The sequence below is a fragment of the Marmota monax genome, unplaced genomic scaffold (genome assembly GCF_021218885.2).
Source record: "Marmota monax isolate L192 unplaced genomic scaffold, Marmota_monax_Labrador192_F-V1.1 WCK01_AAM20220418_F8-fsc00039, whole genome shotgun sequence".
Classification (NCBI taxonomy): domain Eukaryota; kingdom Metazoa; phylum Chordata; class Mammalia; order Rodentia; family Sciuridae; genus Marmota; species Marmota monax.
The window spans coordinates 10,961,545-11,033,633 of NW_026693602.1; positions in this window are offsets into that span (position 1 = coordinate 10,961,545).

The following is a 72,089-nucleotide window of genomic DNA, read 5'->3' on the forward strand; positions in this document are numbered from 1 at the left end:
TCACATCTCTAGTTTTTTTTTTTTTTTTAATTTATTTTTTAATTTTGAGACAGGATCTTGCCAAGTTATTTAGGGCCTCTCTAAATTGCTGAGGCTGTTTTTGAATTTGCAATCCTCCCGCTTTAACCTCCAGAGCCACTGGAATTAAAGGTGTGTGCCATCAAATCTGGTGTGCAATAAAATAGCTTTCTATCATTGGGGAAAAAAAGGAATGTAAATGTATTTCTCGGAACAAATAAGATTCAATTCTGGAAATGTAAATTATATAAAATTTAAACTTTGTAAGATAAATGTCATAAAATATTAAGTGCTACATATTTTAGCATTTTTCTCTGTTAATATTGTTTTATTGAAAAAAATAGACCCTTAGGAAGCAAGTTATTTTAAATCATTGTTTGTTAAGTAATTATTGGGCAATCACTGTGGGCTAGACCCTGTGCAATGCTCACAATCCCTCCCATTATTTAACACACTATTTAAATACTATTAGAGTAGTGCTGGGCAGATTATAATCCCTTGAACTACATTTAACCTGAAACCATTTTTATATTTCATGTAAGCTAAGAATTATTTAAATAGTTGCAAGTGAATAAGGAGAAGGATTATAATGATGTGGCAAAGTTGTGTGAAATTCATAAAATTTTACTTTACTGCAGCCACACCTATTTAATCATACAATGTTCAGTGGTTGTTTTTACACCATAGGGACAGAGTTGCATAATTGTGACAGAAATCGTACAATCCAGAAGCCTAAAATATTTACTGTCTGGCTCCTTATAGAAGATATATTCTGACCCTTAACTAGATTATTGATTTTGGTTTTCTGCCCAAACCAACATTTACTATATTTTGAAACTTCATTTTCTTTTTTAGCATATAAAAATGAAAGCTCATGTATGCAAACCTTGTTGAAGACTTTTTTTTTTTTTTAATTTTGACTTTTCCCTGCCTGCAAAATACATGGATGAAGCTGGATAATGTCATGTTAAGCGACATAAGCCAATCTGCAAAAACCAAAAGCCTTGTTTTCTCTGATATGAGGATGCTAATTCACAATGGGGGCGGGGAGTCTAGGGAAGAATAGAGTTACTTTAAATTAGGTGGAGGGGAGTGAAGGGAGGGGAGGGAGTTTAAGGGTAGGAAGGAGAGTAGAATGAATCAAACATCATTACCATATGTGCATATATAAGTGCATGATCAGTGTGATTCTACATCAAGTACAACCAGAATGATGAGAAATTATACTCCATTACATGTGATGCATCAAAGTGCATTCTACTGTCATGTATAACTGATTAAAACAAATTTAAAAAGAATGAATTTCTTGTTTTGTTTTGTTTGGTACCAGGGATTGAACTCAGAGGCACTCAACCACTGAGCCACATCCCCAGCCTGTTTTGTATTCTATTTACAGACAGGGTCTCACTGAGTTGCTTAGCACCTCGCCACCACTGAGGGTGACTTTGAACTCACAATCCTCCAATCTCAGCCTCCTGAGCAGCTGGGATTACAGGTGTATGCTACTGTGCCTGTAAATTTCTTATTATTTCATTACCAAAAAAAAAAAAAACCTCAGAAACCATATTCACATTTAGATTTTCTTTGGCTATATATTGGTAATGGGGCTTTCTATATCTCCATTGAGCAAAGAATATTATTAAAATTGACAATTTAAACACCCAGAGTTTCTAATTTGTGGGAAAAACTATTTCAACATAGTCAACCCTAACTCATTCATTCTCACAGTTTCTGGCATTTATCTCATTCAACAAGATTTTATAACAAATTATTCTAAATACTTTTATTTTACATGTCACATTTCAATATGAAAAGTCACACCACATATGTACTTGCCTTTAAGATAGTTAGGCATGATTTTTTAAAAATTTTTCTGTAAAATAATGCACATACAGAAAAATGCTTTGATACAACTTTCAGAAATAGTTACAGGTCCAAAGCTTAAGCTGGTTTGACTCATGGGTAATCAGATAGGAGGAACCGCATTTTTATTTCTTGTAGCTTACCTAGTGTTCTGTCTACAGTAAAGTTTTTAAAAATTTATATTTTTATAGTGTGCTATTAACTTTCAAAAGATACATTTACTGGGCGACTTAGATACTTTCAAGCAAATGATTTGTGAATCAGGTCCAAATGTTAATCCAAGCTTTAATATTTCTAATTAATTAACCTTGGCTATAGCAGCTATAAGCTGCAAAGCAAGGGATTACTGGTGACTTATCTGAGAATAAAACAAATCCATTATTTGAACAAAGTATCTTTAAAATGGTTGCCTGAAACCTACAAAAGCTTTGAAGCATGTTGATATAAAAATCACTTTCAAAAGCCATTCAATTCCCTTAAGATACTAAAACCCACTCAGTTAAAAAAAAAAACAAAAAAACTCTTAAACTTTAAATACTCAGAGATTAATTCTGTTGTCTTAAACACAAATCCGTCATTCTAGTGTTTGAACAGCAATTGAAGTAGAATACTTATGCAAACTACAGGAGAAATTACTTTCTAGAGGAAAATATGTTGATTGGTTTGGGACATTTTTTTCTTTAGTTAGTTTTCTAGAAAATCTTGAATTAGTGAAATAACTTTGCATTTAATTTCAAACAAACTAATGGAAAATTCAGAATATTTTTTCTTAATGAAACTATAAGTAAACTCATAATAATTCTACAGTTTTCTATTGAGTCAAAATAAAATGTGGTATATTGACTGACTTTACATAGAGCAATGCAAAATTTAAAATTAATGTGTATAAAATCAAATAAATTCTCATGATATATACATATACTTTTAATGATTGATCACATTCTTTAAGCCTCAAGGAATACAAATTTAGTGAAAATGAGTCTTAATATTCATTCTACCACTTAGTTATCACTTTGATATAACTATAATTAATTTCAATTTAGCAGTGGCATTATATTCTTCTTATAATCATTAGCTGAAAAAAATAGAGTATTGTAAAGGACCTCATTAACCTTTTAAATTAATCACCACTAATAACCAACTCTATAACAAACACATTCCAAACAATTCTAAAATGTTTTCTGATTGGAAAACATCAAGAATCAATGGGGAGATATGGTAAAAATGAAATATTGGACTATTTACCTTTGTTTCTTTTGGAAACACCTACTAAAGAACATCAGTTTTCAAAATGCAAACCTACAAAGATGAGCAAAATAAATTAGAAAAAAAAGTCACTAAATTTTAAAAGAAATAGAATAGCTGGATGACTTGTAATTTATTGGAGCACTGGAGAATGATGACATACAAGCAGACAGTAAAGATAGATAAGAGCCCATATGTTTTATTCCATAGAACCCTACGAATCTCATGAATTTGGATTCAATTTCATCTGTAAAGTGAGAGCTGAATAGTGTCCCTAAATAAGAAAAGCACTGTTTTTTTGTTTGTTTGTTTGTTTGTTTTGTTTGTTTGTTTGTTTTTGTATTCCCTAGGTTCTCTTTCTAATATTATGCAGCCAAAAAAAAAAAAAAAAACAAACAAAAAAACCTCCCTCTCCCATTGTAGCACAAAATTACAAAAGTAGAGCTTCTTTTCTGAATCTTGAAACAGAGAGTGAATATCCTGGAAAATGTTAGGAACTGTTCCTGGTGGAAATGAGACCCTGAGCCGCAGGACCAAGTAAACTTGTGCCCACTGAATGCTGAGCGCCACCCCTCTCCTGCTATTGGGTACCAGGGGCCTAGCTAACAGGCTGTGGGCATCGAGTCAGGACCAGAGAAGTACTACTTCGAAAAATCCAAGTGTCTTTTTAAAATTGAAACCATGTCCCTTCCCCAGAGAAATAACCCATCTATAAACCCTAGAATATATAATTGTTTGTAAGCTAAATCTCCTAATGGAGCTGAAGCTTCCAATCAGCTTTTTAATGTTACTCTTAGGTAAAAGAAGGCAACAAAAGATTATCTTTGGATATTCTCCATAGTAAAGGATAGAAGCAAAAAGTAGAAAAAAAAATTATAATAAAAAGAGTCATTTTCGATTAATAAAGCTTTAATATGCAATTATTTATTAGCGCTTTTAAAGTTTTCCAGTGTTAAAGCTCATAAACAAGACATTCACATTTTTTTTTCTGTGTGAAATATGTGGGCTAGACAGATCAAATTCCTTCTCATTTCAAGTTGATGCTGATGTTACCCATCTATCTTGCTAAGAAAACATGATGTGTTCTGAAGAACTCTCTTGTTCGGATAAAATAAACCTAATGAAGAGGAAATTCAAGAATTATTGATACACACACATATACTAGTAATTAATTCCACATAAAAGGCTAGTAATATCATACCTAATTTTAAAGATAATTTAATAAAATATATTTTATGAGAGATTTTTTTTTATAACTCACCTGTCATTTTGAAGAATTCTAACAAATTCAGTACAGAAGCAAGAGCAAGTTACCAGGTATCACAACACATATACCTTTATAATTTCACATTTTTCTATCTTATTTTGTTGATTTTTAATTTCTTCAGCATAGATTGGGTTGAGTTGGTTTGTTTAACATTATCATTACAGATATAAATTAAAGGTTAGAGTGATAATAAATTGAGTTTCCTTAATTGCAAAGATGTGTTTAAAATGCAATATAAGTTTTTCACAGCATGGTAAAATCCAGACTAAAAATATTAGAGACATATACTAGTTTTACATTTATTTATTTTTTGATAGAATTTAGTTCATTATAGGTAATTTAGTCTTCATATTACTTCTTTTCACACAGAACCAAAAATGGTATTACATATTTGTCAGAACATGGTTACTGCTAGTTAAATCCCTATGTATGTGTCATGCTGTCTTTCTGTGCCTTGAGAGCCTGTCAGGAAGAATCATTTCATGGATTCACAATCACAAAGGTGAAAACCCCCGATATGCTTGCCTCTTGTATGTCAAGAATTGTGAAGACAAGAATGTTAAATAAAACTGCTGTGGACATGCAGGGAAGCCCCCACCCCCATTCTTTGCCATGTTTTGTTCTGTTTTGTTTTATTCAGAAGTAGATCCTGCAATTTAGACAATCTGCAGGTTTAAAAAAAATGGAGCCACGATATTTTATTAGATGACTAAAATATATTTATAACATATGAATCCTAATGAGAAATTCTGTGAAGACAATGAGCATTTTATAATGTAGTATCCTTAATGTAAATTATTAAAATGTTTAGTTACACAAACCAACACCCTTAAACTCCCTGTTTAAAAATAACCAGTATTATCTTAGATTTATTAACTTCACATATGACATAAAAAAAGGAAAAGACGGCAATGCTCTGATGGTTCAGGAAGAAAACATTAAAATATGCACATATAGAGGAAGTGAGACTGCGGCTGTAGCTCAGAGGTAAAGTGTGCCTAACATGCATGAGGTCCTGAGTTCAATGCTTAGCAATGTGATGCAAATATATATTACATATATGTATGTATGCATTATATTTTATATGCTTTTGTTTATATATATGTATATAACATTTATAAGAAAGTTTATAGTATGTCTAAGAGTATCTATCTATCTGTATCTGCAAGGAAAGATAACTATACTATATACATTTTTCTTTCTTATGATATGTATTTTATCAGGATTTACTAGACCGGACTCTCAGGGCCAAATGTTATATTTCTAAATGTTAGAACAAAAAGGAAAGAAGTAGATAATGGAATACAAGAGGAAATACTTTGTATCTACTCAACAATTCAGATCATGATCATTTCAATATTGGTAATACATTAACAGAGCAAAATTAAAACCAACATGGAAATTTCACCATTTGATTTCACTGAGAAGAAATTCATTGTGCTAAATTCGTAAGATCACACAACAAATGTTCTTTTAGGACATAATAAATGTGTTTTTAATGAAAATTACAAAGAAATATGCCTTTAGATTTTTATCTCTAATACAGGCTCTTAAAGTGTTTGTTAAAAGTATGGATTCCTTATCCTGAGTGGGCTGGGTTTTAATTTAGGATCCTAACAGTAGGGTGAGAACTTCTTTTTTTTTCTTATTTGTTTCTTCTTTGTAACAAGTTTCTGAATTCTTGATAATTTTGATGACCACTTAAATTGCAGAAACTTGGTGAAAATCAAAATGAAATTTCCTGTTTGTGCCTAGAATATAAGATATTTTTCACCGCCAGTACATTTCCTTTCCCTATTTTAACACATTAGGATAGGAAAATGACCAGATAGATGGTCATTTGAAGGTAAAGGTCAACAGGTTTAATATTTAGAACTTAGAAGTAGTTACCTTACGGGTCAAGAAATGTATTCTATAATGATAGTACTTGAGTTCCAAATCAAAGTAAGTCTATTAGTTTAAACAGGCTACTCAATTTCACTAAATCTCATTTCCTTCATCATTAAGAAAAGAATTATAATGATTCTATCAGCTGGGAAGAGAATTAACAGATCAACACCTATTACAATATTTGGATAATAAATGGATATTTAACCATTACTACACAATTAGTATTCTAAATTTGTCTTTAAAGAGCATAATCAATTACCCAAAAAGTTTCCATAGAAAAATAATAATTCCATGACAAATTTATAACCCTAAAATATAAAAATAGTGTCAAAATATCATCATATAATGAAACAAGAGTAACTTATCCTGTTAGAGTAAGTCATAAAAGGCTAAGTATTTCATGAATAAAGCAAAAGCAAGTAAACAAAACAAAATGAGCACAAAAGAACTTTTTTCTCCATATACATATTTATTTCCCAGAGAGACATATGAATGAATTTAAAAAATCTTTTTTTTAAATTTTCTTATTCTGTTACTATATAAAAAATTTCCTTGCCAAAAGTAAGCATTAATTTGGTACATAACTTGGTTGAAATTGTTATGCTTCAGGCAAGAAATATTGATAGTTTTTTAGAGTAAATGGTGAATAATGTGCCTTCTGTATATGAAACAAAATGATCTATTGAAGACCTTATGTCAGATCAAGATGGTATTTGAATAAAGTCTCCAAAATCCCAATCCAAAACTCTACACTGAAAAAAAAAGCAAACTGAAAAACAACAATAAAATCTTTAATATGTTATGGCTCTAAATAAATGTTCTTCTCCCCTCTTTTCTGTTATTTAAGCCAATCAAATTTTAATGTTGGCTTCTTTGTTTTCACTATTTACATGCTTTTCTCAATGTCGGTCTATACACAGATTTTAATATTCCGTTCTCCCAATTACTAACTGCCAATATTCCATTTTTCATGTATATATATATATATATATATATATATAATATTTTTCTTTAAAACTCATCTTCTAAATATGCTTTTATATTACTTGGGAAAACACATTAAAATTATGTCTTATTGTTTTCTATATTAATTTACAAAAAATAAAATAATCTAATAGATAGGAGTGATATTACATACTCATGAAAAGTTTACTTTAAAACCTTAATGAATAAAGTATGGAAATCTAAGGAACCTTTTTTTTTAAATGTGCTTCTGAATGTGTTCTTAAAATATTAAATAGAAATAAGATAAAGTATAGTAACTTAAAAATGATCATGATAATAGAAGGCAAAGGGAATGATCATGATTCTCATAATTGTGTTATTTATTGTTAATTGTAATACCACCGACTTAAAGACATAATACAACACAAATTTACTTTATTTCTGTAGGTCATTACTTTGTTGTTCTCACCTGATATTTTTTTCTTCAGTTTTTACAAATTCCAAATAAAGGTATCAACAAAATTGGTTCTGGAGACAAACCCACTTCTAGATTCATTCCCATTAATTGCTCAATTCATTTGGTGAGACTTGAGCCCTCTTTTACTTGTTGCCTTTTGACAAAGGTCATTCTCAGCTTCTAGAGGCCACATTCCCTCTTTCCTGGCCATCTTCTTTTTCAAGTCAAGTTACCCTGGATCAAGGAGTTTGAGTTTCTCCTGCTTTTCTTCCTCTTCATCTCTCTGAGTAAAATTATCACCACCTTCTTCTATTTTTAAGGGCCCATGTAAATATATTAAAACCAGATATAGTCTCAGGATAATTCACCTATATTAAGAATTGCAATCTTAAATGTATTTTTAAATGCCCTCTTGCAATGTAATATAACATTTTGCCTGAAATTAGAAATTACAATGTGAATATCTTCATGTGTTATGCAGAGGGAAGTTATTCTTCCTACTTAATATAGTTAAAAGGAGGAAATAGGATGGTAAACCTCAGTGGCTCTATTCTTTGTTAAGTAAAAAGTGTTTTCACTTCCCTTCGTGTTTGATGAAGGAATATAAAACACAATTTTGAGTTCACTGTACTGTGGAATTCTAAATTTGTATGAGTTCATTCAATAAATATTTTTGGAGAGCATATTTTGTGATAGACTCTGTTATATCACTAAGAATAGAGAGGAAAATGTAGTCCAATGTAGCTGCACGCAAGGGCTTTACAATTTGTGTTTCCATCAGGATCTCAGATTCCGTCAATTACAATGAATAAATTTAAAGAGTGAGTAAGAAGATCTATCATCAAGGTGACAAAAAGGGTATCCTTTAGGACATTAACCAGTTAATTCTGGAAAAAGAACTCCTAGGAGAAGGAACAGAATTAAGAATGGAAATAGTTATAGAGAAACAGCAGCACACCAGTGTCAAAGAATTGGGGCAACAGGAAAGGATGAAGTTAGGGAGGAGAGCTTGGGGAAGGGTGGATGGGAATCTGATGTGAGGAGGAACAGAGCTCTGTGTTGATGTCAAGGAAATGTATGTTTTACTCCTTCATTTTAACCTTGGGAATTCCTTCAGAATCTTTTTTTTTTCTGTATCTGGTTTAAAGTATTTAATTGATTATAAATTTCACAGTTTATATTTTTAGCTCAAAAAAATAAGTGTCTTTTGTATAAAACAACAATAAAAACATTTAATGCTTTGAATTTCTAAAATTTAAAGTGATTATAATTTATAATAAAAGTGAAATTTGATTTATTTGTGTATAATCCTAATACAGAGAGGAACAACATAAAAAAAAGAAAATGACTGTAGTGTATGTGTTCTTTAGTTCCTGTGTACTTTAATTTACATTTGATCTCTTTATTAATAAATTTCTTCAGATATTTCATAAATGGCATACAGAATAATTTTAATATTCAGGTCCTGGGCTGATTATTCAAAATAAATACACATTTCCAAAATTTTCTTTCTCCATAGAGAGGGAAATAATCTACAGTTTATACTTTTTAAGCAACATATAAAGTGTGATGTGTATTTTTCTTGTAGCATATATAAATAATCAAATTTTTATATCTAACTCAACATTGTAATATGCCATTATTTAATTGGAATTAAATTTGTTCAATGGAATTGGGCACTGTCAAAGAAGAGGAAGTCACCATTAAAAAAATTAAAAAGAAATTACAGAAAATTGAGTATTCTTTTTCCTTTTGCACCCCAAAATACCTCAAGATAGTCCCAATGCTAGCATCATTGCTGTTTTAGTCAGCTTTTTTGCTGCAATGACCAAAAAAACTAACGAGAACAACACAGGGGAGGAAGGGTTTATTTTAAGGCTCATGGTTTCAGAGGTCCCAGTCCAGAGAGAGCCTACACCATTCTTTGAGTCTTGAGGTGAAGTATAAAGAGTGAAAGAGTGTGCTAGAGGGAAGCAGCTTGGGACAAGAACACGAAGGAGTGAGACAGAAAGAGGAGGGGGGGAGAGAGAGAGAGAGAGAGAGAGAGAGAGCAAGCTGGAGAGCAAGAGAGCAAAGTATATGCCCTCGGTGATCTACCTCCCAAAGCCACTTTCTACCTACTTACAGTTACAAGTTAATCCCATCAGGGGATAATGCACTGATAAAGTTAAGGCTATTATCCATTTTTTTTTCCACCTCTAAACCTTCTTGCCAATGCATATAAGCTTTTGGGGGACAGCTCATATCTAACCTATAGCAGTTGCTAAACTCCCATGTGGAGAGATGCAGTATCTTCTCAATCCACTCAGAATGTTTTTTCAAAAATTGTAGGTTCTAGATCACTGGGCTAGTTTCTAGGTACCCTGAGCAGCCAGTATGCTTCAGACAACTACTGGAAAAACTAGATGTACTGTCTTTTGAGGATATTAACAGATGACAAAAAGAACGAAGCTTGAGCTGAATTCAGATGAAGTACTGATTTATTTAAAAACTATCAGTTTATTGCCTAATTCACAATAATTATCATGTCTTCAATTCTTCTGTAAAAACTTTGGCTAAACTATTTTAAAAGTATAAGAAAATGCTGCCTAGCTTTAAGGTAATGTATATAAAAATTTGTAAAGAAAAGGTATAAAGATTTAGAAGCATGCAGAAATCAAGTTGGGTTCTAATTTTTTTAAGGAAAAAAAATTATATATATATATATATTGCTGTTTTCATGAGATTATCTTCATTGGTCAGCCTTAACTATTTATAAGATCAATTTAAAACTACATTCACTAATATACCAAATTCATGTTTGGCAAAATTAAAGTTGTTTCAATGTGGTCATGCTAGAGATGGTTTCTATTTGATCTTTCTCGAGGGGGAAAAAATTCATATGAAAGTGGGAGAACAATAATGGATTATGATCAAATGTTAATATAAAATAATTATAGAGCATGTGTTGTAAGGGCATGACAGAGTTTAATTGTCCAAAACATCAGAGAAGGCTACGTCCTAAAATTAACTGAGATTGTGAGACCAATACCTTTCCCAAAGGCTCTTCATTCTTCATCAACTAAATATGTATCCACTTATCACTATAAAATATTTTGCATTATAAAGATTTATTTTCTTATTTTCTTTTTATAGACTTCTAATTTATAGTTATTATTTCAGTAAAATAGAAAAATAATTTAAATATAACATTATAGGAAATATAAAACTAGTAAATCACTAATTAATTTTAGCAATCATTCTACAATTTGCTAAAATTGAAGTCATTAATGATATAAAGATCATTAATATATTGTTAATATAGTTTTAATATGTTAATAATGCATTATATTTATATAGACAATTTTATATCATTAATATATTATATATATATTATTGGATATTCCACATTTCTCCTTAAAAATTAAGAGAAAAGAAAGTATACATAATGCATTATTTTCAGACTACAAAAAGAGCAGTTTCAAGTATAAACTGATATAAAATCCATGTACTCTATGCTTATATAATTGATCTTATAAAAAGATTTGCTTCAATGTACTTTGTCTTTTTCTCAGTATGTTAGAATATTTCTGGCAATATTTGCATTAGGAAATTATGCTACCAAACTCAATATTTGTAAGTGATTGCAGAATTTGCAGATTCAATTTATCATTTAAAAGATGTCTCAAAATGCCAACTCAAATGTTAGCACTTGAAGTTATTATTATGTAGAATGATTGATTCAATTCTGGTGTGATAAGAAACCCATGGCAAGAGAGATATTCCAAATAATGTTATAATTTAGATTTGGATCATCACCCAGAGGCTCCTGTTGAAGGCTTCTCTCTAGCCTGTGGCACTATCGGGAGGTAATACAAGCTTTAAGGGGTGGAGCCCACTGGGAGATCTGTAGAGCATTAAGAGCATGCCTTGAAGGGATCTATGGGATCCCAGGCTCTTCCTCTTATTTGTATCTTGGTTGTGAAGGGAATGATTTTGATCTGCCTTTAAGTGCTGACTCACTACCAGCCCAAGGTTAGTAGCCAACTGATTATGGACTGAAAGCTCTGAAAGTCTAAACCAAAATAAACCTTTGTCTTTGTAAGTTGATTATATGAGGTATTTATTATATAATGGAAAGCTGACTAAAACAGATACTGTCTCTATCATACAGAATTTAACTTAGGGTCCATAACCTTATTCAAGTGAATAAAAGAGGGGAAAAAAATTCTTACTACATTAGTAGCTTTTTTGAAAGAAAAGTTAATTTTTTTTCTGCTTTTCTCCTCTGTGACACATTTAGAATGGCAACATTAAATAACTTGTCATATCTTTATAGAATTAAATTCAAAATAGCAATAGAGTTCTTAAGATAAAAAGAGATTTAAATCATATTTATCAACCTGCAGTTAAAAACTTAAATTTTATATAGTTCATATTGTAATGATATGTCTTTATTCATATTCTTATTAAAATATCAACATTAAAATTTAAAAAATAAACGAATTTTCCATGAGATCACATAAGCATATTTCTTTAAATATTTTAATATCTTAAGTCTGTGATTTTTCAATTATAATTTGAAAAATTATGAGCTCATACAAAAATTCTCTCTTCTTTTGTGTTTAGTATCTTCTTTCACTGATAATGATGTTAGCTGTATCAATTCTTTCCAAGATCATTAGTGCTCCATTTCTATCTCTGTATTTCTGAGTCAATGGCATAAAAACTTTAAAATTTTGGTGTAATGTAAGTTCTTACATTACTTGCAAATGATTTGGTTTTGGACATAACATCCTACATGAACCCATACTTTGCCTTCACAACCTGCAGCAAAACTCTTATAATCCACTCAAACTAAATTGCTTAACTCTAAAATACCTCATACATTGTGTATTTGGGCATTTCCCCCTACTCAGTCAAGAATATTTTAGCTTTTCCATTTTCGCCTATAAGGAATACTAGTAATTTTCATGGAATATGTCAAACTTTTCAATTTATATAGTTGTCCTGATTTATCTATTCTTAGCTTGCATTGTGATTTCTCCTTTTTTATCCCAACATTTCTTGTTTTCAGATGCTTATTAGTCTGCCTATTAAATTACTCATTCTTTCTACATCCTTATCATTACTCACGATAAATTCCATTGTATGTTCATCCTTCTCCTACATACTATGCTTTTGAAGGACAGAAAATACAGATTATTCATATAAGCTAACACAATAAACTCTAACATACCAAAATAAAGAAGAGTGGGATAAACAACTTACTAAAAGGAAGAAATTTAACTGAATTTTTCTTTTGTCCACATGAATAATCATAAATTTGCAGCATGTTCTGAAAATTATCCATTAAAAATGACAAAGTCCCTTATCTCTGAATACCAGGAACATGACCCAACATTTGAGGGTGGGAAGCTGAACATGTGGCTGAAATGAAAGCTGTATATAATCTTGTGCATTGGGTCTACACCCATACTGCACACTACGAATGACACTCACTGGAATTCTGTGGTACAGTTCATATTTCTCTCTTTGACCGAACTATTGATAATCAATGAATTCCATTTAAAGTTCCCCATTTATTAATTTCATTATCACTATCATTCAAAATCCTAATCCTATCAAGTTTTGCTTGAAGTGTATGATTGTTCATCTAATCAAAAGGACTAAAATTAGAAATCTCATGAGTATTACATTTACCAGCTTCAGTTCACAAACCCAGATCCACACATTTGCCTTATTTTCAGGCAGAACTTATACATTCTGCAAGGTCTTAAATCCAGGTCACTTCCATTGCCCCCTTCTAGCTATTGATATGGATCCTTCAAGTTTTACCTATTTCACAGAGACCACCATGTTCGTGCTTTGGCCAGGGCCACAGCACTACCAGACCAGGGAATTGTGATTTCAGAGATTTCTGTGTAAAAATATATAAGGAAGTAAATGTCTACTGAGATGGTGGTTGATGAATTCTTACATAGTACACATTGCCTTTGTGAAATATGTTGAGAGTCCTCTGGCTTTGCTTGCTGAGAGCAATGTTTTATAATTGTTATTGTTCAGAAGTGTTGAAACATGAGAGTAAAAAAAAGCAATATTTCCTTACTGCATGAAATGGGGCAGAGAGTTCTTCCCAACATTGGTAGCCACCCAGATGACACCAGACTCCCATTTGTGCTTGCTGATCTTTGACGAGATGAGCTGCTCCTCATATTTTCCCTCCCTTTTTCCCTTCCACAATCTTCTTTTACCCCTACCTCTCCTGGGATTCTACCCCCTGGTAAGGATTCATACAAATTAATTTGCTTTAGCATCTGTTTTCTGGAAGCTAAGGTTAAACCATCAATAGCATCTTCTATCCAACCTCACATATCTTTTTGGCTCCACCAGCTATCATCCTCCCATATGCAGAGTTCCCAGTAACACTAACAACTGCTTTTCTGGAATGCATCATTCTTATTTAATATCCTGTTACCTCTAACTGGACTGTTCTGCTCTGCTTTGTTCAAGCAAGAGATATATACTCTGAGCAAATAAATTGACTGACTTGTTCTTATCTATTGTGGTCACAAAACAGAAGTAAAACTGACTATAAACCAATTATCGTATAATAAAAAAATAAGATTTTGATTTGTTCTGATCCTTTATAAAAATTTAGATAAAAATATGATTACAGAAACTGTGAGAATCTTCATATTTTATTGTAATATACTTAACTCATGTGTTTTTTTTTTTGATGCACTGCATTTAAATGATAAACTAGCCTTTTTTCAAACTGAAGAGGCAGTTGCCCAAGCAGAATAGCTTACAGAGTAGAAATGTGTCAAAATATCAAAGCTGTGTTCTTTGAAGGTGAAGATAATAGGTTAGAATGGTGTCATATCCTAGATTGCTCTATCAAACTAAGGGAGATTCTGGATATGATTTTCAGTATGAGTTTTGAGTAAACATATTAAGATTTTTTTATGCCCAAGACATTCATAGCAGGGACTTTCTAGATTTTAATAATAACTTTCCTTTTTGGACCTTACCTCTCCAAATGTGCAGTAGCAATCAAATTCACAGAACATTATGGTGCATGATTTTTGATAATCACATAAACAATCATTTGTATCCTCTCCATTTGAGCTGAAAAAGTTGAAACAAATTTTACAGTCACACAAGTGCTGAATTTATAACTCAAATCCAGGCAGCCAAACACAAAAACTGCTATACAGAACCTCTACAGAATAATGGCTCATTAGTTATTGTACCATTCTGACCACAAACAGCCAATAGTATAAGAACAATGTTTTAATACCAGAGAATTTGTTTTAGAAATCAATTATCATATGGAATGTTGAACTTAGAAAAGATTAGTTAGGGCAATTATTACTTAGCATTTTAACCCTTAAGATTTCTAAGTGATTTCCCTGTATTATCTTTATAACATATCAGCCTATCTAAAAATTCCTCTAGTTTGCGGGAGGGATGGAGCTCAAAGATGGCTGACAGTAGAGAAGGTGGAAGAACACTTGCCTAGCCTGCACAAGGCCTTGAGTTGGATTTCCTGCACTATGAAATAAATAAAAAAGAAAACACACACACACACACACACACAATCCAATCCCTGCCCCTCCCCCAAATTACTCTAGTTTAAATGAGAGCACAGTGCTTATCTTTACTTTGAGTTTTTGATGAATCATAAACCCTTCCCTTTTGGTCTCATTCCTTAAACGTGAAGTTTGATTTGTAGTGAAGAAAATGTTCAGGAAAAAATAAATAACTTTTCAAAATCTGCCTCAATTACATTGTCTCTGTGTCTAACAGAGACAAAATCCAATGCATTTAGTGATGGAATGAGAACTGGAGAGGAAAAACAAATGTCCTGAATGATCTACAGTTTTCTGCTTGAATTCTGAATGGAGACACTACACAAAAATATGACTGCAAATTCTATCGAGACTAATTCAAATAAATTGCAAAACTATGACTTCATTCGGTCTATCAGAAAACAACTAAATAACCAGTCTTTCTGAGACCAGAGGAGGGCAAGAATATGACTCATCTGAATTCTAAAGAGGGAAATCTCCATCAAAACAAGGCAGATCATGCCTCCTCTCCCTTTTGTTAAAGAGAATTGGAGAGGAACCAGTCACAGGATGAGTTGGCAATTGTGATCCAAAGCTTAAGACTGAATCTGGGTCATAATTTTGAATTGCTTCAGATACAGAGATCCATATTCTGCTCCCAAGTAAGATTGGGGAAGGGGATGGGACAGGGAGTCCTGCTAATACTGTCAAAATGCAGGAGATGATGAGTGTTATTTGAGGACACCTCCATCTCCTTCTATACTCTCTTACAAATCAAAATCCCAGGCACCTGGGAAAAGAGAGGAAACCAACTGGTAATAACTTATTGTGGAATAAGGGTAGAAGAAAAAATGCTGTATCACAAGGACAGAGCTAGGAAATCTCCTTGGCCCAGAATTGAATATCAATACCAACCCAAGCACAGCTACTGATGAAAGAGGGCAAAAATTGCCACCTAACTACAACTTCACATGTAAAGGAGGGCTTAAGACACAGAAATGCCTCTGCTGAACACCAGGAGCACAGACTGTCTACAATTAGGCTGGAAATGGTGGAGAACTTGCCACTCAATCCTAAAATGAGCCTAGAAAGGAGTAATAATAAAAGGAGAAATTCACAGCAGGAGGGTGGATAAACATCATGGAGAGGGGCTCTGAAGTGCAGGTGTGGGAGGTTGGTTGGGAACTGGGCACAGAGGAAAGCACCTCAGTCAATGGCAGCAGTAACTGAGGCACGCAGATGTATCAACAGCAATGACAAATCAGATGACACTCCTCAGTAAACTAAGTTTCCCACATGAATGGCCAAACCACGAAAGCATTTCAAAAATTAGGTAATTCATATCCAGTTTCCATTGCTCTGCATATGATGTTCATCATTTAATCAAAATGTATTCATATTCCAGAAAATGATGGAAATATTTGTTTCTTTCAAGATATGAAGCAATCAAGAGAATAAGGCATGAAAATAATGCTGATGCGGGAAGTATAAGCCAAAGTGTTTAAATAATGTACTCAAATGTTAAATGATGGAGTGAAGGTGGAGACTGCATACATGAGCAAAGAGATGGAAGATAAGGAGGAATCAAACATCAGGCTTGAGGAAGTGACTCGATATTAGGGCAAGGAATTCCAATTTTTAAAGACTACAAGAAAGAAAGAAAAAATAAAAAAGGAGAACACACCATCTAAGAATCATAAAACATACATTTAATTCAAATCAAAAAGAAGAAAAAATAATAATATGGAGAAAATACCTGAAGATTAAAAATTACAATTTTTTAATAAATCAAAACAGTTTCATAAATCTTACATGACTGCTTATATCCAGTATAATTGCCAAATTTCAAACATGTATGATGTTCATGGACATAGTTAAGTATAGTACAATAAAATATGAAGATTCTCACAGTTTCTATAATCATGTTTTTTATCTCAAATTTTATAAAGGATCAGAACAAATCAAATCTTATTTTTCATTATACGATCATTGATTCACAGTCATTTTTACTTCTCTTTTCTGACCACAATTGAGAAGAACAAGTCAGTCAATTTATTTGCTCACAATATATATCTCTTGCATGAACAAAGCAGAGCAGAATTAATATTTATAAGATGTCATTTATATTCAACTTCACTTAAATTTTCATCACACTACCATTAAAATTCACATGGTTCTTTCTTTTTCTTTTTTCTTTTTTTGGTAGATATCAATGAAGTGAATTCAAAATTCATAGAGGAAGAAAGGGCTTTGAGTACCAGATTTTGAAAAAGAGCATATTTGCTCTACCTAACTCTAATACTGCAAAACAAGGTTACAATCTAGCTAAGGGTACAATAAATAGGATGCATGGTATTGATATAAGGATAGACACATAGGCCACTAAAATAGACTAGAGGGTATGAATAAAAATGCCTATAAAATAGATAGATAGATAGATAGATAGATAGATAGATAGATAGATATCCTTTTTTGAAAACAAAGATTCCATGACTAGTCAATATTAAAACAATAGACTTTGCCAAAAATGGTATGGAAAACAATAACCTTGTGCAAAACACTAACCTTCAATACACATTTCTCATTATACAAAAAAAAAAATAAGTCTCTATGAACTATAGACTATGAAGTAAAGCCTGAAACTATTATTTTTATGAGAACATATAAAAGATAAGATTCCAAAGATAGGATGTCAAACGCACAATATATTAATACTTTGGACTTGGTTTAAGCTAAAGACCTGATCTATTTGAAAGATGGACTACTAAAACATAGAAATGATAGACAGCAGATTAGGAGAAAGTGGTTGTAACATACATAAATGACACATGCTCAGGATCCAGACAATACAGAGAATTCTCAAAACATAATGAAGTACAAATGACTGTCAAACTTATGCTTATTTTTAATGTATACAGTTTATCTTATATTTTAAAATTCAATGCTGTATCAAGTATCTTTTCTAGAATGAGGGGGACATCCCGCTTTCCAGAATACGTTGGAGACCTCAGATGAAGATTTCTGTTGTACCCGTCTACCATTGTATTCCATTTGATTTTATTTGCTAATTCAATTACCCTTTCACTTTTCTGCCTTAAAGGTACATACTATGTACATTATTCATTGAAGGTACATACTATGAATACTTTATTCCTTATTGATGACTTTCACCCAGCCTAGAAAATTTCATTTAGATGATGTTTAATTATTTTATTGAATGGATATGTTTAGAGAACCTGAAATTTAAAAGTTTGTCTCAGGAAATCTTTTGAAATCAGAAATAGAATGCTTCTGTATATGAATTTATTTGTCTGTTAGTTTATGTAAAGTCAACAAGAATGAAATGTCAATAGCAAAATACCTGGATATCTCCAAGATCCAACACTTCTTTAAAATAAATAATTTTTTTTTTTTACTGAAAACTCAGACCTTAAAGGGAATGAATTTTAAAAAATGTCTTTTTCACATACCAAGATCTATATAGCATTGACTTAAAATAATGAAGTAAACTGATTCTGTGATGTAGTAGAATGAAGTCTTCAAAAGGCATAATGTATGGTACATTTAAATAAATATATTGAATTTGATGTCTCCTCTAACCTCATTAACAATTGATTTTAATTATGACAGTTTATAAACATGTCTGTGAGTTCTGCATATAGTCTGTGTGATGATTTTTGACAAAAGTAAATGAAAGCTGTATCAACTTGTAATTAAGCATGTAGATGTTAACATAGAAGAACTGGTATAAAATCAAGACCACCAAATTTAATTAGGTGGTCTTGAGTCATCCTTGCCTTAATCTCATCATATACAAAATTGGGATGACTAAACTCACTGAATTAGTTTTCAATAAAATAATCTAGAGCACATATAATACTAGTGTGATCATGCTTAATGTACTAACTAGGACATAGAATACTTTATATAAGCATTGATTTTTCATATCTCTAACTTTAAATCCATTTACTATGTGAATACTTTAAATTCTTGTGTTTTTCAACTCATTAAAAATAATTATATAATTTACAAAATAACAATTAAGCTTATAAAACCCCCAAAACATAGATATGCTTGCCCATGTTGAAACCTAAAAGATAAAGTATTTGAAGAAAATATGTCACCAAAAATTTAGTAAATTTTTCTAACAGACAATTATTTTCCTTAAAGGTAGGAACGTCTTTGAAATATATACTACCTAAAGGAATTTAAATAAAAAGATCTGGCAGAAATATTGCAATACATACTTAAAATTATCTATATAATGAGTCAGAGTGAAAGGTAGGACTGTAAAACAAGCCAATTTATGAGAAAGTAAAGTGTACATTTCTGTGTTAAGATATTTCTCATTGGTCTCGAAAGACTAAAAACAATCTAAATGATAATTGCCTTTATGCACAAGACCCAAAGAAAAATGGTAGGTGGAAAGGGAAATCAATATTCTTTAGATAAAATATTATTTGGATATTTAGAGTGCTCTATTTGAATAGACAGTATTTTATTCAGACTGTCATGATCTTTCTTTAATTTCTCTAGCTGTACACACTCAAATTCTTTCTTTGTAATTTTTTTTTTAAATTGTGGAATAATTCACAATCTCTTCAGGTACTTTCAAAGGTTCACCTGGAATGTTAGCTACTATAATCTATTGGTTATCTAATGCACATACCTACATCATCAGCTTATTTGTTTCTTCACTGCGTGTCAAGCGTTAATATGAATGCAGGAACCTGCTATAAAAAGACTTCTAAAATTTTGAAAACTTTACTTCTCACAAGTTTGATAGTATATACTTCATGTATTCATATATTTCACGATTTATATATTTTAATATTTATATTAGAACAAAGATCTAAAGCATCTAGACCAATATTTTGACTTTCAATATTTTACCTTAGGAAAATTTCTAATTCCTAGTATGAAAAATATGTATTTTACATTCTTGTTGTGTCAATAGTACAACTTTAAATGTTTGAGCAACTTTTTCATTCTGATATAAAAGGCAAGATGCTCTAAATATTTACATTTACTCTTATTTTCATCTCAAGAATACGTAGAATTAGAAAGATCACTGCTTTTCACTTAGAAAAGAAAAAAATCCAGGCAAAATTAGGCTCATTACTTTGAAATCATCAGAAAATTGAAATTTCAGAGCAATGACAGAACCCCAAATCTAAGATGTCATAGACTCCTGCAGATAGCATGGGACGAAATCACAGCATTACAAATGCCACCTTGTTTCAGGCATGAGTCCTCGCCTGATGGACTCTACCCCATTACCAGTGGCTGGGGACACAGGATATGGGCTGAGAAGAATTCATTGTGAACTGCAGATGAATGGACAGTGGCTGAGGACACACTGGCACAAGAGTCAGATGTCCTGACTGGCCAGACACAGGACCATCAGACTTTCTTGTTGGCCATTTTGCTTTAATTCCAAAGGAAGTTCCCCCTGAGTCCTAAGAAAGTTCATCTCCTTTAAAAGCATGGGTAGGGGAATCACATACACTGTGAGGCAGACGAACATTTACAGAAAAATTGTTCTCCAAGGTCTTAACTATAGGGTAAAAACCTTTCCCATTTTCAACTGAAGGGTAACAAAAACTGCCACCCCAAAGACACTGTAAACCACCATTGTGTATGGAAAAATAGGGGTCTACTTCTACAGAGGAGTAGAGGTACACCCTGGAACCAGAACTACAGCTTGTGGAGGAACACAATAATTCTGAAGGACACTCCCAGAGACCCAGAGACAGAGAGACTTAGACCCAGGGTCAATGGGCACAGCAGAAAACGTGTCCCTCATCTCCATCCCCCAACTTTAGCCCAGTAAGTGTTGACTGCATGCATCAGCAGAGTACTTCTGAAGTATATCATGGACTAAAGCCCTAGAGATGGCAGTGGGGAGTGAGTCTGTGTGAAGGAAGCCTCACAAGCAGCCCTCACAGCGACCGTGAAGAATGCAGCGCAATCCGCAGCTTGGGTACAGCATGCAAAGCCACCGCACTACACACACTCAAAACCAGACCAAACCCTGAACAGGTTAGAACAAAGCCCGCTCAGGGGACAAGCACAAAGAAGGGCAGGCTCACCTCCCAGCAGGGAAACAACTCACCAGCCTGCTGTTCTATGCCACCTCTGGACTTCAGAAGGGAAATTGCACGGTAATGGAAGGAGACCCTCAGGGTTATACAGTGGAGGGGGTAGAGAGAGAGGAGGGGGGGAGGGGAGAGGGGGGCGGGGGAGGGTGGATGATGGAAAGCAGCGAGCACAACAGACCCTAGTATGGCCATATGTAATCAATGGATGTGTAACTGATGTGATCTGCATCTGTGTATGGGTGAAGGTGGGAGTTCATAACCACTTGAATCAAAGTGTGGAATATGATATGTCAAGAAATTGTAAGTTTGACAACCCACAATAAAATCTAAAAAAAGATGAATAATAAATAAATTCAAAAAAAAAGAGAGAAGGAAAATATGGCAAAGAATAATGAAAACGTTAAAATAATAATAATAATAAAAAAACACGGTAGCAGGGATGAATGAAGCCTTAAATTGGCTGCTTGGTGGACCTGCGAGCTGGACTGTGGTGTTGGAGAGACCTCAGTGACAGCTGATGTCACCCAGGCATGGGGTGCCAGCCAGCGGAGGCCACGTAGCTGCGGCGTTTCCCAGGTGGAGATGTGATAAGGCTATTAAACTTGGAAGAATCCAAAATCAAAATGCCATCCAGCATTCAGCGCTTGGAACTCGGGCGGGTCAGTTCAGGCCAGGCAGGTACCATTGGCACCAGGTCCTTGTTGTCTACCAGTGTCCTTCCCCAACTTCGCAGCTGTCAACCTTGAAATGCCACCTTGTTTCAGGCATGAGTCCTCGCCTGATGGACTCTACTTTGTAGCTGTTCCTTCTGAGCAGACATCTCTAGAAATCTGTGAGTACCAGGGTCGCCAGGCAGCAGGGGACCTACCGCAGGGATGTGATGCGGCACCCTATGCAGGGTGATGGCCAGAGGTCAGTCAGTAGCGGGCCGCTTCTCCAATGCTCTTTGTCCTGCAGCGGCCAAAGGCGGGAACCTCATAGGTGCAGTTTCTCCACTGGTGGTGGCCGGTGTGTCCTTGTGGGGCTCCCTGCCCACTTCCCAGAGCAGTCTCATCCTCCATTCTATTGATTGATTTGGAGTCCTTTTGCCTTCTCCCTGTGGAAATGCCAGCATTAATTAAGTCCACTTAAACTTAGTTTAGCATTTTGTTGCTGTGAAGATAAAAGTCCCCTTCACAACCCTTCTTTGGCACATGGTACACAGCTCAAAGCAAGTAAATATTGTTTACTCATGAAGACCGTGTACAATTTTTTTCCACTTATCCAACAAGTCAAGCTTTCTTTATAAGAAAAAATATATATATAAAGTTTATGTTTTTTCTTACTTAAACATAAAAAATTAGAAATAAATAAGAATTGTCCATATTCAACCACAATGAAAAAAAAGTCTCCAATAGCTGTGAAATGACATCAAATGGTATAAAACATATTTTGGAATAACAAAAAAGGAAAGAGGAAATGGGGGTAAAGGGAAATATCTGAAAAAATAATGGCTGATATTAAAAAAAAACAATGTAATGTAGCTATTAAACCTGAAAATCCAGAAGCTCAAAGAACATAAACACAATAAAAACAAATGAGCACAACAAAACTCTGGCTGTGTCAAATTCAAACTGGTGAAAACAAAACAAAGAGAAACATTCTAAGGGCAATAAGAGAAAACGGGAGATATTCAACACTAGGTAAGAGAGAGAAAAATTAGTGTAAAACTCACTCTTGCCAAAAAGCACCAGTAAGAAAAATACCAGTTTAGTAACAAATTTACAGTGCTGCAAGAAAAGCAAGAACAAGAACAAAACAAGAAAAAAAAAAAAAAAGCCCTTTAACTTAGATTTCTATGCCCACTTTTCTCACAGAAACAAAAACTGGAAAATTTTCTGCCAGCAAGTGACACAGAAATAAATACTAAAGAAAGCCCTTCAGAATAAAAGACTATGATGCAGGGTAGAAAGATAAATTTATGGCAAGAAATTAAAAGCACAGGGAATTAAATAAATTTAAAAAGAAGATAAAATTAATTGTTTAATTTTTATATTCATTTTTAGTTCTCTAAGAAAATATTACAGGGTATTGAGCACTTTAGTATCTATAAAACTAAGACATTACAAAAAAAACGCTGTGGAAGGGAGAGATCAGAGAAAGGAAGGGGATCAGAGGAAAGAGAGGAAAAATGAAATAATAGGTGTGTGAAATGATCAAATAATTTGTCACAATAAAGCACATTATTCTGCATAATTACCATGTGCTAAAAAAGACATATAACATCAGTATCATAAAAAAGGAAGAAATAAGAATATGTTGTCTATAATTCCTCACAATACATAAAGCTGTATTATTGACTATGAGTAAATACAGATGCATATCTGAAACTCACCAGTCACTAAAAATATACATGAAAAAAAAACAGATAAAATGGAATCATTACAATGACCAATTAACCTCAAAGAAATCAGAAAACTATAAGAAAATAACAAAGAAGCAGATGGAACAAATAGAAAATAGCTTTCAAAATGGCAGAGTGTGATCCATATTTCAGTAATCACACTAAATGTGAATCATTTAAACATAATAATAAAAAGGCAGAGACTGGCAAACTGGATTTAAAAACAAGAATTTCAGTTAGCATTTCATAAGAAACAAACTATAAATATAATGACATAGAAAAGTTTTAAAAATATGGAAAAAGATGTGCGATGTAAACACTACTCAAAAGAAAATGGGAGGAGTTGCATTCACATTAAAGTACTTTAAGATCATGCTTATTATAGAAATTAAGAGAAATAGTACACAATGGAAAAGAAATCAACTTTCTCAGACACAATTCAAAACATATGGATTCAATAGCTCATGAAATACTTAAAAATTGATAGATCTGGAAGACAGAAAACATGGTTGCTGAAAACTTCGACAGCTAATTGATAAAATAAGAAATTGAAAAATCAGGGAGAATATAGAAGGCAGAAAGAATGGTTCATGCCAATTTGTCCTTATTGATATTGATAGATTATGATACTGTGCAACATTAAAATACACAATTTATTGACAAATACAGGAAATAATCACCAACATAAACACACTGAGCACAACTCAGTTTAAATAAATTCAAATAATACAAACTCTGTTTTTCTATTATAAAAAAATAAATCTAAAATAATCTAAAAAAGTTAAATAATCCATGTTGAAATAATTCTTGGTCATTGGAAAGATCCCAAAGGCAAGTTTTATCATGTTTTGAATAGCCTAAATATTAAACTAACTAACTAATTTATATATATATATATATATAAATGCAGCTAAACTAGTCCTTAAAAGAATGTTTATAAAATTAAATGTTTATGCTAGATAAAAGATAAAATGTCACTCTACTTGATAGCAAATTAAGACCAAATTAAGCAGACATAAGGAAATAAGATACTAAAAAATTAATGAAATTAGAAAATAAGAAATAAGAGGAAATCAATGAAATTAAAAGCTCATTCTTTGAAAGTACCATAAAATGAATAAACCTATACTCACACTGAATAAGAAGTTAAGAGAAGAAACAAGGAAGACATGAAAAAAGATACAATACAGGATGGATAGGGCTTAAATAAAAACTGCAAAATATTATAAGTAACTGTATGCTCTGAAATTCAAATATAAAATAAAATATACCAATTTCATAAAAGACATGAGCTACCAAAACTCAGTCAAAAAACAAGAATTTGAGTAGGCCTATGTCTTTTAATTAAATGAATTTGGTAGTTTAAAATATTTTCAAAGAGAAAAACTTCAGGCCCTTCTTGTTTTATTGGAGAGTTCTACCTAATGTTTCTTGGTTTGTTTGTTTGTTTGTTTGATTTCTGAGGGTTGATCCCAGTTTTACTTTACATAAAGCTACATCCCCAGCCTTTATACATACACACACACCCCCCCACACACACACACAGAGGCACACACACACACACACACACACACACATAAGTTGCCCAGGCTGGCTGTGAACTTGCATTCCTGTTTTCTAAGACTTCCACGTAGCTGGGTGTGGGAGGCCATCCTCCCACGTGATTTGAGTTCCCTCCTTGGCTGGGTAAGAGGTGCCTAGACACAGCTGGGTCAGAGCTCTCCCCACCCTTCTCCAGGTCCAAGGGCTTGTTCATGCAGAGGCCTATCTGCCACTGCCCTGAAGACCCAATCATCGCCCCTGACCTTGGAATGCTACCCCCCTTAACCTTCATTGGATGGGATTTTCCCCGGAATTTTTTTATTCTCCAATAAAAGCCCACTCCCTGGCATGTGCTCTCTCTCTCTCTCTCTCTCTCTCTCTCTCTCTCTCTCTCTCTCTCTCTCTCTTGCCTCTTCATTAAGCCTCACTACCGCATTAGGTGGCTGGAGGCTGGAGCTGCGAGAAGCGTCCTGGAGCTGGTTTTAAAGGTAATTAGAGTCTTGTCTCTTTAACTTAAAACTCCCTAGTGTTTTCTCATGGTTCGAACCTTCTTTCATGAAGCCAGCGTGGGTCCCAGGCTAGAGCTGGGATTACAGGCATGCACCACCACACCAAGAGTGGTTCTGTCTAACATAGCAACCATTTCATACAAGTTATTTCAGGAAATGCAAGGGCAGCTGGGCGTGGTGGCACTGACCTGTCACCCCAGGGATTCTGCAAACTGAGGCAGGATTACAAATTCCAATCCAGCCTCAGCAATTTAGAAAGGCCCTAAGCAGTTTAGCAAGATCCTGTCTCAAAATAAAAAGGGCTAGGGATGTGGCTCAGGGGTTAAGTGTACTGGGCTTAATCCCCAGTGCTAAAAAAAAAAGCAAAAAAATGCAAGGGCAAGAATAGGAGCTTCTCTCCTTTTGCCATCAGCTTCATGATTGGTGGCTTCATTTTCAACATATCTTGCAGACTTCTGGCACACAAGCTTCTTCTAAAGGCATTGCTTAAATATCTTTGAGAAAATACCATTGAACTAAGGATTCCTAGAGCTCTCAGTAAGAAGCTAATCAGGTCATAAGAGGATTAACCCAACATCAAGCAAAGCTAGAGCTCATTAATTGAACTGGGGAAGGTAATGATGATGAGTTATTATTATTATTATTATTATTATTTTGGTGGGAAGTGTATTGGGCCACAATCTCAGCTCTATTTTGTATTTTATTTGGAGACAGGGTCTTACTGAGTTGCTTAGCACCTTGCTGTTGCTGAGACTGGCTTTGAATTCGAGATCCTCCTGCCTCAGCCTCCTGAGTGCTGGATGATGTTGAGTTTTATTTGGAATATTTTGATGCTTCATGTCCTGCCTTCTGAGTACAAGACATTTTTTTTTTTGTTTTTTCCCTACTCATAAACTGGCTTAAAACTTAAGAGAGTTCCTGTCCGCACAGGCGAAAAAGGAAAGTCACTCCCTGTCAGGCCCAGTAATCATAGAATATTTGAGGGCTGTCAGGAAGAAAGGTCTTCACCCAAATTATAGTGGCTGTAGACAAAATCCAGTATCAAGTTCTTAACTTTTCTTCTACGCCCAGACCTTAAAAAACCAAAAAGGAAAGAAAAACTAAAACAAAACAATACAAAAAAAAAAAAAAAACTGACAAAGCAAACTAAATCATTTAATGTGGTCAGTTGCTCCTGCTTATTCCCCTATTTAAGGAAAAGTCCAGACCTATTTTGGAATTAAGAATAATTTTACTTTGATTTAAAAGAGGTGCCCATGGAGAAATATAATTTAATAGAAAACGTGGCATAGGCTTGGGTTATCATATGATACCTGGCTAAAACTTTCCAAACTAACTTTTGCAGTTTTTCTCATGCCTGCTGGATATGGCATCAATGAAAATTAAACTTGACTCTCCAGAGCATAGTTGTCTTGCAGCTGGCCTTTCCTTGCAGGATCTAGAAAGTGAACTGAAGCAGATCATGTTCAGGTTTTTGTACCTGGAACTGCTGCCTGAATCATCAAGGTGTCACCAGAAGTCCTGGTAGGGTTTTACCAAAACCACTCTTTAGGCTACACCATCATCAAACACACCAAGACCAGGGATCTGGGAATATTTTGGATTGTCCCTGTTGTCCCACCAACATCATATGAAGACACTTCAAGCACAAATCACAAGGATATTCTGAATTGGCTCTTTCTAGGTTTGGAAACGGAGCCTGTGGTCTGTTCCAGCCACTATTCCTTTTCTTCTTATTTTATTTTCATAGCAAAACATCTGATTGCAAATATTCTCTACTGACAAGTCTCAGCAATGAGTACTTCAACAATAAAGATCTTCTCAAATGAATACCACATAATAGATTCCTAAAACCATTTTAGGTGAATCAGTTTCCTCATTCAAGAAAACAGGCGGTTGGCCAAGATTGTCTTATGTTCCCTGTCTTTTGCTATATTTTAGACCATCTTTTTTCCTGAATCCAGTCCCCTCATATCTCCTTCCTTGCAACAGTTGTTTTAGAAAACTTATAAATTCTTTCTCTGTAAGTCTTTGAGGTATTAATCTTTTTTAAAGGTCTTTCCAGTTTTACAAACAAGGAATATCTTTATCAAGGACGTGAGAACAGGTATTTTGAAATGTGATCATTAAAGACAATGCCCATCTCCTACTGTCATCCAGTTTCTGAGGGAGGACAGAAGCCTAATTTTTTGTATTGTTTTTGTTTGCCATATGAACTTAACATTCACTGCCAATGCAGAGCAGAATTACTTGGCATTTCCAATGTTTTCATGCTACTTGCCTTTACTATAATATGAGAACCGTGAGGGTGAGTCCAAATGTGGTGGATGCCTGATGCTCAGCACATTGAAGACCATGAATAAATGTTTTTGAAGGCTGCATATCACAAATCTACTTGTGCTTCATGTGATTCATACAGAAAATAAACAAAGGTAGATTCTATTTTTCATGTTATCAGTTTTCTGTGATGAGTACTGAAGATAAATTCTTGTTGTGGATAAGCATACTCTCCATTTAGCCATTTCAAAAGTCTTGCAGTGTTTGAAACTGGGAATAGAACAACTGTATCCATTATGTTGGATTTGCTTGTTTTATTTGCTATAAATTAAATACTAAAGGAACTCACTTAAGATGTATCAAATTTTTGTCACTTTTTTCTCTCCTCAACAAATTAGTAAATAAATGGTAACTTTTCCAAACCATAATAACTAATAATAACCATAAATACATGGATAAGAGGGTGAAAGTTTACTTTGAGAAATATTTTTCACCAGAGAAAGAATTTATTTTGTGCAGTATATAAATAAAGATAGGAGATGGACAATAATTGCATGTTATGCTACTGAGATGCCTCATAGGAAACGCTGGTGTCAAGAGTAGAATCTGATTTTTAATTCTTTATATATATTATTATTTCTTGGGAGAGACCATTTTTTGGTAACATTTGTAGAAAATAATATATTAGTTTTCCCTCTTTTAACACTAAAAGGTTGAAATTTAATCAAGTTCTTGTTTTCAGATGCATATTCTATGTTTAAAATAAACTGACTCATCTTATGGATTATCTTCTTCCTTTCAGAATAATTGATTATTATCTTTAAGCATTCAATTAACCTTGTTCCAAAAAGGAAATACATACTTTATTAACATAAAAGTTCATCATGCTAATTTAGAAAAATATGACCCTTTATAAGGGCATACTTTTGATATTTTAATTATAAACATAATTAAAAACGTCTAAATGAATCTGATTTAATTTAAGACTTTTTAATCTATTAACAGGTATACAATAATATGAAAAATATATCCATCGCTGTGCTTACATTATAGATTTGAGATTATTAAGAGTTACAATTGTAAAACATTAAAAGAGATTAAGAGTTGTATATTTTAAAAAATCTATGTTATCTTAATAGTATAGAAAGCAAACAAAGCCTGCCCAGGTACCACCCTTTTATAGATTTTATTACCCAGTATTATTCTAGGTGCCATAACCACTTTTTTGTTTAAAAATATTAGAATAAAGTCTATTTATTGCAGACAATCTCAAAAATAAGGACCAACCTTCCAAAAAAATGCTATACTAATATTGTCCCAATTATCATCTACCAACATACTTTCAATGATTTTATTTATAAAGCTCAGAAGATTTTTTTTCCTACTATGCAATCAATATAAAAATAAAATTAGTACATCCTACCTTTATTCAGAAATATAAACAGATTTGGGGGAAAATTTTTATTTTCTGTGAATTTAGTAGTCATTACTACAATGATAAATTTATCATTTTAACTACAATAATAAGGCTTGGTTGTGGCTCAGTGGTAGAGTGCTTGCCTAGCAGAGGTGAGGCACTGAGTTCAATCCTCAGCACCATGTAAAAACAAATAAATAATATGAAGGCTAAATTCTTTATTTAAAAAAAAATTAAAATAATAAATTTATCCAGACACATATCTACAAGTTTTTCAACTCATAAATATGAAAAGTCAACAAGAGAATGCTTCAGTAGCTCTTACAAATTAAGGAACTGTTTCATGCTTATGTACAGATAGGTCAGAAATAGATTGATACATGATAACATAGAATCTTAGGATGCTGAAATAAACTTCTGTGATAATATAGTAAGTTGAAATGCTTTGCAAGCTTTCACTAAATATATAGTGTCTGAGAAAATTTACATCTGGTTCAGTATAGATCAATCTTCCCTAAACTGGCCTTGCCTGTACTTCTGTATTGATCGAGCAGTGTTCACTCTACACGAGTGACAATTGGCCTTGTCAACAAATCCAAATCAAGACCTTTATTACAGACTGAGATAAAGCTCAACTTTGCTCATGCACTTGCTGAAATCTCACCTTGGATTCTGTGCTTCCTTTAACTCTCATTGATAAAAGAGGCTTTGCTTTTTGTAGACATTATGAAACGCTACCTTCCTGCCTATTTATTAAGGTAAAAACATGTCTTGTCTGTGCCACTGTTCCTCTTCCGTCTTTTTTTCTGAGATTTTTGTGTCTGCTCTCAACATCCTCTCTTGCACCTCCAGCAGAGAGGTAACATATGCTTATTTCTGTGAGAAAGCTGCACTTAGCAGAATTATGGATACATACCACTTCCCACAGCAACAGGCAGAACAGACCTTCCCAGAGGGACGGAAGGGACACTTTTTTTTTTCTATTTTTTTATTTTTATTTTTTTTGGTTTTCGGTGGACACAACATCTTTATTTTATTTTTATGTGGAAGGAATACTTTCTAACTCTTTGGTGCTTGTTTCTTAGTCGTTTATAAGTTCATAGTTACACAATGTGACTCTTAACTTTTCCAGGGATATTTGTCAATTCTGTCAATAAATTCTACCAATGTGCCACATCAAATTCTCTTCTTTTCATCTAGATTTGAGAAAATATCAAGAGAATAAAACGTGCTCAGGTCATTTTGTTTTGGAGGTAGAATATACAAGCACCTTGCATGCAGGACACAAAGTGGGGAAAGGCCCCTCATTCGTACCTGTTCCCCCTGAACTCTACCTTGATGGTGACATCTCTGTGGCCATCCCTAATTTTGCACGCTTCATTTACTAATACACAACTATGTGTGGACATGGATTGTCTAAAACATTTGTTTCTTAGGGAAGAAATTATTTATCTAAATATTTATCTAAGTTAATATGAACTTAGGAAAGAAAATCCCCACTTTTCTTTACTAATGTATAGGTTTTAAAAGCTGCAATGGGAGGAGGATTGAGTCAAATCCATGATGTGTATACCCACCAAAGTTTCCTTTTTATCAAACTGTGAATGTTCTTCATAAACTTATGCTATCCTTTAACCGTTTTCTAGAAGTATATGCTTTTTGGTAACAAATCATAGTAAAATTGTGCCAATAACTAAAATATTATAGGTTTTTAAAATTTTAGTCTCTCTACTTGCTTTAAAAATTAGGTTTAGGTATGGAGTATCATAAAATAAATTATTTTGCAAAAATGAGGGCAATGTTGTAAAATGTAATATTATCATACAAGTTTAGGCCATTCTCAATGATACTGTGAAAATGTTTTCTTTAAGAGCAATAGAAAGTGATATTTTTAAATGACTGTTTTTATAATTTATGCTTCTTAGAAATTGTGGCAGTAGGAAGACCCCTGTTCAAACTTGATTCTTGCAACCAGGTCAGAAAGATTTCAAACACGTCTCAGAATAACAGGAATGAGTTTATTGAATGTGTAGGAAAAGGCAACAGAGACACTCTCAAGTGAGAGAGAGAGAGAGAGAGAGAGAGAGAGTAGGTCCTATCATAGAGGAGAGGGACAATGTGCCTCTCCTACCCTCCAATTTTGTTGGGGATCCCAGAGAGGTTTCCAGAGAATCTATGTCCACCTCTTGATTTTTGACTGACAACAGGGTTGCATCAGACTTTCAAGCCCTCACTGTGATGGCAACTCTGGGTCACCTGGGCCCATACTGGCCTGTTCCAATTAGATCTTTAACCATAAATCCTTGCAGATTGTATAGATAGGAGGAACTATCTTTCTCTCCCTGCATTTCAAGATCAAAAGTCTCCTGAATTCTACCCACTGACATAATCTTGGGCCTTCAATTTTCCAGCAGTTAACAGGTAACTTGATGAGGAAAAGTGACAGGTGTTACACACTTAGGCTAGGAATGGCTGCAGATAAACTGCTTCTTGGAAAAGAAAGCATGTGGGGTTCAGCACAGTGGCCCCGTTTTATGGAATTATTCTCTTAATTTCATGTTCCCACCATCCTCATCTTTCTGTTCCCTAACACTTTCACAGAAGGCAGATTTTCACAAAATCTAAATGACTCCAGATTTTGCTGGTATGAGGTCTGGCATAAGTTGGAATAAAAAAGTATCATTTATTCATTATCTTCATTGAGTAACTTCCTCATGACAGAGCAGTAAACTCTTCCATTAATTGTATTCAGCTGAGTACATACTAGGATTTTTTTTTCCAGTGCTACTATTACTAATATTGAATCTTGAGGATGAAAACATATCTAAATGTCATGGTCACTGTGTGTATGCTTTACTCACATCTTAAATATGCATTTAGCTTTAGTTTTCTTAGCTTCCTAAAGTCTATTTCCATTTAAATGTTGGTGTGCTGAGTTGGTACAAAAAATTGAATTGGCCTCACTTTCATAAAATATTTACCATGTTACAAAATGTCAAAATATTTTAGCCTATTGTTTTAAAAATCATGATTGATTATGCAGCCCGGATGGAAGAATTTTATTTCCTCCCTTAGAAAGAGAAAAAAAAAAAAAAACCTTATATCTTCAATTTATGATTTTATAATCTTTTAAAACTCCATTTAGTGATTTTTGTGTTAAAAAATAAACTAAATTTTAGTGAAAATATGAAGTTTTGCTACAGAGGTAGCAATCTAATTTCTAATAATTCCACAATTCTTTTTACCTTTAATAACAATTCCCTCCTCATTTCAGAACACCAAGGCTATGATTTTCTGCCACTGTGGGGAATAAACTTTTCCTTTCATTACACTAGCATTTCTATATTCTTTTTTCTTCAACCCACTTATTTATAATAGACTTAAAGGAAGAATGGCTTCTCTCATATCAAAGACAGTGAAGCAGCTCACCCAGGATTTCATAAAGTTTGCTGGGCATCAGAGCAGCCAAGTTCCTTGCTCCTGGGAGCATGCTGTGTGCTCTGGGCTTTTATCACTGTTTCCAGAGCCTGGTTCTCCTCAGTGCAGGTCAAGGTCTATCATCAAGAGATAACAGAGAAGCTGCATAATGAAGATGCATTCATTTTAAAAAGGTGAAGAACTTGTGATCGCCATCCTTGTGTTCAACAAAGTAGCAGAAATGATCACATACTGTCCTCTTAGGAATATTTATGAAATTCTGATGTAAGATCCCTCTCAAGAATAAATTAACCAATATTTTGGAATACATACTCTTATATGACTATAGAAGACATGTAAGACATGTCTTCCAAATGAAGGAGAATATTTTACAGAAGATAAATGATAAACTGTTTTACTATTATGAATAAACTGTAAATAAATGTATGTATATGCCTTTAAATGTGTTTGTTACTATTATATTCCTGATACATCATGCAATTTAAGGGATTAAAGTAAAACAGTTCTTATATAATATCAGTATCTTAACTTCAAAAAATAATTATATGTAATGATAGGCTTATACCACATATTTAAGATCTATAATCACCAAGCTTATGATGTCAAAAAATGCTTTAATACAATATAGGCACTACATTTTGAATTATTGAAGATCTTACTTAAGCCATAAGTAAAAACAGATATCGTCTGCTTACATACTTAAATGAATTATACAACCTAAAAATACATGTTGGTATGAGAATGCCATGTTTATTGAACAGTATTGCTGTGTTAAATTGTGCATTCATTTTGATAGATCTAAATTTTCCATGAACAAGTTTTAAAAGCTGTTTTCAATGAGTCATTATGTGTGACAGTTGGAAAATCTACCCCCAAAGAAATTCCATTCCCAATTCTAATACTTAACTGATGGTTGGACTTGTGGATTTTATTAAGACCCATCAATAATGAATACCAAAATCTCATATAAAACTTGTAATTTGAGAAACATTTACTCAGCTACAAATCTATGAATCTATAAATAGATAAACTATAAAGACTTGCCTGTACTACCAATTCTATTGTTCTGTGATCTGCTCTCTATGAGCCTCAGGTTGTGCAAGAATTGAGAAATATGATGAGGTTATAATCATACTAATTTTGTCAAGTATGTCATTTCATTATTACTTTTCATACCATTATGCCAAAACTCAAAATTAGTTAATAAGACATATTTTAAAAATAAGTCAATCACTGTGCTACATATTTATATTTCCATGCCTTCTTCTCTTCCAACCCTGTACACATACACACATACACTCCTACATATCCAAGCACATCAATATGATTCTAACCCTACCTCCCACTGAAATTTTTACTTTATGACCAGGACAAGAACTCCAAGATATTAAAGCTAAAATGTATTTTTTCCTTTAATACTTTTTAAGATTTAAAAATATTATGAAACTATACTCAAGATGATGTGGAGAAGGTCACCCTAACCTCAGAAACTATTAGGAATCTTAACACCTCTTTCTATTAACACTATACAAAGCTGTGAGGGTGATTTTTTTTACCCAAAATTCCTCAAAAAGCTATATATTGTAAAATCTGCATCTTTTTCCCTAGGGAAAAAAAATTTTGCATGTGTGCTTTAAGTTGTAAAACACAGTATTGCATGAAATGTGATACTTCAAGATTGAATACCATACACCAATTTAATTATAAAAATCAAGACTTCCTGCATCATGTATCCTTTCCCTAACTATCCCTCTTGAGAGCACTTTGATTATTTCTGCTTTTATGGTTCACTCTTTTTCTACTGATACTGATTACTAATTTCCCACCATTACACACCTTTTCCTTGTTCCATTTAGTCATTGGACCCTATGAAAAACTAGAATTTAATAAAAGCAAACCGACTGATTGGAACACCAACTTTAATACCATTAAATCCCATTTCTTATTTATTTTTTGTTCATCTATTTATTTATTTGTATGTGCATTCATAACAACTAAGTAATTATATGTATATTGTTCACTATAAAGATTATTTTTTTTAAAGTGGAACTGAGAAAATTTATAAAGTTAAATTACAAACACTGTCATGTTAAAATTAACAGGAAATAATGCAAACTCATCACGTCATAACATTTACATTATAGACTCGAATACAGAGCAGACACATACACATATTGCTATTTTTAAAGAATCTGCTGATTACTTAAAAGTAAATGTAGCATGTGTACAATAGGAGCCTATGATATTTTGTTGTGACAGAAAATAAAGCTATTAAAAATGATTTGGTTTTGTCAAAAGAACCAGGGAAATAATGTAATGGTGATCACACTGAACCTCAAACTAAATTGCCTCTTTGATTAAACCAACTGAAACTTTTTATTTAGGAACTTAAAAAAAATTTTAAATGAATTCTTAAGTTTATAGGAGAGAGAGAGAATGAAAAAGAGAATAAAAGAAAATTACATTGAATATTTTAATGCAATTAGTTTCTGTTTTAAAAATAATTAAAAATTTACTTTATATTCCCTTATGAATAATTTTTTGAATAAATATATAATTATAGTTCATGAAGGAAATCAACATTTTAAAAAAATTTTAATTAGAAGCTTTTTCAAGAAAATATTTCAGCCCTTATAGAAGTCTGATTTGGGGCGAGGTTATCCATGGATGAAGCATGACAGGCCCCGCGTATGCACTGCCAGGTAGGTGAGCCTTGCAGCTCACAAGGGCTTCTTCAACCACAGCTGAACCCACACCTGCTCCAGATTCCAAATGCTGAGGTTCGCAGGACTTGCATAAATATTCTAAGTGAAAAACATGAGTAAATCTAATTCAGCCTTTGGAATTAAGCTCTCATTTAAAGGTGAAACAAAATCAGGAGAATAAATACAGCACAGGACAGATGGACACAGACCATCAACTGGATCATCATTCAACTGGACTATCCATCCAGTCTCTTGATAAACTCATAACATGGTCTCTTTTGTTTGGAGAGGCTTAAAGAATATAACACAGGCAAATGAAACATGAATATGAATCAGGTGTCAAAAACTATCCAATAAATGATTGTTAATGCCATTGTGTTTGTGTAAAAAAAGATATCCAAATTTTCCAGAGACAGATACTGAAGTATAGCAGCATGAACCAGCAGAACGTATGGGCCTCAGTTTTAAAATAACTAGGGAAAAGAATACACCGAGTTCTGAAAAATGATGATATATTTTGTATTTAACTTGTGAGTCTTGACCCATAAGGGTATTTATTATACTACCTCTTTGTGTGTGTGTATTTATAATTTTCATGATAAAAGTCAAATACATAAAAATGATATGAACACATTCTAGTAATCTGGGAAAATGTGTAATAAATTCCTGGAAAAGTACAACATTCCAAACATGATGCATAAGTGAACATAAAATCCCCATGTCTTGTAACCATGGTGCACCTGAACCACACATATGGGTCTTCCCACAGAGAAATGAGGAAGCTTGAACCATTTCCCAGAGGGTTCTATATAACATGAAGGAACATGTAACTTGAATTTTACACCATCTCTTCAAAAAGAAGAACAAGGTGGAATAGTGCTTTTTTAAAATGATGTCAGCAAAACTTTGGAAGCAACCTAGACAGGAGGAAGAAAAGAACCACACAGCCACTCTTTCCTGCAAATGTGCATAATAGCTGTTTGCAAAAAATTGTGGACAGAATCTGTGAAGCCATGGAAGAACTTTGAAACCTGGACACCTAAACTTCCTCTTAGATGCTGTATTTTTTTTAAAAGAGAGAATTTTTTAATATTTATTTTTCAGTTTTCGGCGGACACAACATCTTCGTTTGTATGTGGTGCTGAGGATCGAACCCTGGCCGCATGCACACCAGGTGAGCATGCTACTGCTTGAGCCACATCCCCAGCCCCTAGATGCAGTATTTTTAAATCCCATCTAAGTTGCTACTTCACACTACACATAAATCTGCCCTCATATTAGAATTAACTATGAAAGGAAGAAGAAGCTGTCTAAAACTATATAATAAAACTAGTATAAGCTGGAAACGATGGCACATGTCTGTAATCCCAGCAACTCAGGAGGCCGAGGCAGGAGGATAGTGAGTTCAAAGCCAGCCTCAGCAACTTATTGAGGCTGTTAGCAAATTAGCAAGACCGGGTCTCAAAATCAAAAATAAAAAGGACTGGGAATGTGGCTCATGTTCAAGTGTTCCTGGGTTCAGCCCCTGGTACAAAAATCAAATAATCAGTATAATGTAACTTTTAAATATTTTTTATGGTTTCAGGAATCATTAATATAATACCTCATATGAAGCCATCATACAAACTATTTCTTAAACAAGGTAGAAATGCAGAAAAAAATAAAGAAAACCATTGATGTATGCCCTAATGTGAACGTTTGAACTGAACACTTATAACACTTATAACACTTTGAACTGGTTATCAAAGGCTCTGAACTCATACCTACAGTCTTGGAGAAGAGCTGTCCCTAGGCCCACTTTCTTGTGGGGTAGGTAGAAGGGATCTTGTTTTTGTTTCAGAAGCCAAAATACAACTCCAACCAAAGACTTCTAAGTCATCTCAACCCTCAGAAAAAGTTCATGTGTGGCATTTCTACTGCTGGCTTTTAGAGAAGGTATCAAATCATTGTTTTTGTTGGGAGTGAGGATGTGACTTTCAGATGTCATGAAATAGTATCATTTTGTTATTCCTCTCAACCATTTAAAATATCAGAGTTTTTCTTAACCCTTGAGCCATCCTTAAGCTCTGTGTCAGATCTGGCCTATCAGCCTTAGTTTCATGAACCAAGCTTTATCAAACTTTATGGTTTCAATATCTGCTTATACTTTTAAAAATTGTTAAGAACCACAAAATGACTTATTTATGTGGGTTATACTATTAAGACTTTTGTTAAAATTAAAGAACATTTAAAGATATTTTATTACTACATTTAATATTTATTAATTAATTTAAATATTACAATAATAAAAAATCATCTCATGTGAATGTATTTTGTTTCTTTCTTTTTTTTGAACTTAAATCATTTTTTGATCAGTTTTTTTAACTTTTTAAAAAATTTTGACTTGTTATATATGAAACCAGAATGCATTGCAATTGGATTACACATCTAGAGCACAATTTTTCATATCTCTGGTTGTACACACATCCTTGGTGTCTTCTTACATGTACTTAGGGTAATGATGACCATTGCATTCCACTGTTTCCTACCCCTTTTCCCCCTCCCTTCCTCTCCCTTCCCTTTTCCTCTTTGTCCTATCTAGAGTTCATTTAATCCTCCCATCCCCCCACCCCACAGCATATTATGAATCAACATCCTTAAATTAGAGAAATCATTCAGCATTTGTTTTTTTTGGGACAGGCTAATTTCACTTAACATTTTATTCTCCAGCTTCATCCATTTACCTGAAAATGCCATGATTTTATTCTCTTTTATTGCTGAGTAATATTCCATTGTGTATACATACCACATTTTCTTTATCCATTCATCTACTGAGGGGCATTTAGGTTGGCTCCACAGTTTAGTATTGTGAATTGTGCTGCTATAAATATTGATGTGACTGTGTCCCTGTCGTATGCTGTTTTTAAATCCTTTGGGTATAGACCGAGGAGAGGAATAGCTGGGTCATATTGTGGTTCCATTCCCAGTTTTCCAAGGATTCTCCATACTGCTTTCCATATTGGCTGCAACAATTTACAATGCCACCAGCAATGTATGAGTGTGCTTTTTTCCCCACATCCTCGCCAACACTTATTGTTGTTTGTCTTCATAATAGCTGCCATTCTGACTGGCACGAGTTGAAATCCTAGAGTAGTTTTGATTTGCATTTCTCTAATTGTAGAGATGTTGAACATTTTTTTTCATATATTTGTTGATTGATTATATATCCTCTTCTGAGAAGTGTTTGTTCAGTTCCTTGGCCCATTTATTGTTTGATTTTTTTTTCTTTCTTTCTTTTTTTTTTTTGGTGTTAAGATTTTGAGTTCTTTATATACCCTAGAGATTAGTGCTCTGTCAGATGTGCATGTGGTAATAATTTTTCCCAATTATTAAGCTCTCTATTCACGTCACTGATTGTTTCTTTTTCTGAGAAGAAACTCTTTAGTTTGAAGCCATCCCATTTATTGATTCTTGATATTAATTATTGTGCTATAGGAGTGTTATTAAGTAAGGTGGGGCCTAATCCCACATATTGGAGATTTGGGTCTATGTGAATGTATTTTTAATTGAATATTAACTCTATACCTAAAAAATAATAAACAGTGGGAGTGTCATTGTTTCATATTTTTGCAATTTTCTTTCATATCTGGCTAAACAGAAAACTACTGAGTTTTTAATCTATTTCTATTGTCTAACTATTTAACCTGTCACAAGCAATGCAGGCTCATAAATGTGAGCTGTACACTCTAGAGATCATGAAAGTGAAAATGGTGAATGACATTTAACAGTGTGAGAATAGTTTTGACCTTGTTGCACCCCTGAAAGCACAAAGCATATGCTAGACCCCAGCCTTGCTAAAACTAAACAGCAAATATTAATGTTGAAAAATTGGTTTTCGCAAACTAATATTTGCCTTTCATTCCTCTCTCAGTTTGTGTTATTTGGGATGGGTATTTGTCCCTGAAGCCAGCACCTGACCAATGACTCATAGGCAACACCCTCCTCCTCCCAACTATTGCATTTGCCACCACCATTGTCCAATTTCCAAATATTTTTCTGCACTTCACCTTCTGCTTTACCAAGAAATGGATGCCATACCATACCATCTTGCTAAGCTGATTCTTTTCAATCAGGTCCCCACATCCATTTCACCTTTTCACTTCCAAAATTTCTTGTGATTTAAACATCTTTGCATTTCTTTCTCTCACTTTGAGCAATAAGAAATGGTTTCCTCATTTCCCAGGTCAAAATGTCCACGTGTTCATAAGATGTTATTTTGTTTTCTATTTCTCTTTGTACTTCATATTTTTTTCCTGCTATGCTGGTTTTTGTCCATATGTAATATAATTTCTTGTGATATGTTTTTCAATCCCCAACCTAAAAACAAGACATAAGAAACAGGATTCAATTCTTTAGCATAGAAGTGTCCTTATGTCTTGTGTTTTAGTAAATATTTTGTACCTCTTAATTAAAATCTCAAGACCCACCAATGTTCTCCTAGAATATTTTTTCATCTATTAAGGCAATAAATATTTAATGATTGTTAATTATGCACTGGACATAATTAATATATTGATCAGTAGAGAGGATCATTAATATACTATAATCCTACCCTTCATAGAGGTAAAATCTGGTTGAGACAAATAAAGTAAAAATATTAATTCACTTGCTTCGTGCATTGCAGAGATATTTAAAGTGCTTATTAACCACAAAGCTCTTCAACACATTTTCTGGCTTCCCAGGGTGAAAATTCTCATTTATCTTCTCTTTCCACCTCTGTTTTTCGTATTATCTCTGACTCAACATCTTTAGTTGCCTTGGAAGAAATCATTCTCTCAGGTTTCCTAGCCTTCCCCTTAATTTTCTTCCCCTTTACTCTTTGATTTCTGCTGCAAATTGACTAAGTAAACACTGATTTTCAGCAATTATCAGTTCTGTGGATAAGAACAATAGCTCCTAGCAATAAGTACTAAGCAGTAATTGAAAAAAAAAATGCTTCACACTTTACTCACAGGTAGTGAGTGTACTGTAAGAGACAGGAATCTTAGATGAAAATCTGCCAAATGGGAAGAATGCAAATATTTATTAGGAAAAGCGAAGGAGTGGGAAGCACTGGTACAAAAGATGCTGTGCTAGTTAAGTCAGGTAGTCATGCTCAGGCACGTGAGCGAACCACATGAACTCCTGGTTGCATTCATAGAACACTCTAGTACAGCTCAGCAAATATTATTCTTGAGACAAGAACAAAGATTGGTGACTGGAAAGAACAGGAGAAGAAAACTCCAGAGTAGAGCCTTGGGGTGGACTATTTTGAAGATTCAAAGACACCAAAGTTGTCAATATCTATTTAATGTATCCATAATTATGTGCATTAAATGAATTCTCATTTCATCATCTGTAAAATTAGTCTGTAACTCTTTTGCTAGTCAATCATTCTTTTGTTGACTCTTTGAATTACTATATTATTTAATGTAGAAGTAGTTACTGATAGAATGTGGATTGTTTATCAGGCTATTCCAAGTGTTATCTTTTCTATGTATTTTATTTTCCTATGTATTTTATTTACTTATATCACATTATATATAATGCTGTTACTGATCTTGAAAAATCAGGATAGGGTCTTTGTTCCCGAGGTGTTGAAGATTAAACATCAGAGAAATGGGGAGGCAAGAGTAGAAAGTAAATTTTATTTAAGGGATAGGAGAAAGAAAGATAGAAATAGAAATAGCAAGAGAGAGAGGGAGCCAGGACCCAGAGCTTCTGCATGTGGGAGTCGGGGTGTCTTGCTTCTTTATAGAATACAGGTTCCTTTCTTCTCATGCCTATGTGACCAAGAGGCAGGAAGAGAGCCATTCAAGGGGTGATTGCTTATGTTGGAACATGCCACCCTTCTCCTCCTCCAGAGGCTATTAGTAAACTGTTGATGAGCAAGTGCTATCAACTTATTTCCTTTTCTTTGATAATCAGCTACCTGTACTTCGCCGTGGTCTCAACACTATATCTCATGCAAAGTATGCTGCATATGTTACAGCAATACCTCTGTGTAATTCTCTATTTTAAAAAATTTCAGTCCCTGTTAAATCTGGTTTCACCTTTGATATACACAATATCATTGAGGTGCTTTGCCTCTAAAATAGTAGTTTGAGGGTTGGGTATCAAACATTGAGTTGAATCTCATATCATTTAGATTTTTTTAACAAATATTATTTTCCTGCCCCCTGTACTGGGGATTAAACCCGGGGTGGGGGATTCTACCACTGAGACATGTATCTAGTTCTTTTTATTTTTATTTTTTTACTTTGAGGGAGGATTTCACTAAATTGTTGAGGGTCTTGCTAAATTGCTGAGAGTAGGATTCCAGATGTGGACCTCCCACCATGTCCACTGCAAACATCTTAAACCTAAAATAGGTATAAGGTGTTAATTACAGCTGTTTGTATGATTCTATGATGTGCTTATTAAGTGGAAGGTCTTGTGAGATATATTTTTTCACTATGCAGTTAAATTGTAAGCATACACTTACAAAATAAAATTGTAATGTGGTATTTAATTAACATAAGTATGAATAACAGTGATAATTCAATCCTGAAATCTCTTCCATGTAAATAAACAAATAATTTTTCTTTCTGCATAATGAAAAGACTTATTGTTTTTTTAATATATATTAGTTTATGGTTAAAAGAGATTGAACCATATTTTAATAAATCATAAGTAATTTTACTTTGAATTTATGTATCCCTTGTGGAAAAAAAGGGATATTTGCAGTGACCAAATTGTATCACTTCACAAGAGTTCTAAGGAAAGATTATCTTTTATGTGCATATATGGAACAGCCTCTATTTGGAAAGGAGAAAATATAATTTAATGAAAGGGACTTTACTCTGGTATTTATAAGACCAAACTTTCCATCTCATTTATAATCTTATAATAACTTTCATAAAGCAATTAACCTCTTTGATCTGTGAAGTAAATATATCATGATAAATAGAAATATTATTCAGTGATCCAAAATAACAGCTGACCTATGAAAGCTATATTTCCTTTGCATGCGAAAATCTAGGGCATACAAGAAGAATTAAAATGCAGTATGTTTTGCTGTCCCAAATGTACTGTATGGTATTCATTTTGATATGAATAACAAACCTTTTTGGACTTTCAAACAATGCCTTCTGGGATGTGTTCTATGATGCTTATGCAAAGTATCTTGCAGATGCTTTATTCCTTTAACATTTGTAAAATTTGGGCTTCATCCTCGGGAGTGTTCTGTTTTGTTTAAGGCCGGATAGGGTAAATGTTGGTGCAATCTCATTAGCATCAAAAAATACCAAGTTGATCAGATAGTAATGTGAAAGCAAATACACATGTCTTGTTATAGAGTTACCTAGATTTTATTCTAATGCTCAATAGATGAAAAATATGTTTAGTAATTACACACATTCAAGTTAGCTTTCTTAACTCTGTTCAAGATCATATAATTCTTTAGTTTTTTAAAAACAAGTCTTTTTAAAATAAATTGATTTCACATATTGCCAATAACTTTCAGTTAATTTCAAGGAGTTATCTGCTTTTTATTTTCTAGGTTGAGAACGTATTATTTTTTAAACACTTGACACTTAAGTACCTATGTATTTTAATTAAGTTAATTAAATATATATTTTGTCTAGTAATTGTGTGCTATCACTATGTTAATTTCATCAATATCAACTTGATGAAAGGACAAGAATAAAACAACATTTTTTGTCAATATAAATATTAGAACTGCATCCCCTTGATCTTTTGCCTCCTGTGACCATGTTTTATTTGGCACCAAAAACAAACCAAACAAAAATGAAGTATTTCTAATTCACAATTCTCACTCCACGTGTCACCAAGAAGGATTGTCATTAAAATCCAATCTAAAATATGTGACTGTGTTCACTATCTTTAAAAACTGTATTTGTTTCCACTGATATCTGTATCTATATTTTGATGAAAGGTGGAGACTTAAGTTTTTTGCACTACTGTTATTAATTCTGTGGGATGAGAAGTCCTTTAATTCTTCAGCTGAATGCTGGTTTGGTCAGTTACTACCTGCATAATAATATCACCTAATAATCTGATCTTTAGTGACCTCATCAAGGGAAAGTATGTAATGTGTAACTTGATGAATGGTCTTTGTGTTTCATTATCAAAATTTATAAGAAATTCCTAATATAAGGCTTAGCAAATTGAATGATTTTAATATTATCAGACAATAGCAATATCATATTTTAAATTTTCATATTACTTGATTTTTATAGAAAAAAATCAGCAAATAGTATCTATAAAGTCTGTGGAAATTTTTTTTAAATGTTATTCCATTAGCACTAATTCCATGTACTTCTAATTGTTTTCTCTGCTGCATACTGTACTTAATTTAAATATAGTATATATCCAACTTATAAACTATCCCCAATTTAATTTATGTCAGATACATTTTTCCATTTTTGAATATGTTGGTATTTTTGATGGTTTCATTATATTTGTTGAAATTGTGAGACCAAAATTTATTTCATATAATTCAAAAATAGAATGGCATGTACATAGACATTAGCAGCACTCATTTCAAAAACACACAAATGCACACATGAAAATGAAAGTGACCAAAGAGAAATAAACACAAGTTTGAGAATATCCATAAGAATATCCTGAGTCTAGCAACATATGATGGGAAAATTTCCTAGTATGTGTTCTGAAACTATATGTATAGAAATGGAACTTGTCACATATTAGGAGCAAAACAGAAATAGAGTCAAGAACTTGCAACTGCTTAATTTGCAGGGTCAAGGATAACAGTAGATGCTCTAATATTGCAGAGTCAAAGTCGCCCTCATTTGGAAGTGATTTTAATGGGCAGAGCCAGAGAATTCAGAGATCCCACAGTTTGAACATTGGTGACCAAAAGCAGACACATTGGATAGAAGAAATCTGCAAGCTCATTGCCACATTGACCTGAATTTCCTGTTACTCTGGACCTATCCTGAAAGACAGAGCACTCTCCTACTATCGCAGGAGATTCAAATGACACACCAAACCTTGACATACTGATGCATATCTCTGCAAAATAACAGAAACATCCAACCCTTGAGTGTAGATTAATGAACCTGACTAAATTGAAAATTTAATTTAACATATTTCTATATGTACCTCAGCACAGTGAATTTAGCAAACATCAAAGTAATCACACAGGGAGAAAGTCCCATCTAGTTATCCCTCAAATCAATTTACACTCAGAATAAAAAAATTGGTAAGATTTCAATCATCTAGAATTTGAGCTGAAAATATGAGAGGTTGCTTTTTTTCCCTCAAAGATTAAAGTGGGAACATGCAATATAACCCACCAAAAAAAAAAAGTATCCAACAGAGAAATCTTTCTCCAATCAACAATGAATGGGAGGATTCAGAGGGATGTAGCTCTTTGGGAGAGTGCTTACCTAGCATGTGCCAGATCCTCAATTCAGTCTTCAGCACTAAAAACAATAAGTTGATTCTCAGCAGTGAATATGAGGAAATAATCACATGGCCTTAAAAATATGAAATAAACAGAGTAAATGAACTATACTTTGGAGCATGACTTAAATATATAGCTCTAAAGAATGTAATTACATTTTCCTGTACAATTACAGAATTTGTGATGATTTATTTCTAGAAATATTTAATAATTTTAGTAATTCTCTTGATTTCTTGATAATTGAGAAGATTTAAACTAAATGTAAGTGTATAAATACTTGCATATGATTATGGTATAGTTTATGACATAGTTTGATTCCCGGTTTCCAAGTATTCTTGTGAAACCAAAAGTGATCTCATTTTCATATGCAATATATATTTAAAAGTACTCTTAAACATTGCTTCATTTAACAAACATTTTGTGCAATTAATACATAATTTATAATTATGAATATATAATTCTTACATCTCTAGAAAAAAAGATCAGGGGTGGAGAGGAAATTTTTTCTCCAAGGAAATAATTTTAGTACAAGAATGTATAGCAGGACTTTTCTTAAGGTATGTGTCCCAAACATCCCTGTAATCTCACATTTTCCAATCAAAACAAGTATTATTTTAATAAGTATTAATTAATTTAATTGTAGTGTTGTAACAAAGTACCATAAATCAGATAGATTAAAAAACTACAGGAATTTATTCTCTCACAGGATTGGAAGCTGCAATTAAAAAGCAACAAATATTTATTCTCTCACATATTGGATGCTTCAATTACAAAATCAAGGTTTCTAAATTTGATTCGTTCCTTCTAAGTGCCTGGGGAAGATTGATTATAGGGTTGTCCACTAGCTTCTTATGTTGGACCAACAATTCCTTGTCTTCCTGGGTTCATTGATGCATCGCTCCATATGACTACATCTGACTCTATCATCATCGTGGTCATACACTTGCACAATGCCTGTCATTGAGTTAGGACTACACCCTATTCTATTGTAACTTTATCGTGATTAGACCTTCAATAATCTATTTTCCAAAAAAGATCAGATTCTGATACCAGCAGTTAGGGCTTCGATATATATATTTGAGGGGATAGCCCATTACTGAACCCAAACACACTTGAGATTCACTTGACCACACCCTAGATGATGTTGATTTCAGTCATTGCTTCCCTGTTACAAGACTCCACAGCAATTTTTGTTTCTTATGATGAAATTTTAGTTTACATGTATGGAAGTAGATCACGACTATTCAAGAAAATATATAAAACATGGTGAAACAAATATTTAGACAGTTAGCAGGTGAGTGCAAATTCCAAAATGCAAGGCTCTTCAAAATTTGCTTTAATTTTAATATCATCTTGAGAATTTGTATCATGAATTCAAACATACATATGTATATACATATATATATATATATATATATATATGTGTGTGTGTGTGTGTGTGTGTGTTTGTGTGTGTGCAAGGAATGACTACACTATAAAATGATAAAAGTTTTTATTAGTTAATGTGTTTTTTGGTGATTCTTGTACAGATCCATCCTTCTCAATAGTACCATTAAAATTATTGGGATATACAGTTAGTAATTCTTAAATATTGATGTGATTTTGTACATTTGTGCTAAACATATTGAATTTTTATTATGGGTGCAATTATATCTTTCTATTTCTTGAGAATTACATTTTGATTATTGACATAGGACTTCAACTTTGCCATTTCTTCATCTTCAATACCAGCTTATTTAGTGTTAAGTTCATAATAAATTATAAATGCAAAGACAATGGTATGTTTAATGGTACATGATAGATATGGCAAAATTCAGTGGTCATCAAAAGTAGTTTCAATCTGGGAACTGGACAACAAAACCTAAAGTGTAAAAATATGTTTTAAATATGTGTTTCAATTTACCTGAACATATGTTTTTGATTTGGCATTACAAAAAAATTAATGGGTTATAAAGCTTATATTTCTGTACATTATATTGGAATTCTTGTTTCAAAATTCAACTGAATGCAACCCTTTTTTCATTATGATTATGTATCTAAGCATTTAAAGGAAATTTAGAAGGACTTATTTCTTAAAGTTTCAATAATCGCTTACATATAAACATATATCACCTCAAAGAACATTGATTTTAACCGAATTGTGTTTTTTTTCTGTATAAATTCCAAACACTACATTTTGTGAAAAAAGAATTTAATTCATTTTAATATATTTATTAATACTAACTGAAGTTTAACCATTTAAGTATACTTAACCAATTTGAGAAATTTATTGATGCTTCTAATGAAACATAAAAATTTATATTTTCATAAAAAAGTCTTACCAAGTATTTACTTGAACTTATGGATTATATATTTTTGTGAATATACTTGATAACTTTCTTGACATAATTCCAACTTTTAATGGTCTTTAAAAGTAATGCTTGAGCTACTAAAAACTCTGTTGAGTAATTTGGTCTAAAAGGCCTTATATTGGAGTTCATGACTAAATGAACCAGACAATTATGGAGGGCACTTGCAGATTACCAAAATGGAGTCATATTTATACACATCTAAAATAATGAGTATGACCTTCAACTATTTGACATCTTGTAGACACTGCAAAATGGATAGTAAAACAAACAAATAAAACAACACTTTTTCTCCTAAGATCTTTAACCTCTTTCCACTGACTTAAATTCACGAGCATGTCAACTCCCAGGCCAGCTAGTTCATGGATTACATTCCAGGACCATCAGTCTTTGCCCATGAAGGAAATAAAGAATCACATTTTACTGGGGTTATGACTGATCTTTTAAAGAGACAGTAGCATAAACCCACCTCTGTTGGATACTTGTTTCTTCTGAGGGTGTTTGGTTTCTTTCATGGCTATTGGACAGTTTAAGTATTCTTCTTCATTTTTCAATCAATTATAATAAATTAGACATTGTTGGAAAAGGTGCTTCATTGACTATTTCATTACCAAAATAATAATAACCATTATTTTGATTAATTTTAATTTTTCTCTTCTGTGTTTTCAGTTTATCATTGATGTTTTTGTGTATTCTATTTGTATGTTTAATAGCGTTGAGTGCTTTACTATTTTACTCATTTTTTTTGAAAAGGCAGTTCCCTGATTTATAATTTAAATTTTTTTTAAGTTGTTGATGGAACTTTATTTTTAGTCATTTATTTACATACAGTGCTGAGAATGGTACCCACTGCCTTACACATTCGTGAGGTAAGCACTCTACCACTGAGGCACAACTTTTAATCCATTTATTTTTGTCTGTTTACTACTTTATTCCTTCTGATTTTATAAATTTTCATATAATTTTTTATATTTTATATATTAAATATTTTTTCACACATGTACTTTATTTTTGAATAACACTGAAGTTATCTAAACATTGTATTTAGGCTGTCCCTCTTGTCACAGCCCAGTTAAAATGGTAGAATTAGGTGCAATATTCTTATTGGGGGAACATAGTTTAAATATTATTTTACTACTTATTAAAATAGTAAAATAATGAACATTAGATGGCATTAGTTGTCTATGTTGGCATAAGTAGTTTGAGTACCTTGTAGGACAGACAATTGTAACATTGAGGATCTTCCCATGGTGCTGTTTTCACTACTATCCTAGTTTTACTGATGGTATATCCAGGGCATGGACATCTTAATTTCTTGTCTGAAATAATCAATCACAAAACAGAGGAACCATTATCTCCACCCCGTATAATGCTTAGTCTTACATGTCAACTTGCATGGGTTGTAGTGTTCAGTTATTTGGTCAAACTCTAGCCTAGATGTTTCTTTGGATGTACTTCATATATGTGATTTAAGATTTGCAATCAGTGGGGTTTAAGTGAAGATTACACTCAAGATAATGAGTAGGTATCATGCAATCCTTGGAGGGCCTGTGGAGCAAAACCTGACTGAGATTTCACAAATAAAAAAGAATTCCTCCTCAGACTATAACCTAGAATCATGACTGCGTTTCCAGCCTTCTGGCCTTCCCTGTGCACTTATCATCCCCATAAATGGATTAAGCAAGTTGCTCACCATGAATCTCCATCTGTCCACACACCCACGCAGTAGGACTCCTTACTCTGAAGAACACTCATTGATGAACATAATTAACTTTTTTTTTTATTTTCAGGTTCCTCATTGACCTTATTAGAAAGGCTTTCATAGTGAATCAAAATCCTCTCCATTCTTCCAACATGAAGTCATGCATTGATATAGACATTTATTTCAAAACTGCTATGCTTATGCACACCACCCATGAAATTTGAGAGGTTTTGCTTCTTTTTATTTTTATTTTTTGCCTTGTTTAATTGTTTTCCTTCTTTAGGATCTGTATGTTTCCTTGAACAATATGTCACTCAGAGATCAGAACCTTGTCAGGCATCCTCACGATGAACTATCTCCCCTGAACTTAACATTGGCTCACATCTTAGGATTTCATTTCTGAGGCATGCTCATTTTCTATGTGGACTGAGAGAGTTGGAAAGATACATCTCACCCATCCTCAGTCCATGGCACACCACCAGGCCAGGCCTGCTGTCCTTCAAACGCTAATGGTAAAACCATGACTGACATAACACTCAAGGACCATTGATGAAACTATATGAATTTTTCAATGTATCTGTTGATTGGTGTCTCTGAGAGGTTTATTATCACTGACTCATCATTTATTTTAGCAGCTTTCTCTCTTGATGCTGGAAGCCAGCCAGGCTATGCAATATTAGTTCTTTTGACTTTCCTTTGTGTGCCTCTAAAATACTCATATGCTTTCCTCTCTACAAAGACAATTTATGTGAAAGCATGGCTTCAGTGAGGACTTATATTTAATAGCTGCAGAACAAAGTGAATCCCATTCCCACAAATGTAAGACTGATCAGGTTGTCCATTGTCCAATTCTGTAATATGCAAAATATAGAGCCCAGTCATGAAAGCAGACATCACATATTTCGAAATGATCCAAAGTCACATAAAGCTAACATGGAAAAAAGTGAGTGCATCGCCTTGGCTCCATCTGCATTCCATTCCAGTCTTACTCTCTGGAATGTTCTATATCTCTGTAAAATTCTATTATCTACTCTATCTGATAAGCAGGTAAATCAAGGAGGGAACTTCCCTTGTTACCATCCATAGTGAATCATATAGTCTATTAAATTTTCATCCTCCTAATTTGTAAAAAATATTCATATTCCTCTAAGACCACTGCTCTTATCCTAATTCATTTATTTATTGTATTTCAAGAGCTTTAACAAAATACTTTTTATCAGCTTCACATTCTCTACTCACATTCTGTCTTCTCTACTGATTTCGGTATCCATTCTAACATGCTAATGAAAACTCCAACTTAAAATCATTTCATAGTTCCTCAGTAACTACAAGATATCATTTAAGCTCAATATAAAACAGGAGCTGCAAAAGATATAAGATATTATCTGTATTCCTAAACCCAATGTCTGATTCCTCATTCCTTTTATTGTCCTTTATACCCAAGTCATTCTATAGTTTGTAGTGTATATTAGTTTTCTGTTGCTGCTGTAACAAAACATCACAATTTTTTTCTTAAACAATATAAATTAATTATCATATAGTTCTTGTAAACCAGGAGTTTGGTATACCTGGATGTTTCCTCTGCTGTAGGTTTCATAATGTTGACATCTATTGGGTTCTTATTATAAGACTACAGAAAGATTCTGCTTCCAACCTGATTCAAGTTTTGGCAGAATTCTGTTCTTTGTTACTGTAAGACTGAGGTCCCCATTTCTTTTCTGGCCACCAGGATCTCCTTTAGCAATCCTCTGAAGGACAGCCTGACCGGCCATTAAGTGACCACTATTTGAGGTCTGTTAGAAGTCTCTCAGCACATATTAGCAGGACATCTTGCAGCATGGGATGCAGCTTCAAATTCTTGTCACACTTGGAATTTTTTTGAATTCCCTCTCTACTACATCTTTGATTTCTTTTGCCATAGCTTGTATCCAATACTATCTGGAGAAAGTTACCTGCTTTAATGGCTCATGCAGTTAGATCAGGCCAATTTACATAATAGAGGGTAATCTCCTTCTCTTAAGACCCTTAACCAACCTTAGTTATATTTTCAAAGTCCCTTTTGCCACGTAGCACACTATATTCCAAAGTACCCAGGATTAAACTGTAAACATCTTTGGGAGGCCCTTGCTCAGTGTGTAGTTCTTCTTATTCCTTCCTGGTATATTCACGTGTTTGCACCTTCCTCGTTGTTATCTCTCTTTTACATGCCTTGAAGACTGCTTCACCCCTTACATGGCTCAGCTCAAAGGCTGCCGCTCTTGAGATCACAAAACTTCTTAACAGTCTGTGATGTTTGTGACTTTCTTCTTCATTAGAGTGATTAACTTATTTTTCTTGTACTCATCATACATATATATATATATATATATATATATATATATATATATATGTAAATATATTCTCTATGATGTGAAACTTGTGATGAAAGAGATAATTCATTTCACCTTTACTTCATCATGGGAAGTCCATCATAAACATGTGGAAACTGTAGAGAGAATGCATTATTAGTGATTTCTATATGAGGAAATCTGTTCCCATAGTTTTTGTCCTTCTTATTGAAAATTGGCATACATTATATCTGAGATATGTTAGAATCATGTGCTTTAGCTTTCAGTATTTAAATGAGCAAAACTATTTAGTGCCACATGATGCACAGAACTTGATTGGAGGAAAACTCGCAAGCAAATGTGGTTGAGACCATCATATTTCAAGTCTCACTATCCCACTAGGCACAGTTGGTGTCTGTCCTCCATAAGGAAAAATGCCCTACATGTTTATATAGTTTCCAGGTATAGGAACACCAGGTGACCTGGTAATTATGGAATCTCCTGGCTGTGGAGCACTTTGTTAGTAAAGGGCAACCCCAGTCATTGGTATAATGTTGGTCTTCAGTTGAGCTAACTTAAAACTTTTGTGTAAACTCAGTCAGAAGAGGCAGAAAATGAACCTCAGAAGCATCCAAATTTTCTACTTAGCAAACTCATAGTATAAAATTTGTTTCCAAAAGGCAGTATGATTTAATAGGATAATGTGATTTTTGTGATCTCTAAAATCGGCAGACATTTGTTGGAATCCCAGATATGACAATTACTTAAGTTGTATTTTTTAATCTCCTTAGGGAAAAAGAAGTTGTAAAATTGTTTTTGTAGTAACCATCAATATTATTGGAGATATTAAACTAAAAAATATATCTTAACACAATGGTTGCCTGTAGCAAGTGCTAAATAACACATATAGAAAACTAATATTCAATGGTAATTAAATTTATAAGCCTCCCTTATTTTAAAAAATAAACTTTAAAAAGTGTTTCTTGAAACCAGAAAAAATATAGTCTTATTAATTTTATTTCATGATGAATACAAGTTATCAGAAATAAAGTTTTACCTCCTAAGAATTAAGTTACAAAAGAAATGATGAATTTTTTCATTTATTTAACTTGTTAGTTATTGGAAAACAGTGTCTACATTATTATTGCTATTTAGCCTCTTTTCCTATAAAGCAGCACTTTTCAAATATAAGACCCATTTAACTTCCAGAAGAAACAAGAGGAAAATAATTTAGTTGAAAGGTTTAGGAGAGAAACTCCTCTAAGTCAGAAAATAAAAAGAAATGAAGTTGTAATGTTGAAGGCTCTTATTTTAGTTACACTGGAAAGTGACAGGAGGGAGCTGGGGCTGGGGCTCAGCGGTGGAGCATTTCCTCGCACATGTGAGGCCCTGGGTTCCATCCTCAGCACCACAAAAAAATAAATAAATAAACAAAATAAAGATATTGTGTCCACCTATAACTAAAAAAAAAGAAAATAAAAAATAAAGAAAAGTGACAAGATAATTGGGATTTATTATTATTATTAGTAGTAGTAATGATAGTGTTTGATACTGGGGATTGAACCCAGGTGTATTTTGCCACCTCCCAATGCTCCCTCCCCTTTTTTTTTAAGGTGGCTTTTTCTTGTGTGTGTGTGTGTGTGTGTGTGTTGCTGAGTTGCTTATGGTATCACTAAGTTTCTGAGGATGGCCACAAACAAATATATATTTCTATTTGAATGCATTTAATGTATTAATATTGAATTTTTAAGGATGGAAGAATATTGAAGAAACAATATCACCATCTTCTATCAAGTCCCAGAATATATGTATCTGGCGTATTTAAAAATATTTATAAAAATGTTTGAGTGAATTTCACTGAAGGCTAATGTACTATCAAGGCCAAGGTTATTCAATGATCAATACAAGATAAAAGCTGTTACCATGATGGACGGTGCTTGCTGAAAACCTTCGAGAAGGTAAGGGCATTCAGATGCAATTTTAAAAAGTAGATTTGTGAGAACAACAACAAAAACCTTACAATGACTAGTTGAGGAGAACATACAGAAGTGTTTTTCTCTCTCATGTTTTCACTAACTTCATTCAATAACAAAAAGATTAAAGAATAAAATATACTATTTTAAAATAATTTCTAGGTTAAGCTACATTTTGTCTTAAAATAATACTTTTAACTAATAAAATCTATGGCAGATGATACACAACAAATATTATATGACTTAATACATTGTTTTAAAATATTTTAAAAAGTATCTTTCAAATACACCTCGAAGTTTAATCTTTTTAAATCACTTTTACTTCAGTTATAGATTTAGAACCATAAATGAAGTAGATGAATACTTCATATTGTTTCTCATATATTAAAGCTAAAAATAAAAATGTTAACCTGAATGTAGGATAGTGGTTCATTGAGGTTGGGAAGGAAGGGGTAAGGAGAATGAAAAAAAGGTTTGATTTGATCAGTGCACCCTGTATGCATTCATTGAAATACCCCAGGACCCCATTAATATGTATAAACAATGCATGTTAATTAAAAATAAAGATAAAAATAAAATAAATGCATAAAATAGCATAATTAAAAATCTTCATTTACTGTTTTTCAATGAGATTTTTTAAGTATAAGAGAAACTTTCATGTTAAAAATTCACCCAAAATGGGGTTTTGTTCTACCAAATTACATTTATCACACAAAACTAAAGAGTACTGATGGAAACTGCTATTAAACCAGTTTTTAGTTTCAGAACTGATTTACAAATAAGTACAATTTTGCAGACTATGAAAACTTTCTATGACTAACTTAACACTGTTACCAATGCCCCTGCCTTCTTTTGTTCACATTTACTGCTTGGGAAAGAAAACAAGAAGTGTGAAATTCCAAATGCTTGTTGAGTCCTTCTCTCTGTTTCAGGTATTTTGCTTAAATCCAGTAACTATTGATCTTTGTTCTTCAAAATCAAGAACAGGAAAAAAATCTATGACAATATTTCTCTCAATACTCATAAAATACTGAATCTTCATATAATTTTCTTAGACTATCACATTAAGTAATTTTGTTTTCTGAATAAAGGATTTTTCATGACACTGCCATTCAAATACAAGTTAGGTGTAAAAAATTCTGAACATTCTTTTATACTCTTACTCTGTTTTTATTGCTTAGAATTTTAATTTTAAGTTTGAACATAGATTGTCTTAGTTTAAGAATATTTTTTACAGAAAACACAGAACAAAAAAAAAAGAAAGAAAGAAAAAAAAATTGATCAGGATCAAGAGGTGAAGAAGCAGGAAGGAAATGAGCAAATCTAGGCAAAGGATACAAAGCAGCAAATATGTAAAATGAACAAGTCCCAAGATCTAATATGCAACATCAACATAGGCACTAAAGCTTGTGATAATCTATTATATTCGGTATTTTTTGCTGAATGGATACATTACAACTTTTCTTGAAATGAGGGGACTAGGGAGGTTGATGGACATGTTAATTTGTTGAAATAGAGTAACTATTTTATTGCATGCATGTATCTTATACCATGTTGTAGAAATTACATACACATGATAAAATTTATTTTTGAAACATTGTTTCTTTGATGCTATGTCATGAATTTTTAAAAGCAAAATAATTTGGATTTTTTAATCAAATTCAAGTAATTTCATTCTTATTCTGCCTTGATACATTTCATTGCATCCTTTTGATATGAGTTTTCTCATACACATTTTCTAACATGCTGCTTGATTTATCCTGATTCCTTATCACAAAAAAATTATCTTTGCCACAATTAATTTCACAAGACACCTGGAAATGTGTTCACCAGAAATAATTATAGCATAAGTAATTTTTGTCAATTTTTTTTAAAAAAACATAGTAAATAGATTATTTCAGTGAGCTGAAAATGATTCTTATTTAACTATACACCTTAAAGAAGATTTTTAGTGTCCATCCTGGAAATTTACAATTTAGAAGATGTGTGAATCGAACCCTAAGGGAATACTTTCCTCTGCAATTACCCTTGTTTATCATCCCTTTGATTTTATTTAACACATTATCTGACAACAAGAAAAGATCCATGACCTTAATCTTGCTGATCCTCCTATATCCATTAGGCAAATGCCTAATTTAACAAATGAGTCCTGTGTTTTGCCCTAAAACTAGAAAACTCATTTTTCCTCAAACTAATCAATAAAACCAGTTGAGAATCAGATTTTTTTTCTTTCTTTTTTCTTTCTTTTCTTTTTTCTTTCTTTTTTTTTTGAAGAAAGGAAACAGTGAAGAATGAAAAAGAAAAGACAAAGCATCACTTGAGGATAGTATGCAAAGAGGAAAATCACATTTTAAAACTATGTGTATACATTGTATAATTACTCTAAATTATGCAAAGTGTCTCAAATCATCCCTTACAGTTGAAGACTCCTTCTATTTATTGTCTGAACTTTTTAATTTGAAGATTAATAAACAGACAAAATGTGCTCACTATAGTGTATGAGATATTGTACATTTTTTAATCAATGTCAAATTAATGTCATGAGCATGATGTGTGGTTGAGAAAAATTTTTCTTGCTTCTATTCTTACAATTTTAAAAGTCTAGAGAAATCTTGAGAATTACGATTAAATTCATTTCTTTATTTTCTAAATAAGCATGGACTCACTGGTTAACACACAATCTAATTTTCCAAATATTTAAATTTTATATTTAACTACAAAAATATATTGAGGTTCCATGCAAACATCTCAGTATGGATGTCCTTAAGGAAAGAATGTAATCAAGTCAATGCCTCACGTCTCATTAAATCCATATAGACTTGCTAGAGATGGTAAAGATACATACAAATTACTGTTAAGAAAAGTCATGAACTTGGTCAAGAATTAAACATAAGTTTTCAACAACTCTTACAAATCTATACACTGTAATTTCAGTTAAAGAGCACTTTCCTACAAGTTTTGAATATCTTCTCAATCTTCCATACTTTTAATAGCCATACCTAATTCTCATTCTTTCATCAAACTCTTTCCCACATTCCTAAGACACTTTTGATTTTTCAGCTCGTAAGGAATGTAAGGAGCATTTATTTAATATCCATTGTAAAATGAAAACCCAGAATTTAAATGTTAATGTTAACCAGAGAACACACCTAATGACAAAAAGAGGCACTGTGATACCTTGGGTCTTATGGAAATCAGAACTGAAAGTTTACTTATGATCAAAGCAGCTCTATATAGTAAATATTGTTTTACTTATATACTTCCCAATTAAACAGTATTAAGAGTAGCTATAATAAAGTATATAGGAGCAAATAGTCATTTGTGAATTTCAGTTATGGAACTTAACTTGTATAGTATTTTCTTTGCATTTTCATACTTTTTAAAATAAAAACAACACAAGATCTTTTTTTTTTTTTTTTTTTTTTGAATTTCATGATAACATGCTAGAAGAAATGCCAGTTAATTTTGTTCTTCCCATTGAAGAAGTTTCCCTTGTCCTCACTGGACAAATATCTTGCCACAAAACATTAAGTCTGTCAGAACTGGCCCCACCTCAGTTCATCCACTCTAAGACAGAGCATCCAAATGGTAGAGAAGCAGGCAGGATGGATTCTCAAGAGGATTCAAATCATTGCTTGTCTCCCACCATTTCCCAGGCTTTTAAATTTACATTATACTATATGTCTGCAAGTAGTGATCTGATTCACAATCAAGTTTCCATCTACCAATTTCAAGAACATGATTCCTCAAACTATTACCCTGATCACTGTCACATGACCTGGTTGCCTAAAACTTGTCCATACATTCCGTTAGGCTGAGTGTAGGTGCTCCCACAGAATGCTTGTTAATACATAGTCTTGAAATTTTAATTGCTTTCTAGTCATCTCTTCACATTTACTCTCCTCCTCAAATTGAGTTAATTTTAGAATATACTCATACTTTGTGTATTTATCTCCAATACTGAGCCCAATTGTGATATATATCTATTGCTATTTAAGTTTTTGGTGGATAAATTAAAGTTTATATTATTTAAGGGGGAAATATTTTAACAGACCTTATACAAAAGTAAGTACTTATTATATATTTTATAAAGTTTTATTCATAAATAAGAACTTTCCTAATGCTTGAAACAGGATAGATCACGAGTGCTTTGTTATGCCAATGTTCTAAAAATTTTTGCTGCTAGGAAAGGAAAAAAAAAATACTCTTCATCCAGTTGCTTTGAAGTTGTATGGTAAAGATTTTTTGAATAATTTCTTGTACAGCTTCCTGGATTTAGGGGGCTGTATATTTGCTTCATATCACTGAATACATTAGATATTCTTAGATTAAATGTTAAGCATATTGACTTTTCTTTAGGTAAAAATAATATTGAATTTAGATGTAATTTTCTTGTTCATTTAAAAGCTTATTTTCAGGTGTATTAGTCCTAATACATATGCAAGTATTTGTAAAATCTATTGTCTTGGAGTTTGGATAACATTTTTTAAGATTTATATGTGTGGTTTCTATTAATTAATCACATTGGAATTGTCACATAACATATTAAAAAACAAATTAAAGAAAAATAAACATTTATACATAGGGGCTTAATTTTTTTTTTTTTTTTTGTACTGGGAATTGAACTCAAGGGCACTTGACCACTGAGCCACATCCCCAGCCCTATTTTGTATTTTATTTAGAGACAGGATCTCACTGAGTTGCTCAGTGCCTCACTTTTGCTGAGGCTGGCTTTGAACTTGCAATCCTCTTTTCTAAGCCTCCCCACCCACTGGGATTACAGGTATGCACCACCTTGCCCAGCTGCCCTAATGGTTCTGTAACTAAAGATTATTTCATTGAACCTAATATTCAAGGAATATTCTATGACAATGTTATTTTGATTTTCTCATTGAATGTTAAAAATAATTTAATTATTCAAAATAGATAACAAAGTTTTTGAAATTAGAGTCTCTATGTTTAACATGCTTTCCTTTCATGCCAACTCATTCTGTCTCTGTAATCTGTATTCAGAACATAATGAGCTTGTGATAATTGATTGCTATTGATGTACCTTTTCATCTGGATGCCAGTAAGATGAGGAACAAAGATGTTCTTGTATTTTAAAATGAAGTGGAAACCGGAAGCCCTCAATATTGGAATAGTCATGGACTTTCCAACAAGATCCTCAAAAGCACAGAAAACAAATAAAACTAGACAAATAGGATTATATCAATTTAAAAAAAAAAAAAAAACTGAGCAAAGGAAACAATCATCAGAATAAGGAGAAAACCTACAGAATGGGAAAAAAATATTTCCCACTTTTTTTTTTTTATTCTGACAGAGGGTTAACATTCAGAACATTTAAGGAACTTCACAGATTTAATAGCAAAAAAAACTAAAAAAAAAAAAAAGAAAAAACCTAAAAATGGGCAATGATCTAAATAGACATTTCTCAAAAGAAGACAAAAATGGCCCACAGATACATAAAAGCACACACAATGTTACCAATTATCTGAGAATTACACATCAAAACTACAATAAGATATCACCTCACTCCCGTTGGAATGGCTATCATCAGAAGACAGAAGAGACCAGCACTGGTTAGGATGTCAAGAAAAGGGAACCCTTGCACAATGCTGTAAGAATGTACTAATGCAAATCAGTATGGGCTTCCTCAAAATATGAAAACAAGAATTATCATATGAACCAAAAGCCCCTCTGCTGGGTATAGATCCAGGGGAAATAAGATCAGAAAGAGATATCTGCACTCCCATGTTTACTGCAGCAATATTCACAATAGCCAAGAAAAGAAGCAGCAGAAGTGGTCATTCACTGATGAGTGGATGAGGCATACCTGGTAGGTACACACAAAGGGGTGCCAGTCATCAGAAGAATGAAATCCTTTTGTTCACAGGAACATGGATGGCACCAGAGATCATATGTTAAGTGAAATAAGCCAGACACAGAAGAACAAGTACCACTTGATGTACCACATGTGGAATCTAAAAGGGTCCTAGAAATTGAAGGTAGAATGGTAGCTACCATAGGCTGGGGTTTGGGAGGAGGGAGAGGGGAGGAAAAAGGATGATTTTACATTGCAGTGAATGGGGAGCAAGAAGTTCTGGTGTGATATTTCATAGCATGGTGACTATTGATAATGATACTGTACAGTGCGGCTCAAAAGCTACCAAAAACAACAACAACTTGAAAAGTTTTCACATTAGAAATGTTGACTGGGAGGGATCCCAAATGGCCAGCCAGAGGGAGGCAGCATTCTGTTCACTCCATGACCTAGGATTTAAGAAGTGAGAAGGCTGTTTCTCCTGCTTCCACACAGGAATCATGGTATGAGGGTGGCCTTAGGCTTGAGCCTAAGCAACTCCATTTTAAAAACACCAGTTTGAAACCTGCAGTCTCACCAGGCACACCCACAGAGCCCTCCAGTGTGGCCTCAATCAAGTTCCTTTCCCCACCCTGATAAACAGTGTGAAGCCCCTGGCAGGCTGTCCTCCCCTGATAAGAAGAAAAGGTGAGATCAGGGTGGAAAACACCAGACCAGATGTATCTGGCCCCAGGGTAAATGATGTCACTGAGAAATCCGTGATAGCTGATAAGGATTGAAAGGGGGTCAAAAGTCCCAAAATGTAGTATATATAATAGAGCAAATGAACAGAAATTCAGCCAGTCGAAACAAGGATGCACTCAGGCTGGAGAACCTGATGAAGACCTGACATCACATCACTTGTCATAGTTCCTGATCCTCTGCATGATCCTCACCGCTCTCAAACTCTACCACCTCGTCTGGACCTTGGTGAGAGCTGCAACTTCTCCAAAAGACCCTCTCTTCAACCGGTCATCCACTCCACACCAGGAAAAGCCTGACTTAGTTCCCAACCTGATCACCGAGGTCTGACTGAGTGTGCATCTGCTGGACATAAAACCTAAGACTTAAGACTTTTGAACTTAACATGCAGAGGGAATGTCTGTCATTAGCCTGTCATGATTAAGTGGTTTTGCAGAGTTTAGGATTAATCTAGAATTGTTTGCTGTGAATTAATTAATCTAGAGTTGTTTCCTGTGAATTGATTATGTCTATTGCAGTGCCTAGCATTAAGGATCATCGTTTTCTTGATTAAGAACCTATAGAGTAAAACTCCATTGAGAAATTTGAGTGAAGAAAGCATTAAAAGGGGCATTCTTTATTTTCTCCCCTTGACTACATATGTCGCAATTTTGCCTCCTTGTGACACATGGCCTCGGTGCCCATGCAGGGCTCCAGGCCTCAGCATCAGAGGAGGTCTCCCAACTACTCACCCATGCATGCAGGACTACAGGTGCCTGTAGGCACCATCTTCATCAGGACCCATGGAAAACTCGTGGCCATCCACGGGAGCAGAAATCCCAGATGCCATCTCCCAAGCAGTACACTTGGAAGCTACCCACAGGCAGGAACTCAGGCCACCACTCCTGTGTGGATCTCCATCAACCAACATGGGGCTCCCCTGGTCAGCAATGGAGATAGTCTCCTACGTTCTGTAGCCCACATGCACCAGGGAACCCCACACAGGCTCTGAAGATAACAACCACAGCCCCATGCTGCATGCTACACACCCAGTCTCTAAACTCATCGTCCAAATCATCATTGGGCTTTCCCCACCCAACCCCACACCTCATCACTGATAGCAAACACCTCCATCTTGGGTCACATTCATCCCCATTTTTAGTGGGGGCAACTCCAAGTTTGAAACTCTGGCTGGCCAGGTAACCAGTTTCTACTTCCCCCCTCTTTCCAGAAGCCACTTATCCAGCTCAGTGAGAACCCAACACAAAACAGCTCTCAGTGGGGCAGGTGTGCTGTGAGCACAAAGCGCCACACACAAGACCCCAGAGAGAAAGATCCCTTATTAGAAAGCAGTATGGGAGGGGGTGGTTGTGATAGAGACTAACAGAGACCAGGAACTGAGAGGTCTTCAAGAGAGAAAAGGAGATAAGTCCAGGCATCACATCACACAGGGCGCCCAAAAAGAGATGTGTGGTGCAATCTCCCTTTGGGGACCAGTGGATGCCATACCCTACTTCCAGGTGCCCTGCACCCAAGACCAACCCTCCCTCCCAGGTTACCTTCACCATCCTGAGGCAAAGATACCAGCTAACAAAGGGCAACCTACTGGATGAGAAGGGAAGCAGAAGAGATACGATCTCCACTGAAAACCTTGTTTCTTCCTTCAATTTTTTTTTCTTTTTTTTCTTTCTTCTCCCTCTAGATTCTCCTGCCCTCACATCCCCAACATGTGTGAAACCAAGTACTTTGCATGAATTAGGATATTGAGGACTGAGATGACTGAATAGTACTTTATAGTTGTGTTGTATATTCCTTCCTTTGTCTTTTTCTTTTTATTTCTCCAATTTTTACTATTTTAACATTTAAAAAGTTTTTTTTTCTTAATACAAATGTGTGTTTGTCTTATGTACTCTACTGTCTTCCCACTTACTTGTCTACCCAAAATTACTTCCTCTCTACTCGCCTGCTACTAACATTCTTTAGATTTCTCTTCCACAGTTCCTAAGATATAACAACTCTGTATCCTCACCTTCTACCTCCTCAGCATATCACCTAAACCTCACCTCTGATTTTTTTGTCCACCATCAGAAACTATAGACCCTTTTACAAACCTACTAATTATATTGTAGATAATAATTGAATTCACCATTTCTGTACATCATGACTAATCTATAAACATCTCTCAGCAACTATGTGTTTTTAGGTGGTTTATTGTTTATATTGGGATCTGTTACATTGTCCTACCCCTCAAAGGAGAGGTATTGGAACCCTATAGGAGCACTATAATTCTATAGGGTAAAAAACAGTAACACCTCAGATCCACAGAGCTGGAAGGGAAGACACATGTACAACATGAAAAGACAAGGGAAGAAAATGCCCCTGAACAAATCAAGATACCACATTATTAGAATCCATGGCCAGCACAGCAGAAGAGTTGACAGAGAAGAAGTTCAGGATGTACATGATTAAAATGTTCAGTGAATTTAAAGGATGATATAATAGAGCAAATACAGGCAGCAAAAGATCATTTTAACAAAGAGCTACATAAACAAATATAGGAAGCAAAAGATTTACTTCAATAGAGAGATTGAGGTTCTAAAGAAAAACCAAACAGAAATTCTTAATGAAAAGAAACAATAAACCAAATTAAACGTTCAATTGAAAGCATCACCAACAGAGTAGACCACTTGGAAGACAGGGCTTCAGACAATGAAGACAAAATACATAATCTTGAAAAGAATGTAGACCCCCACAGTGAAAATGGTAAGAAACCATGAGCAGAACATTCAAGAAATATGGGATACCATAAAAAGACAAAATTTAAGAGTTATTGGGATAGAGGAAACCAAACAATCTATTCAATGAAATAATATCAGAACATTTTCCAAACATCAAGAACAAGTTGAAAAACCAAATTCAAGAGTCTTACAGGATGCCAAATGTACAGAACCACAACAGACTCCTTTGGTACCAGAATTAAAATCAAGAATCAATAAATGGGATGGATTCAAACCAAAAAGTTTCTTCTCAGCAAAAGAAACAATCAGTGGGGTGAATAGAGTTCCTACACCTTGGGAGCAAATTTTTAGTGCTTGCATGTCAGATAGAGCACTGATTTCTAGTGTATATAAAGAACTCAAAAAGCTAAACATCAAAAAACAAAACAAAACCCAAATAGCCCAATAAATAAAGAGGCCAAGGAACTGAACAGACACCTCTCAAAGGTGATATACAATCAATCAACAAATATATGAAAAAAATGTTCAGCATCTCTAGCAATTAGAGAAATGCAAATCAAAACTAAGAGTCATCTCACTCTAGTCAGAATGGCAGGTATTAAAAACACAATCAACAGTAACTGTTGGTGAGGATGTAGGGAAAAAGGCACACTCATACATTGCTGGTGAGACTGCAAATTGGTGCAGCCAATATGGAAAGCAGTATGGAGATTCCTTGGAAAACTGGGAATGGAACCACTATTTGACTCAGCTATTCCTCTCCTCAGTCTATACCCAAAGGACTTAAAAAACAGCATATGACAGGGAAACAGCCACATCAGTGTTTATTGTATCACAATACACAATAGTTAAATTGTGGAACCAACCTAAATGCCCTTCAGTAGATGAATGGATAAGAAAACTATGATATATATATATATATATATATATATATATACACACATATACACACACATACATATACACACACACAATGGAATTTTACTCGGCAATAAAAGGGGAATAAAGTCATGGAATTTTAAAATAAATGCATGGAATTAGAGAATATAATGCTAAAAGATGTTAGCCAATCCCCAAAAAACAAATGCTGAATGTTTTCTCTGATATAAGAAGGTTGATTCATTGTGAGCTTTGCGGGGGGGCGGCTGGGAGGGGGGAGCATGGGAGGATTAGATGAACTCTTGATATGTCAAAGGAGGGGGGAGAGAAAGAAAGGGGCATGGAGGTAAAAAAAATATGGTGGAATGAGATGGACATCATTACATCATTACTCTAAATATGTGTGAAAACACAAATGGTGTGAAGATATTTTGTATACAACCAGAAATATGAAAAATTGTGCTCTGTATGTGTGATATAAATTGTATTCTGCTGTCATATATAACAAATTAGAATAAAAAGTAAAAAAAAAATACAGCTGTTTGAAAAGATATATTTACCTTATTAAACATTACAAAAAGTGTATATGTATTGAAATATCACGTGGTCCCACATTCAAATGTATAATTTTTATGATTTATGTATTAGTTTAAAACATTTAATTAAAAAACAAAACAAATTTTATAGTGCTAACAAAATACTTATATTTTATATTAATGATCCCATAACTGTATGAAAATTAAGTATAAATATGGGCATATAATCTTCTTGATATTAAGTATCTCTGTCTCCATTTATTTTAACAAAATACATGTGCGATTTTTAAAAATCACTTTCATTTTGTGTTTTTCCTAGATTTAAATTATATTTATGAATTTTACACTGTCAATGGATATTATACAGACTTGTATCACAGTTTATCATGTGTACTTCATTGTTAAGAGACAACACTCTTTTAAGTAAAATATGACATGGTATATGTTTTAGAGATACTAACATGGAGAATATGAGCTAAGAACCAATAAATGTATTAGTAATTGTTCAATAAATTTATAAGATAAATTTTTGTGTTATTGTGACATATTGTGGGTAGTTTTTAATAAAACATAATGTATAATAGTGCATATGAATTAAATTCATTTTTGAGATAATTTAATATTCTTATTATTTGCATGTAAAAAATTTACATTATCAAACATATTATAAGCATTTAAAAGGCAAAGAAAAATTAGGAAAAAATGGGAAAATGTTTATCTTTTACATAATGTTACAGTGATGTGTGGAGACGTGATATTCAGAAGAATATTAAGAATAAACCTCAAAGTACAAAGAATTTCTATATTTAAAATTGTGATCATTTCAAATAAATTAAGTTTCAAAAAATAAGTTCATTGTAATATTTGTATTTTATACACATAAATTACTTTTTATTGTTGAATAAAATCATGTCTGAGGTATCATTATTGATATTACAATAGTAATTTTTAAAAACCCATTGATATAGTTTATAATTGTTCAGTAAAAGTCTTGCCCCACATAGAAAACAATTTAAAAGTTCATGAATTCCATTCACACTAAAATATTTTTCCATCTTTCAGTATGAGAAATTAATTTCACAGGGATAATGTTTAATAGTTTTTCAGGAAAATACTTTAGGTTTATAATTGAAATTCACTTGTCCTGGATGATTTGAGAAATACTGTACTAAAGCCTTTCCAAAAACAGCTCCATTTAAAACAAATTTTTTATAATAGGATATATAAGAGTTGAAAAATTGCAATCTAGGGGTCCTACATTTAAGTTTGTTTTAATTACAGGCCTTTATATAAGGCCTTCATACATAAGAATGATGTTCATCTGTGGAATATATGTGTTTATCTTACTCTATATTTAAAGTATATTAGGAAGCACCAGTCCATATATCTTCATTACTATTTAATTAATTATTATAAGATTCTTAAATTTAAAGCAAACATACGCTCCTTAAATTTGGCTACTAAAATACCAGTCCTTTTTATCTGTGTGGAGAACTCGTGGTGGTATATGAAAAGTAACTCCTGCCTACTTAACTAGGGGAAAATTCATGACCATAATTTGTCATCTTACCTATTCTTCTTTCATATATTGAAATGATAAGGCCAAATATGCTAAATAAAATATTTCAACTGAAGAATACATACTGTATTATGAGTATAGTTTTATTTTATAGAAATGCATGGATTTTAAAAGTAACATGGCACTAATATCCACTTTATTTTCTACTCAGCAAATTATCACTTAAAAAAAAAGTACAGTGAGTTTCCTCCTTTTGTCCTCTGAAGGATAACGATACAAAATATTTAATCCTACTGTGAATAGGACAAATCTTCTAATGTGTCTACCAAAGGAGAGATTTCCTTTTCTTTTTTCTTTATCTAGAATTGAAAGGAAACATAAAGAGAATATAAAATAATTGTGTAGAACATAAGGTTCTGAAACTCACCTCTCTGAAACCAGATGGCATGACCTTTCAATTTTCCATAATTTTAAAACTTTATCATACTAATGAAGAATTTGTAAATTTTCTAATAAAGATATTTTTTTTAAAACAGCAAAACTAATTCTGCATATTTCTTGCCAAAAACTTCACTAATATTCAATAATTCTCCATGTTAATAAAAACATTTGTGGGCTGGAGTTGTGGCTCAGTGGTAGAGTCCTTACTTTGCACGTGTGAGACACTGGGTTTGATACTCAACACCACATAAAAAATAAATAAATAAAAGAAAGGTATCGTAGCAATCCAGAACTAAAAAAAAAAAAAAAAAAAAAACAAAACATTTTTTTAAAATAAAATGTTTGTAAGCATTTCTAATGTGCTTAAACTAGCAATTAGCAATGAATTATCAAAAAAAAAAATGTTTTCTTGTGCTTAAAAAAAAAGTCTTCAGCAGAGAGCCACAGTAATTTTTCCTCTTGTGTGTAAGGACGGTAGTTATTTGGCATGAGCTGTTGCTCACTGGGTAAGAACTGCTTTAACTATATAATTAAACAGCTATTTTGTTGTGCATGTCACAAAGTAAGCATCATGTTACTTTTTTAAAGAGTAATTAAATAAGTAAATAGTTTATATAAACATGTCAAATTTCATTCCATATGCTGTCGTGTTTTAACATTGATGATTATATATAAATACATTTTGAAAGCATTTATGCACATATATAGATTAAATGCTCACAAAACACCCCAAGTAAAAGATAGTAAATATACTTATTAAATATTTTTTAATTATTAAAATTTTAAATTCCAAATCTAATAAAGGTTTATTCCTTCAGTTCACCACTTGGTGCATGTTTGCAATCCTTTGTGAAGAAAAATATGACTTTTAGAGTGATGTGGGGACTTGATAGATGCACTGATCTAGTCTGTCATTAGAAGAGTTTGTATTTTATTATCATACCTGATTATTACAACTGGCATTTTAGGACATGCTGTGGAATCAGTCAACTCTTTCTGTGTTAAGTAGGTCACTAAAGCAGAAAGTAAGCACACATTTTACCTTTGAGTTTAACATAATGACTAGAAAATACATTAAAAGTATTCTTTATTTTATTGAACACATCCAATTGTATCTTTAGTCATAAAAATATATCTGAAACTCGTTTTCATAAGAATACAATCAAAAATAATTAATACTACAAATTAATGATTTTACTGAGGACATCCTAGGCACAGTTAAGTTTTATATTAGATTTTTAGGGTTGGTTATAAATCAACTTTGATAGTTAATATTAAATATCGACATGCCTGATAAAATTTCCCAAGAATATAATTCTTGTGATGACATTTCTTGTAAGTGTATAAAAGCCTGCTGAAAATGTGGTTTAGTGTTGATATTGTGGAACCAAGATTGAGTCTGTGCTGTTCTTTCTTAAGTCATGCCTGAGTTTTCTGCTGTTTGGTGGACTGCGGCTCTGGGGACAGTTATTTCAGTAGAGTTAGAAGTTGTTCTTCCTTTGATGCTTTCCCGGATATGCTTTGACCTTAGAAAGTGTTCTCAAAGAAGTCTGTTGAATCATGTCATTTTCAAGGTCATTAACAGTCCTTCATGACTACTATGATAAATTGCTCTTAGTTGACAAGATAGTTAAAACAATAGGTATCATGTCGCTATTAGTTAACCTGGATTTTTTTCTTACTTTAAAATAACCCCAAGTTCTTCCAGGGCGGAGTGATCACAAATCAATATTTTGAAAGTCAGTTTCATACTAGTGTCCCCTCAGTGTCATTTTCTTGCCACTCATCATAAATTATGATAGGATAAAATGGTGGATCTAAACACTTCTAAAATGGCCAATGTTAACTAACCACGTTTTTCAACTAGATAACTATATTTATTGATTAGAATTATTTTATGGGACATTTGGTAGTCATTTTCTCCCACAACAGACCTATTAAAAGATAAAGAATACTAACAACCAATGATGCTACTCTTCAATTATATCGTTTAATTTAAAAAAATATTTTAAACTGTACGTGGAGACATACCAATAATTTCATCAACTTTGGAGATTCAGGTAGGAGGATCATAAGTGAAAGCCAAGCCTGGACAAATTAGCTAGACCTATCTCAAAATAAAATATAAATAAATAAATAGTGTTGGAGATATAATTCAGTGGTAGGTAGAATGCCCTTGGATTCAATTCCAGGTACTGAAAAAAAAAATACTGAAAGTTAAATTCAAAAAAAAAGAGGGGGGGGGAACTACTAAGATTGAAATCATACAGAAAATTGTGCATTGTCCATATATTAAATACTAACATTAAAACATAAAATAAAAAAGTAAATATCTTGGCCTAAAAATTCAAAAATTATAGCATTAAATTTAAAAATACTTGATGCAATAAAAGTAAATGGAAAGATCTATGTTTTACAAGACACATCCATTAAATATAGTTTTTATGCATATAGTACAATCTCTTCATTTAGATCATTCCTTTAATTGACAACATCATCATTTTAACTGAGGAGTAATGTATGTTCAGAATTTTGTGTCAGGATATACTTGTGTGTCTTCAGTTAGTTTCAGAGAACTTTGTCAATGTTTCAAAACCTGAGAATATTAAATGGAATCCAACTCTCCAATATGCTGTGAGAGTTAGGAAATCTAACTACAAAATTGTAATTAAGAATCTATCAAATATTACTATGTAGCTTTTAAAATGAAATGAGTTGAACAAGAGAGAGGGAGAGAGTTCCTTTGGAAGCAATTATGATGTAACGCCCACCATTTTGTGGGATGGCCAGGGAAGTGATCCTCCCATGAAGGAGGTCAGGTAAGAGAGAACTTCATTGGAATCCCTGCACGTTGAATACCATAAGCAATTTTATGAGAAGCTTAATCAATCTGAAGGGCCTGAGGAGCAAGAGACAGATGTACTGGAAGTATGAATATTAATATTTTTGTCTACTTTACTTAATAAAATGGTGTCCACATAGCCAGTAAAGCATTATCCCTGCGTTTGTCTGTGAGCATGCTTGCAGAAGAGATTGGCATTTGAATCAGCCTGCCCTGGGATAATGGACCTCCCTCTCTAAGGCCTTCAGATTCCTGGAATTACGTCCATACTCCCAATATACAGACTACTGGACTCTGGCTGAGTCCCCCTGATGCACGCATGATGTCTCAAGCCTTGGCTGCACACTGGGCTATATGCTGGATTTTCTGTCTGTCCAGCCTGATGATAGCACATTGTGAGACTTCTCAGCCACCATAATCATGTGAGCAAGTTTCCACAGCAAGTCTTCTCCAATGTAAATAGATATATCAGTTTGATTCTCTTTTTTTCTGAAAAATTATGGCTCATAGAGGGGATAAATCTACATATCCATACAAAATTCGGTGCTGGGAGAAGAGGGAACAAAGTTTGGTTTCAGTAGAGTAGATATCTGCAATGCAGAAAAGAGATGTTTTTTTGAGCTACCTTGACAGGTGTATCACAGAATCTTTACATGGAGATAAAGTGACCGAGAAGAAGGGAAGATGGCAGAAGCTCTGATAAAACAGAGAAGCAGAAGTGGCCAGCGGGAAGACAGGTCAGGGCACTGTCTGGGGAGTGCATTGTGAATGACTCCTGTAGAAATATTTCTTAACCAATATGAAATCTAGACAAAAGATAGACAAACACTACGATAGGTAAGAAAAACTATTACACTTTCACAATTAGAGAAAACAACAGTTTATATTTCCCTTTGCTTAAATATAAACTTCAAAAGTAAAACACAAATCTGAATGTGGGGTGCAGCAGTGTTCTGGACCCTCACCACACCTGGGGGTAGTTTTCATAAAGCCTGGAGTCAGGGTTCTCTTTATCCCATATGCTGTATTTACTGAGGAATTGCAGCCACAATACATGATGGAAAGCACTTTATGAACTTACTGAAGTGCTTTGCTACTACTTTTTATCATAAATTCCAAGTAAGTAATAAATCAAGGGAACACAGACACATGACATCTTCTGCTCATTCACCCTTGAGTGAATTCAGCTCTTTGAGAGTCTATAGACATTTGATGTTCAACAATTTCTCAAAAGCTATTTAACTGCTTAAGGTTTTATTATCACTAAATTTAATCCACTCAGGGCAGTGCCCTTTTGACTATCACAGTCTTCATATTCTCCTTCATCAAACTGAATAATTCTATGTTTAATGTGAATATTCTGAACTTTTTATTAATGAGACCAAAACATATTTTTAAGTATTGAAGATTTCTAATTACTAACTTTCCTAGGTTACTTTGCTTTTTGAATTCTTTTCAAAATTGCCTGTTTGGTTGACAAAACTACAAGGAAGTTTTTGTAGATTATTTTCTTCAAACATCATCTTAGAGCTGAACAAATTTGTTCTTGCAATTTATGATCATTTCTATCACAACTTTTGGGAAGATAAGTTGAGCTAGTCATCCATACTTTTGTAAATTTTTAATGTTTATTTATATAATAATAGTATATTCTTAGAAATACATTTTCTTCAAATTGATATATCTTTTATGTATATGAGAGATTTCAGATGATATTGTAACTGATACAAGGAAAAAAGTATTTTACAGAGTTGTAATGTAGTATAAAAGAGTATACATGCTTATTTTGCCTCCTAGATGTCATAAAAATTTTCCTGATAAATAAATTTTCACTTTGTGAAGAAGACTTCACATATTTTCTGGATTGAATCTTTTTTCTTTGAGAAAAGAGAAAAAGTTATTTGAAAAACATGTTAAAAGCTTATATTAATTTATTTACTAATGAGAAAAAATGGTGATATTTTGACAAAATTCAAGTATTTAAAACATTTTCTAAAGATAAAGGAGTTTTTATGTAACACTGGGTTTCTTTACATACATTTATACATTGTTTAATACAAGTGCAAAGTAATAATTTTTGAGGAAATATTTCCCAATATAAAATATTACTCTGTTAATTACCACTATCATTCATTATACCTTCCTCGATGTGTAGAGAAGTCAAGCATATACAAAGTCTGAGTACATTTTTTGTTGCTATAACAAAATATATGAGGCTGGAAAATTCATAAAGAAAAGATGTATATTTAGCTTATGATCCAGGTTGCTGTAAAATTCAGACAACAAATTGAGGGTCCCCTTAGCTGCCTCAAAATATGGCAAGATAGCAGAAAGGGCACTGAATCCACACAGAAGGGGCATTAGTGCAAGCCAGGAAGCAAGAGACTGGGGGAAGAGCCAGCCTTACACCTTGTGTAATAATCCATTCTCACAAGAACTTGTTCAATTCAGAAGACCTTTTCAAGATACCCTCAAAGTGCAATCCAATCACCTTCCATTCAACTCTCTTTCATAAAGGTTCCTCTAGCTCAAAACGTCCACATAGGATGCTAGAAACTGGGGGAACACACATAAACCATATCTAAGCATGGAATTTTTATTTATTTTTTATTTTTTTAGTACTTGGGATAGAACCCAGGGTCTCTCACATGCTGGACAAAACAATTTTACCTCTGAGCTATACCCCAGCCCTACAGTCTTAATATTGATTCTTAAGTATGTCATTCGTGAAGAAGTACAATAAAACACAAGCTTCCCGAAATGGTTCAGATGTGAGGTGTTTCCCAAAAGCTCATGTATGAGCCAATGCAAGAAGGTTCCGAAGATAAATGATTGGATCATGACAGTCTTAATCCAATCAGCGGTTTAATCTAGCTGATGAGATTAGCTGAGTGGTAACTGAAGGAAGGTAGTATATGGCTGGATCAGGTTGGTCCTTGGGGGCATGCCTTTAAGGTATATATTTGGCGAGCTGAGCTTAGTCTCTACTTCATGATAATGATGTGAGCTACTTCCCTCCACCACACTCTTCTGCCATGATGTTCTGCCTCACCTCAAGCCCCAAGGAACAGAGCTGGCTTTCTAAGACCTGGGAACTCTGAAACCATGAGCCCCTAAATAGACTCTCTCTCCTATACAATTGTTCTGGTTAGGTCTTTTAGTCACCACAGTGAGAAAGCTGA